This window comes from Aedes albopictus, chromosome 1 (genome assembly GCF_035046485.1).
Source record: "Aedes albopictus strain Foshan chromosome 1, AalbF5, whole genome shotgun sequence".
Lineage (NCBI taxonomy): Eukaryota > Metazoa > Arthropoda > Insecta > Diptera > Culicidae > Aedes > Aedes albopictus.
Genome location: NC_085136.1, coordinates 14,817,514 through 14,889,602, shown reverse-complemented (window position 1 = coordinate 14,889,602; position 72,089 = coordinate 14,817,514). Strand labels below are relative to the sequence as shown.

At 38.1% G+C, this 72,089-nt stretch overlaps 1 protein-coding gene and 1 long non-coding RNA gene across 3 annotated transcripts in view; one reads left to right on the top strand and one right to left on the bottom strand.

Moving 5' to 3' along the window:
- LOC115256410 (uncharacterized) overlaps positions 1–18,878 on the bottom strand; it is a 21,555-nt gene extending 2,677 nt beyond the window's left edge. Inside the window, exon 1 of the long non-coding RNA XR_003892609.2 lies at positions 1–18,878. This exon is cut by the window's left edge and continues 2,488 nt beyond it. This is a non-coding gene — a long non-coding RNA (uncharacterized LOC115256410).
- A 2,334-nt stretch (positions 18,879–21,212) lies between these two features.
- On the top strand, positions 21,213–70,602 carry LOC109431130 (zinc finger protein 358). 2 transcript variants are annotated; one of them, XM_029854899.2, is made up of 6 exons: positions 21,213–22,084; positions 45,256–45,569; positions 63,062–63,246; positions 63,318–63,465; positions 63,701–63,937; positions 69,151–70,602. In XM_029854899.2, the coding sequence occupies exons 1-6, from the start codon at positions 22,041–22,043 to the stop codon at positions 70,284–70,286; spliced, it is 2,064 nt and encodes a 687-aa protein (XP_029710759.2). In that variant the 5' UTR covers positions 21,213–22,040; the 3' UTR covers positions 70,287–70,602. The 2 variants fall into 2 exon arrangements, with proteins under 2 accessions (XP_029710759.2, XP_029710763.2); XM_029854903.2 differs by having other exon boundaries at positions 21,225–22,084; positions 63,755–63,937.
- Positions 70,603–72,089: the final 1,487 nt, after the last annotated feature.

Below are 72,089 nucleotides of genomic sequence, written 5' to 3'. Positions count from 1 at the left end.
GAATTCCAGAAGAAGTTTCCGGAATAAGTTCCAAGAAAAAGTCCAGAAAGAGTTCCAAAAGGAATCCCGGAAGAAGTTTCCGTAGAAATGCACGATGGAGTTTCGGAAGAAATTCAAGAAACAATTCTTGACAGAAGCGCGGGAAAAGATCCACCCGAAGAAATCCCGGAAGGAGTTCCAGAATGAATCCGGGAAGAATCCTGGAAGAGGTCGTTGGAGAAATCTCGGAAGGAATTCCTGAAGCAATCGCAGAAGTACCTCTTTCAAAAATCCTGGAAGTAACTCCAGGAAAAATCACAATGAGATTTCGGGAAAAATACCGAAAGAAGTTCTTGTGGGATTCCTGAGAGAATCTCATAAATAATTCCCGAAGAAATCCCAGTAGCAGCTCCGGGAAGAGAAAACAACTCCAAGGATTATTTTCGAAATTTCACAAAGGTTTTTTTCCAGGAACTCTGGGATTCGAACAAGAATTCCTTCTGGAATAGGCTCCTAAAGGCCTATCTCAATTTCTGCATAATTCGATCAAGTATTGATTAAAACGACACGTTTACTCATTTTTTAAGTATCCCTATTAGGTAAAGCCCATAAAATATATTTTCAAAAATTTTAAGAATTTTTGCAACACTCCTTGTTTAGCACTCAATTTTGGGTAAATTTTGTTTACCGTGTATGTCAAACAGGAACATTAAATGTTGTCAAAAGTGAGCCAATGTCTTTTGCAACACGCTGTTTCACTTTCGTTACGTCAAGGTTGACCTCGTATGTCAAACAAGACCTGCTCATCAATATTTTATTTTCGAGTTTATTAACTATTCTGTCACTGTTTAAGTTCGGAAAAAATACCATTGAGATCAGAAAAGCATGCTCCTTCGTATTATGCAGAAAAACAGGGAAATATTTTTCATTTTAGGACCCTATTCTTCCAGAAATTCCTCCAGCAATACGTACATGAATTGTGTAAAGATTCCCTTGGGTTTGCTTCCGGGATTCATCTTAGGGTACCTTCAGGAACTGCTACAGGGATTCCTCTAGGAGTTTGCCCCAAGAACTCTTAATAGGATTCCTTCAGGATTTCCTCCTGCAATTCTTCATAAGATTCCACCAGAGAATTCTCCAGTACTCCCTCCAGGGGTTCTTCCAGGAATTCCTCCATGAATTTCTTCAGAAATTTCTCTAGGAATTCCTCTAGGAATTCTTCTAAACAGTCCTTCAGGAATTCCTCTAGAGTTTTCCAGAAGTTCCCCTAGACATTCCTCTAGGGATTCTTCCAGGCATGCAGAATTTGTTCAGGGAATATCCAGGGAACTCTCTAGGGATTCCTCCAGGCGTTCCTTCAGGAATCCCTTCAGGATTTTTCCTGGAATTTCTACTGCGATTTCTTCAGTACTTTCTCTGGGGATTTCTTAAGAAAATCTTCCCTGGATTTCTCAAGGGATTCCCTCAGTAATTGCTTGATTAGATGAGAGACGAACCAACCAAGGGCTGAAATTCTCTATAATATAGAAAAGCCAATCAACCAATCAGGAATCGCGTTATGGATTCCTTCAGGAACTCCTTCAAGAACTCCTCCAGAGATTCTTCCAGGAATTGTGCCAGGAATTCCTCCAACGGTTCTCCCATGTATTTCTCCAGAGGTTTCTCCAGTATTTTTTCCAGAGATTCCTCCAGGCAGTCTTGTGCATTATCATCATCATAACCCGAAAAAGCCGCAACATCAACATTGCTCTTCTTTCTCCATCAACGCCACAGCCGAACGTCTCTACACAGCAAAAAAATTCTTGTGATATCACATCATTTTCGCTGCACATCAGTCGCGTCGTAGAAGTGATGTAAACAATTACATCATTTTCATGCAACAAATTAGCTGCCGCTGCTTGAGAGTGGGTCTGGCAATCGCTAGAACCGGATCTATAGATGAATCATATATAAGTAAAATATTGGCATGGATTCGTACACTGATCCGTTGATTGTGAGGCATATCCCTTACCTCTCGACTATTTTACCGAGTTAGAAGGAAGTTGATAAATATGATACTGCTTCTAGGTTTCTGCTGGAATGGGTTTGTTGATACTTTCCGGTGCCAACCAGGGTGTGCATGGAGAGTGTGATAATTGTTGGAAAACGATGTAACCGAGTGAAATTACGTTCGAAAATGAATACATCACCAGAAATTACGCGCCTGGATATTACAAAATTATTTGCTGTGTATGTTGCTAACGAACACATTCGAGACGAACGCATTGATACGGTGGCTGCCGCCACCACGCTCTTTCTTTACAAATCTCCTGAGCAACCGAACGCATGTTAACAGTCGTTCCGACGCAGAGCTATGTCACTCACTGCTGGGTGACTCTCATCTGAAAGGGCCAGGATGAATGTCAATTTGTTAAGTCGTATTGCATAGCGCAACAAACACAAACACAGCACGCCCTATGAATATGAATTCAAGGCGTAGAACAAAAACTCGCTTCGGTGTTTCTTCGTGTGGTTCGAAAACAAGAGACGATCGCTGCTGTTGGATGTGGTTGACTCTGCATTGAACGAGGGTTGGCTTGAGTGGCTTTTGCGTGAATCGATTATGTTTTGATGGACTGCGTTTTTCATATGAAGTGATGGTTAAAGCGAGTGTCGTTCGACATTAACCATCCTGAAACTGCACAACTCTGCCTTCAGGCATTGCTTCGGGGATTTCTCCAGGAAATCCTACAGTAAATCCTTCAAGATTTCCTCCAGGATATCTTCAAGGGTTTTCTTCATAAATTTATCCAGAAATTCCCCTGGGCATTTTCCCAGGGGATCCTGGGATCGCAGGGATCTCTAGATGTTTTTATGAAGGATTCCCTGAAATAATTTCTTAAGATGGAGGAATTTCTTGTAGATTTCTTTGAAGATAGGCATCCCTAGACAAATTTCTTTCCAAAGAAATCATTCGAGCAATTTCACTATCAGAACTTTTATGAAGGAAAATCTGAAGTAATTTTTGGAGGAATTCCTTAAAGAAACCCCACGGGCCCCCACAATCCTTAATCCGGGCCTGTATGCAGGATTTACTTGAAGATTATCAATGAAACATATTTTTGAAGTTACCATTGGAATATTCTTTGAAAGTAATCCATGAAATAATTTCTAAACCAATTTATGGTAGACTTGCTAAAGTAGTTTACTGGAAAACCTTGTTATAAAAAGGCACTAAATGTTGCTGATTGACAAATTGAGAGATGAAACTTGTGAAAAAAATCGCGTTCTGGTGGGATTTGAATCCACGACTCCGTATTCGCTAGACCGGCGCTTTAACCAACTAAGCCACAGAACAGGTATTATGTATCATACAAATGTATGAGCAAATCTGGTAAAACGCCACTGAAGGGCAACATGCACCATTGTATCCTTGTTTGCGTCGTCGGCGCAGTTGGTCGTTAGAGCTCTCCACGCATAAGGTACACCGGGACAAGATGAAACGCGAAGTTTTGAAATAGATTTCAATAAAATTTATAAATTCATCCTTCGCTAAAAGATTGTTTGAATCAAGGACTATGTGGTATGTCAACCAAATTGTTGATAATGAATAGAGAACATCATGTGATCCCGCCGTACCTTACTAATTAGACATCAGCAATACACTGCTTGGTGAATAGATATGCGTAGTGCGAAAGTAACAGTAAGTCTCTGCTTCGCTCTCACTTGTAGCTAGTGGGCACCAACGCGAGTGTGTTGTGGAAAAATAGTTCGTGAAAAAGGAATATTCACGGTGTGGCTTCGAAGTCAGCTTGGCTCTCTCTTCCGCAGAATCATTATCTGTTCTGTGGCTTAGTTAGTCAGAGCGTCGGTCTATCGAATACGGAGTCGTGGGTTCGAATCCCACCAGAACGCGATTTTTCCACAAATTTAATTTATTAATTCGTCGAAAAGCAATATTTCGTGCCTTCTTATTACAAGTTTTTCCAGTACACCAGCAAATCTGGTAAAATACCAGTAAAAGGCAATATGTACCATTGATTGTACTAAAGGAGTTCCTGGAAATATTTTTGGAGGAAATTCAAGAGTCTGAAGTTATCCCTGGAGGAATTTTTACCCCAAGTAGGATGTTAGGGTCAATATTACTCACACAGGCTCGCTAAATGTACACAACGTTATCGTGGTGTGCCTAGCATAACATCTTAGGAGGGTTAGAGAAATTCCTAGACGTTTTTGTTAAAGAATCTCTAAAAACCTCATGAATTTCTGAAGGAAATCAAAAAAGAACTTCTGAAGAAGTCCCTGGAAGAATTTCTTGAATAATTCTTCTAAGTTTTTTGAGGAACCCGTGGAAGATTTTCCAAATCAATCCTAGGAGGGATTTCTGCTAGATTCCTCCTTGAAGAAATTACAGAGAAAATGCAGGGAAGGTTTCCTAAAGTTATCCTTGAAGAAATTTCCGTAAAATAAAACTGTATAAAAAATTTGAATGAAAAAAAAAATGATTGAAGGAATTTCCAAAACAACCCCACGAATATTTTCCGAAAGAATCTCCGGAGGAATTCCTGAATAAATCGTTGGAGAAAATTTCCGAATAAATTATTTGTTTTTGGAAAACAGCCATGGAAGAAAAAAATCCTGGAGAGATTTCGATCCATACATCTGAAGAGATCTCTGGAAAACTTCCGGGAAGCCTCTCAGAAAAAAAAAATATGGAGAAATACATATAGGATTTTTTTTATAATCCTTCAAAGAAATTACATAGATAGAAGTTTCCTCATGAAATCTTTAAAAAACTCTAGAAAAATTACCTGTAAAATTTCTAAAGGAAACGCCTAAGAAGTTTCTAAGGAACCCCACATTCCAAATGTTTCCTTGGTGAAGTTTTTGAATCAATCCGTAGAGGAAGTAGCGGGTGAATTTCTGGAAGAATTTCTGATAAAAGAAATTGAAAGATTTGCTCAAGGAATCCTAGAAGGATTTTCTGAATAATAATCCATGCAATCTTCCATGAAGCAATCCATACAAACATTCAGAAATTCAATGAAAAAATAATAGACTCAAAAATAAAAATGTTCCGATATTGCTCTAATTCGGTGAGAATAATCTCTACCAAAAATAATTAGACCCTTATTTTTTTTGGTTGTCCAAAATTTATTATTATTTATTATTATCCATTTTTTTTTATTTTCAAAACGTCATATCTTTTGAACCAATGGACCGATTTGCAATGTTTTTTTCACGAATAAAAAGTTTATTAGTTCTAAATTTAAGAAAAAAAATCGCTAAAAAAAATATTATTATTTCATACGCAAAAATCGTCAAAATATCAGTTTCAAATAAGGAGTTTCAGATAAGGAGGGTGTCATTCGCCGAACGATGCTGGAAATCATTATACTGGGCCCGTTTTATCCCCCTCACACTTATTTTCACCTTTTTTGGAAAAATCGTGGAGTGCAAAATAAATGATTTATTTGATTCTTATTTGTGTAAAAACTTCCGTATCGAATGGAGCTGGTTTGGCTCACCGCACGGCCTGAAAAATTGAAATATCTTCAAATAACCACGACATCCCCTAGTTCTTTAAAATGTCTTATGCATCTTCTCCCGAAATAAAACGCAATCCACAAGAGCAGGACCAACCCTATGTCAAACTCCCGATACTATGGAAGTTTTTACACAAATACGAGTTAAATAAAGCATTTATTTTGCACACCAGGCGCACGCAGAAAAATAAATTGTAAACACAATTAAATTATAGATCAAATCAACCGATTTTTCAGTTTACTATAGCGACAAACTGATTTTCAATTTGAACTGATTTGAACTTCCATTGTTTGATAATACAAATATTTTTATTTGTCGATATTTTTGACAGTTTGTTAAAACAAACAGAGCTTTGGTTGTTTCAACATAAAATAATGGATTGTTTCAAACGACTGCACTTTGGATACTAACAAAGAAGGAATGTGATGGTGTTGGTGACGGCAGCTCCTGCGGCGGCTCGGAAACCTATTTTTAGACACTCGGCAAGTGGGTGAGAACAAGAACGGATAAAAAAAAGACAAAAAGGTGAAACAGACCAAGTTTTTGTGGATGCTGTTTTGAGTACCTGCGCGTTATCCATCACGGCCAAAACGGCACTTGGAAGTTGAGGTGATGGATTTGCTACACTTTCCTCGTTGTGGCGATGTTGGGGTAAGAACTTTAAACATGTGTGAGTGCTTCCGGGCCATGTTTGTAGTCCCCATTTTGTAGAAACAAATGAAGTTTTTAACGTTATATGGAACTGTGGTAATTGATTGTTTTTATCGATAAACTCTAAGTAAGAGCAAAGAAATATAACTTAGGAATAAGTAAATTCTCAGTTCGAAAATCAACCAAGCGTTTTATTGCTTCAAACAAGCGTCATTTTTCTGCGTGCGGGAATAGATGAGGATTATCCTAAAAAGATGTGAGAAAGAGAGAACGGGGTTAAACGAGCCCAGTGCACTGATTTCCAGCATCGTGCGGCGAATAACACCCTCCTTATCTGAAACTATAGAGACTTTTACAGTTTGTGTCAAAAATTCATTCGAATCCATCCACTCCGAGCAGAGATATTGAATTTATTCGCGTTTTATACCTATTTTTTCCCACTGTGCAATGTTAGACCACAACGGCTATGTATTTTTTTTTATTTTTTTTTGACCGAAAGCTTAACTCTTTTTACGTAATTTATCAAAATATTAGAAATTTTCTTCAAGCCTTTTTGGAGAAGCATTTTTTTTTTAATTTTCAAGCCTGTTGCGCATATACGTATGGAATGATTGACCATGCGTCACCACCACTCTATAATACATAGCCGTTGATTTTATTTATTATTTATTGCCTATTAATTACTTGGAAGATTTTCTATAGCTATCCTTGAAGATAGTTTTGGAATTAATCGATGGAAGATGTTTAAAAAAACCTGTGCAGAAATTATTATCGGAATTTCTGGTGGAGTCCTTGGAAAAATTTCAAGAGAAGTTTCTTCAGGCATTTTCAAAGTAGGTTTTGGAAGATTAAAAAAAACAACATAGAAGAATTACTGGAGAAATGTGTGAAGAATGTTCTTTAGAAATCCCTACAGAAATTCTGAAGAAATTTCTAAAGTAATCAATGATTTTCTGAAGGAATCCCTCCATAAAATGTCCGAACGAATGTTTGAAAGGATCAAGGCAAGAATTACTGGATAAATTTCCGAAGGAACTTTTCAAACATTTTCTAAAAAATAAACAAGGAAGAGTTGTTCAATAGTTTTCCAAAGGAATCCTTTTGAAAATACATCAAGGGGAGTATCTGAAGAAATTCCTGGACGAAGTTGTAGGAGATTGTTGCAAGCTATGCGCGCGAGCGGCTGCCTTTTCAAAACTGTCACGCCCAAATAACAATGATAGCTGAATAACTTCAGCTTATTCAGCCAAGATTTTTTAAAATCAAGCTTAAGAGCGGTTTATTCAGCCGTTGTACAGCAAACATGTTTGTTGGGACGCGTTCTCTTTACTTCGCGTTGTTTAGTGTGCTCCAGGAGGAATCCTTGGAGGAATTCCTGAAAGATCTCGTGCAAGAATCCCTGAAAAACGCTCCTATATAGAGGAACTTCAGGAGAAACCACATAAGGAACTCGTGGATGAATCCGGGAGGGAACTTTTGGAGGAATCATTGATAGAACTTCTAGAGAAATCACAAAAAAAAATCAGATGGAATCACTGGACGAACATCATGGGGAACCCCTAGAGAAATTGCTGGAAGAGTTCCTTAAAGAACCCCTGAAGAAGTTCCTGGAAAAATCACTGCAGCAAAGAAAGGATATATCTCTCCAGCAATCCCTGAGAAATTTCCCTGAAGGTATTTTCGTAGGATTCCCTGGAGGAAGCCTTAAATGAAACACCTCACGGGTTTTCTAAAGAATTCTCTGAAGAAAGTTCTGAAAGAATGTGACCTTGAAGGAGTTCCTGTAAAAATCTCCTGCGGTTCCAGGAGAAATTCATCGAAGAATACCGGGGAAAATTATTGATGGAGATTTTAAGGAGAAATACATGAAAATTTTCTGGATAAATCAATGAAAGAAAAACTCCAGAAGATATCCCTGAAAGAGTTCCTGGAGGAGTTCCTGGAGAAATTCCAGACCGAATATCTGGAGAAACCTATTAATTAATAAATGGAGAAATCCCTGGAGGAGTTTCTGGAAAAATCCTTAAAGTAATTCCAAGAAAAATCCCTGAAGGAATTCCCAGAAAAATCCGCGAAGGAGTTCCTGGAGGATTCTGTGAAGAAATTTCTGGAGAAATCTTTCTAGCAAATAAGGAAGAAATCCCTGAAAAGTTCTAAGAGGAATCCCCGAAGAATTTCTGAAAGAATCCCTGATGAAATTCTTTAAGGAGTTTCTGGAAAAATATCTCCAGTAATTACAGGAGAAATTTCTTCAGCAACTTCAGGAGAAACTCCTCAAAGAAATACAGAAAAAAAAACCTCGGAAGAATACCGAGAAGGAATTCCTGAAGGAATCCTTGTGAGGTAGATTATGTTTTCCACAGGAGTTCTCTTGAAGAATGGAACTACTCTCTACGTTGGTTCTGACAATAATGGCTAGTGCTTTATTCATAATATTTCTTAGACTTTCTTAATTGCTAACATCGTAGCAGCATGGCATGTCAGTGTTGTCAAGAATACTGGAATATACCACACCTGAAAAAAATCCTGGAGAAACCCTTGAAGCACTTTCTGGAGCATCCTTGAAAAAACTCCTGTAGACATCTCTGAAGGAGTTTCTGGAGGAGTCCCTCAAGAAATTCCAGAAATAAAACACCAAGGGCCTCCAGGCAAAAAATTCTAAAGAAATTCCTTGAAAAATCCTTCAAGTCATTCCTGGAAGAACGAGTCATTGAAGGAGCTGCAGGACAAATGCGAAAAGTAGCTCCTGGAGGAATCCTTGAAGGAGGAATCCCTCAAAGAATCCCAGGAAAAATCTCTGAAAAAATCATTGAGAAATTTAAACAGAAATTTCTCGAAGAATCCACGAAAAATCCCTGAAATTATTCTCAAATTAAATATGGACGGTTTTTCTGGAGCAATCTCTGCAAAAGTGTCTGGAGAAATTCCTTAAGGAATTCCAGAAGAAATCTGTCAAGAAAATCAAGGGTACTGAAGAAACTCCTGAAGTAATCTTAGAAATTCCTAATCCTAAAAATTCTTAATCTCAAATAAATTCCTCAAAGAATTCCAGAAGAAATCTTTTGAGAAATTCCTAGAAAAAAATCCTGGATGAATCCCTGAAGAAAATCCAGAAGCAATCTTTCAAGAAACTTCTGGTAGAATCCATGAAAAAATATAAGAAGAATCCCGGATTTATGGAGGAAACCATGAAGACATTTCTGGATGAACCCTTACGGTATTCCTAGAGGAATTCAAGAAGAAAATCTTGGTTAATTCACTGAAGAACTTTCTCAATCAATCCCTGATGGAATTCCTGCAGGAATAAATGAGGAACTTTTTGGAGGAATCTCTGAGTGAACTCCAGGGGAAACCCCTGACGGAGCTTTTAAAGGAATCTCTGAAGGAACTCGTTGATGAATCCGTGAAGAAATCCCTGAAGGAGAACCCGAAGAAATTTATGCAAAGAAGTTCCTGGAAAAATCCCTGAAGGAGTTCCTGGAGGAATATTTGAAGGAATATCTGAAGAAATCTCTCCAGCAGTTTCAAGAAAAATCTCTAAAGAAATTCCTAAACAATCTCTGAAAGTAATTCTGGAGAAATCCCTGAAGGAGTTCCTGGAAAAATCATTCCAGCAATAACAGGTGAAATTCCTCCAGCAATTACAGGAGGAATCTCTTAAAGATTGCGAGGAAAAATCCCTGAGGGATTTCAAAAAAGAAATATCTGTAGCACTTTCTTGAGGGATTTCTCTAGGAGTTTTAACAAGGATTCATTTGGAGCTCAAGAAGAAGTTCCAGAGTGAATTTGAGAACAAATCTTTGAAGAAGTTCCTGGAGGAATTTTTGAAGGAGAAATCTCTCAAAGAATTTCAGGGAAAACCCCTGAAGAAATTTCCAGAGGAAGTCCAAAAGAAACTCATGTAGGAATCCACGCAATATCCTGGTGTGATGGTTAGAACACTTGACTATCACGCCGAGGACCTGGGATCGAATCCCACTCCCGACATACTCACAAAATGTGGGTTCTTCCTTCGGAAGGGAAGTAAAGCGTGGGTCCCGAGATGAACTAGCCTAGGGTTAAAAATCTCGTTAATACAGATAAAAAAAAATCCCTGAAATCATTTCTGGAGAAACCCCTCAAGGAATTCCAGAAGAAACTTACTAATAAAATCAAGAAGAAATCTTTGAAGAAATTGCTGGAGGAATCTCAGGAAAAAGTTACTGAAAGAATCCCTGATGGAATGACTGCCTGGAGAAATCCCTCAAGATACTTTAAGAGAAATTCGTCAAATAATTTCTGGAGAAATCTTTTAAGGAATTCCTAGAAAAAATCCTGGATTTAGGGATTTTGAAGTAACTGCTGGAAGAATGTTTAAGCTTTGCAGCCTTGAAAGGATCACCGATATTCCTTACGTGATGTACCACTCTCCAAGTGTGCTCCAAGTGAGTCGCCTCTATGAAGATTCTGTAGAATCCGCCCACTCTGCATGAACCTTTAACGACAACTCACGAAACAAACTCTTACTAGGCAGAACTACTCGCACGCAGCCACCGGGATCATAAAACCAAAATAAAAGGAATTAGGTTGATGACGGTTCTAAAAACCTCTACAAAACTATTGTCATCAAAATGTTACTTGGGAATGGGATCATCATGATTTGTTCATCTAAATTGTTTCCTTCAAGACACTTCCTCCTGTTCGGTTCATATGCATGCATACACCGTCAGAATGGGAGAATGAAGCCAGCAGCAGAAGTTCTCCCAACGAAAGGGAAAGAGTCGCGTGCGGTGGAAAGCGAAACGCTCCTCCTCCCCGCCGCATTTTAAGACGTTTGCTTTCTTCTTGTTCTTCGTGGAGTGGGATCAGGGATGGGGTGGCTTTCGCCTTGGTATCCTGGCGCGCGCGTGCCACACTAGTTATTGGGTCCTAACGGCCTACTACTAGCTACGTTGCTGCATGTGGGTGGGTGGCTCGCCACGGGCTGCTGCGATTCTGCAACGATGACCATCTCGGGTCGGGATGGGAGGCAGTTATCTAGCAGTGTTGGCAGCGCAGCCAGCCATGCGAATACGAAGGCAATCCAGGAAGAGTCGTTTGTTGTTTTTTTATTACCTCATCTGCATCGACTCCGCTCCGCGAATATTGCACATTAGTTCTGCGTGCAGTGCATTCATAGGCTGCTGGATAGAGACGGATGGATGAGCGAATCGGCGCAAAAAAGTTTGCCTGCTCTAGAAGCGGCTGGTAAAAGTGTGCGCGCAAGTAAAAAGTAGTAATGTTTATTTAATTTATTTGAATCTCGCGCGGCTGGGAGTAGTTACTGCGACTTAAAAATGGTACGTCGACGGGTGGACGACGGCATTGAAAATAATAAAATTGGATAGAATAATGCCGTGGCGAGGAGTGTGTTGTTGGTTGCCGGTGTGTGAATCGACTAGAAACTTGGTTACTTGGATTTAGATTTCATTTCGATGAAAATTAATTTTAATCTCAAATTTTAAATCTGGTGACTGTCATAAATTTAAATAATCTATATTGCAAAGTTATCTAGCATAATAATCTCGATCTACTTACTACATTAGTTTAAAAATGGCTATTTCAGACATTACCTATTAATCATTACGATAGCCAATGATTATATCGGACTAAAGTAGATAAGTTTTTGAGTTATAATATAGCTGCCACTTATTATTATGAATAATTTATTTCGGGTTCGGATTTTTCATCTATTGAAGATTGATTTCCACTCTGGCAACAATTTTCCTCCCGTTCCGACGTTCCACAAGGTTCCGGGTGGCAAAACACGTTACAATTACCCATCCTCATGTCGCCGCCACAATTGCAAACTTTCTTGTGCATCCCATTTCGCATCGTTCCGTTCGGATTTTCCCCGGCTGTGTTTTCCGTTTTCATCTTGAACGCACTATTCGCGCTCCGCTCACCTACCAGAACCTTTCCACACCTTTCTCTTTTGTTTCGTTTCCGAAATTTTCTTCCTTCCCTGTCCCCAGCAAGTCCCCGCAGCGCATCAGGGTCCTCGTTTTTGGTAATGATCGAAGCAACCATCATCGAATCGACCGTGAATGCGTGCGTCGTGAATGCGTCCGCTCGGTTACCTGTGTTGGTGCGATGCACTAGGTACTAACTGCCCACTTCACTCGGACCGGGACGAAGATGACGGACGACGGTGACGGTCCAGGCCTCCTTTGCTCCCTCATGTTTCTTCTACCTCAGCTGTGAGGGTATGCGATATGGGATTTTTTCAAGACGATACGAAACGAAGCAATCCATGGCTGTGCGTTTCCAGTTCCGCACTCTGTGAAGTGACCGCAAATCGTCCTCCACTTGATCAACCCACCTAACTCGCTGCGCACCACGTCTTCTTGTACCAGTCGGATGACTCTCGAGAACCATTTTCAGGTTGCTATCTGACATCCTGATGATGTAACCCGCCCACCGTAGTCTCCCGATTTTCGTGGTGTTGACGATGGTTGGTTATCTCAGCAGGTGATGCAGTTCGCTTTCTCCATGTCCCGTCTTCCATCTGCACTCCACCGTAGATGGTGCACAGCACCTTCCGTTCGAAAACTCCAAGGGCGCGTTGAGCTTCTGCACGTAGAGTCCATGCTTCGTGACCATAGAGGACGACCGGTCTAATAAGCGTTTTGTAGATAGCTTCGTGTGACGGCAAACTTTGTTCGATCGTAGAGTTCTGCGGAGTCCAAAGTAAGCTCGATTTCCTGCCACAATGCCTCTCTGCTTGTGTCGTTTTCGGTGGTCACCAGTGAGCACAAGTACACGAATTCTTCCACCGCCTCGATTTCATCACCGTCGATAAAAATTCGTGGTGGCGGGCGCAATGAATCCTCCCTGGAGCTCTTTGGCATTATGTACTTTGTCTTCAAAACATTATTGAGTAATACGATTCGCCTGGCTTCATTCTTCACTCGAATATATATTTCCGCCATCGTCTCAAATTTACGAGATATAATATCAATATCATCAGCAAAACCAAGCAGCTGAACGGACTTCGTGAAAATCGTTTAACTCGTGTTTATCCCAGCTCTCCTTATTACACCTTCCAAAGCAACGCTAAACAGCAAGCGAAAGACGATCACTCGAGACTCGAGAGTGTCCTTGATACTCAAACTACGCAAATCACTCGACCCATCGTTACCTTGATCAATCGTATAAGTTTATCCAGGAATCCGTATTCGTGCAAAATCTGCCATAGATGTTCTCGATCGATTGTATCATACGCCGATTTGAAATCGATGAACAAGTGATGTGTGTTCACGTTGTATTCGTGGCATTTCTGTAACACTTGGCGGATGGCGAACATCTGGTCCGTTGTAGCGCGTTTACCCATGAATCCAGCCTGATATTGCCCCACGAACTCTTTTGCAATTGTTTATCATCACGGCGGCATAAAATTTGAGAGAGTATCTTGTGGGCAGCGCTCAGTAGTGTGATCGCGCGATAGTCCCCACAATCCAACTTGCCGCTTTTTTTGAAGATGGGATACACGATACCTTCCAACCATTCCTCCGGTAATTCTTCCTCCTCCCAAATCTTGGTAATGAACCGGGGTGTAGTGCTCTCACCAGTGTTTCTCCACCATATTTTAGAAGCTTTCTTGGTAGTTGATCTGCTCCAGCTGCTTTGTTGTCTGCACTTTACCTAGGGTATAACTTTTTTCACAGGTGTTGGATCACTTTGCGGTCTTCAACAAAGTTGTTTGGCATATAGTCACCTACAATAATACCAAAGGGTTGGATTTTTGAACGCTTATAGCGCCACCTAGCGGCAAAATTCGAAAACTTAAAATTTTTGCATACATTTGGCCAAGTTTTCCCATACAAACTTCAAGCGTTTTGAGCGCCCCCTTAGGCTCAACCGATTTTGCTCAAATTTTGAACGTAGCTTCTGGGAGTTCAAAACAACTGATTTAGGAGGTAAGACTTGATATTTTTCAAAATTTTTGTTTTTCATATAAGTGTGGGCCACCTTAATGTGCAAACATTAAAAGAGGGCGTAAAAAGTAGGAGTTTTGTGCAGAAATTGATAAATGATATCATGGCTAATTCCCCTTAAACCCCCTCGGTAGGTAGGTAATGCACATGAGACCCTCCACAATTACCGAAAACGCACCTGTAGCACCTCCAAAACCCGTCTGTATGCACAAGAAATCTCTGCAATGTTTTCTAAAACCCCCTCAGACACCTAAATACGCCCCTGAAACCTGACCCAAAAATCAATGTTTCCACATTCTCACAGTTCCGGTTTTCAAATTACCCGTATGATTCTTTTGCAGTTTTATGAACAACTGGAACACCAGGTCTACATTGAGAAACTGTTATTTCATTCTCCACTTGACTTGTGTTACAATTGTGGTGCAATATGGTACTTATACTAAAGGCAAATAACATTCATGCATCGAATGAAGCATGAATTTGGTGTGTGACGGTAGTGTGCATTATTAGCCATGACTATAGAGGCCCCAGGAACTTCCATGAGACCCCCTCAAACTCTTTGGAAACGCCCAGAGACCTCTAGGTACTCCTGAAACCCCTTTGGATCGTCTGAAGTGCCCCTGAAACCCCCTTATATGCCATTGCAACGAAAATAATAGTTTTTTTTTTATAATTCACGCCTCGCGGAGCACTGAATACAATATGGTTGAGTGGCAAAGTGTTTCTAATCTGGATTCACGGGCCACAAAAACTTCGCAAGAACCTCAGTGGCATTTTAGAGGGTCTCAGTGTCATTTCAGCTGTTCTCAAGGGGCTCCAAGCAAAGCTCCTCTCAGTTGTCATTCAGGGGTTCTCAGGGAGTTCCAGCGGATCGCAGAGGCGTTTCAGGTGGTCTAAGGGGTGTTTCAGAGGTTATCGAAAGGTTTCAACAAGGACTCCTGGCCCTGGGGTCTCGGAGGTTCACAACACCACTCTATTAAAATTATTGCTCGTTGAAATATAGAGTCCAAAAAGCATTCACATCTCCTCGGACTCTCGGTTCTTGCGAAATTAGCACAGCCACGGGAACCACTGAGCTTTGTAACACCAATTTATTGTATTAAGTGCTACTTGAGACGTCGAATCTAAAAGAAACATTCACACCTTCCCCTCGGACTTTCGATTCTTGCAAAATCATCATGGCCCGTCACCACAGCTTGAAAAACCACTGAGTTTTGCCACGCCACTGTATTGTAGTAATTTCTTGAGACGCAGAATCTGAATACATCAGATTATTTTTTTTTTTGTACGAGGCGTTTGTTTTGCTTTAACTCAGTAAAATTTGTACCAATTGACTTGATTTTTAATACACGGATAGTACTAATTTAAAACCCATTTTCACATTTTAATCGCACTTTCGGTAATGGAGAAATTAGCATGGCCCGTTGCCTCTGCTTGAGAACCACTGCACAGATTACTGTGTATAATACATGCAATGTATGTATAATGTATATGCTCCTTGAGACGTAGAATCAAAAAAAAAAAATCTCACACTCCTCTAGAACTTTCGGATCTTGAAAAGTTTGCGTGGCCCGTCATTCAGGATTGGGAACCACTAAATTTTGCAACTTTGCTGGTGGTAGTGCTCCTTCAGACAACAACAGTTTGAGAAACAACTTCAAACTTCCATTATACATCTGTATCACATGTTAAATATTCCCGAATACCAAGACCCCAGCTTACTCCCAGTTTACTCCCAAGGAGCGTAAATTGGGGGAGTGTTATTCGGGAATCAATGCATAAATGGAGGGCGTAAACTGAGTTTGGAGCAAATAAAGTGAGCGTAAGCTCTTTGAAACAACCTCTAAGCTACAAAAGAACCCCCTGAAACCCCCTGAAACCTCTTGAACCTTAAAGCGAAACTGGACGCATTTCCTCATTTTTTGGTTTTTGATTTTTTTTTTATTAAATAACGAAGCAATATTTTTCAAAATCGTTTTTTGAACACAGAAGAAGGGTTGAGCTATCTCCTGGATTTTTTTCAGGTGTAAAATTTTTACCAATTTTTCAAAAACCATATTTTTTTTTAAATTTCATTCAAAAATGGTTTCCTTAAAACTGAAAAACATTTTTCACCTGAAAAAAAATCAGGAGATATGTTGATCCTTCCTCGAACTGTGTACGAAAAACGAAAATAATGCTTCGTTATTTGATAAAAAAAAAACAAAAAACCAAAAAGTGAGGAAATGCTTTTAATTTCGCCTCAAGGCTGAAACCCACTTATGAAAAGGCTTAAAAACGCCCAGAAATCCCTTCAAATCCCCTGTTAACCCCTCCTAATACGCCTGAAACTCTTAAAAACCCCCTCTAACCCCCTGAAACATCCTGAAATTTCACTAAAAACTCCTTGAAAACACAACATTATTAAATACGAATCCTCCCACTTCCACCTGAACTCATCCCCATGCGTCGTTGCTTTTGTTACTGCATTATTTTATGTACAATTAGCAGAACTTTCATTCAAAATTGAACGAATTACTAAATCCCATGCTGCTGTGAAGCACATTTTTCGTTCACTCTTCGAGATATCGCACCATCGCAGATTGCACCGTTTGCCACACGAAGATCAAAGGTAGCAACTAAAAAACACTAATAGCCACCGGTGGATGCGAATCAAGAAGCTGGCTTTGCTTTCAATAGTAGCCTCAAACGCGGATCTATCGCACACGAAGTATCTTTTTCCACACCTTTATTAGACTCTCATTTGGTGCGAATGCCCGATGCTAAAGTATATTCAAGAACAACCGAAGCCGTAAGTATTCATCACTCGTCGGAGCAGGTTGAATCGAGGAATGCCAGTTTCTTTCTCCTTCGCTTGCTGCGAAATGAACGGAACAAACGCACAAACTTCCAGCCACAGAAACAAATGTATCTCAACATCTAGCGGGCGTAGCTTTATCTGTTTTCTCGCTCACTCTTTTTGGCTGAGTGAAAAAAGAGCGAGATAAAAGAGGGGGTAAGTGCTCTTTCTCCTTTTCTCTCTCGCGTTTGCTTACGAGAATGAGGGAGAAAAAAAGAAAAATCTGCGCACGCTAGAGATAGCCAAGGTATTTACATATTCTTAGGTAGTCTTAGATGTCAAAACTGGCTGAGCGACCATTATTTTTTCACCGTGAGAAATTCTGAAAACAAATCCCCCGCCTCCTCAAATTCCTTTGAAGTTTCGCTTCCTCTGCTTTTCTCCACAAACTAAACGTCATGCTCAACCTTACAATATATAAAAACCTTGGAGATAGCCACATGTAAGAGTGAGAACGCATGTTTTGCCTCACGGCGATAAACAAATCTACGCCGTCTTTTCCAGTAAATAGTCGCATTGTGATGCGGGATAATCAATCACTCTTGAACTCTTTGTGTAATCTCTTCCGTTCGTCGTTGGGGTAACTCGCTGCTGTTCTGTTCAGTGAGGAATCAATATTAATGGGATGCTGTATAATTTATTCCTCGCTACTTCAGTCTTTAAGGCTAGTTTCCAACTGGTGAGTGCCGTGCAAAAAGATAGGACAAGGAAAGGTCAAGTAATCTGCATTAAAATCACGTGATCAGTTCGCAGATGGCAAGTAAGGAAAAATGTAATGCCAGTAACGCTTCTCATGGAAATAAAATGGAGCTGTCACTTTTCCGCGCGGGAAAATAGTCCGTGCTATTATTCCCCAAACTGTTCTTCTTCTTCTTCTTGGCGTAACGTCCTCATTGGGACAAAGCCTGCTTCTCAGCTTAGTGTTCTATGAGCACTTCCACAGTTATCAACTGAGAGTTTCCTCTGCCAATGACCATTTTGCATGCGTATATCGTGTTGCAGGCACGAAGATACTCTATGCCCAAGGAAGTCAAGGAAATTTCCTTTACGAAAAGATCCTGGACCGACCGGGAATCGAACCCGTCACCCTCAGCATGATCATGCTGAATACCCGTGAGTTTACCGCCTCGGCTATATGGGCCCTGCTATATACTATATCAGTTGTCAAAATTACTTGCGAAAAAGCAGGAATTTTACTTGAGTGCTCTACTTGGGAACAGGAAACTTAGCTTGAGGCATGGATATTCATGAACGTTGTGGGGATCGATAATTTATATTTATGTGAACTAATTCATCCAGCCAAGCCCTGAAAAATGACGCGTGTTTGGAGCAGTTGCGATGAAAATCTCGGTCGCGTTGCATTGTTCGAAGGAAAAAGTGAAAAGTGACATGTGTTTGGGGCAGGTGCACATTGTCCTTCCTCGTGAAGTGATAAAAATGATAGTAACCAGTATTGCAGAAAATTGAAGGAGTTAAGGAGTGGTTGCGGTCATCCGACGACATGGAACTGGGTGAGATCATTCCGAGTTGTGTTTTTTCACATACTAGAAGAAATTGGGGTAATTAGCCAATGCGTTTTCATGAGGACTCCTGGAATCTGTAATATCTGCAAATTAATCTTGTAGTTCTGGTGCAGGCTTAATATTGAAGCGATAAAAATGTTAGAAGAAAGTGATTGCAGTTCACAACAATCATTGAGCTAATTTAAAATAATTGGCTTTATTACCTTAACGGCTTTCGATCACAGGTAACACATGGAACTACTCTTAGTAAAACACATATTTCGAAAATAGCTATCTAAGCTTGAAAGTTTTTAAAAAAGACAATTAAAAAAAGACAATTACACCGTCTTCGACCTTACGGGCCTCTACAGACTGAACAGTACAAACATTTGACAACGGACAACACATCTAAGGGGTCGTACACAAATTACGTCACGCTATCAGGGGGGAGGGGGTTTGCAGAACGTGACCACCCATACAAAAATATTGATGTCCCATACAAAAAGTGTGACATAGGGGGGAGGGGGATTGAAAATTGTCGATTTTTGCCTCACATAATTTGTGTATTACCCCTAACACCCAGTGGCCCAGTGGAGAATTTTCCGTTTGACGAAAATTTTTCCCCGGCTGGAGCGGGAATCGAACCCACATCCCGAGGCATACGAGACACCTAAACGACTGACGCCGCTAACCGGCCACGAATTCTCCGTATACTCTAAGTTCAATACTGTGGGAAACGTGCGACAATTTCCGCTAGTCGGTCGGTTTTCTCGGTAGGGAGATGGGGACGCAAATATTAAATGCGAAATCAGAAGCGCGTGATAGCTTTCGTGGGGAAGTCGGTTTTCACGGTAATGTAAACGATCAATGCGGTGACGCGTTTAATATAGAACGGTCGTTGACGTATGTGCATTACCCTTACTATCGCGACCAAATAAATCATAATCGGGATGGAGACCGTGTCGTGTATTTTCATATAACTAGTGGATTATATCACCTACCAAAGGTGGCTCCAAGATCCACACCATACCCTACCCTACCAACCACCACTCCTTCCTGTGACAACTGTGGGGATGCTGTGGATTCCACGATTTCTAGTAACAACGGTTGTCGAACTAACATTCCTTCCCCTTTCTCGATGACCGTTATCGACTTTAAAATATTAAACTCTCGAATTGTGCAAATTGAGAGTGTGTAGCTAGTCCCAAGCACCATTCATTGGATCTCTGTGCAACTTTGATTGTTCTGGTCAATCACGGAGTAGCAACAGCGGCGTCATGGTCGCGAAAAATTCCGCAGTCAAGTTCGCAGATTGTGAACAATAAGGCAATCCATGACGACTTTTCGCGATGGGGGTGACATCCAAAACTGTAAACACAGTGTGAGTACAACCTAATAAAGTTTCGTCAAGTGTCGTCGGTGCTTAACAAATTCCTTTGTGTTCAACTGTCACCCCGATAATCGATTGTCAAAAATACATGGTAAACAAAAAAAATCAGCTGATCGCATCTGTCTCATGGATTGCCTTATCCTCGGTACCCACTTACGTATTTATGTTGAGTCCCTTACTGTCAGAGCTGTCAGATAGGTATAACACGCTCAATATAATTTACACGAAAGGCAATTTACACGGAAAAAAATGCACGGTAATGAATATTTATTGGGTACCGGACTGGACACAGAAAATTTAATGGTTATCTTTGGTACATCGAGGACTTGAAATTAGTCTATGGTAGCAACTACGATGTGTACGGTTATCTTTGCTTTGTTAATTCATCCAGCCAAGCCCTGATTTGGAATGAACTTTGAGTTCATTTGAAACTCGCTGGAGACTGCAACAAGGTGATGGACTTTCTCCTCATAATCCACATCGCTCCGGATGTATGGAGTATGATCTTTACGAAATCAGGCCAATTTGTCTGTTTTGCGGATTACATTAATATTTTGATCAGGATTGTAAAATGTCACAAAAATGTCATTACGTTATTTGTCAAATTCTGTGCCTTTTGTAAAAAATGTGTATCGACGATGTTGTTGTTGTTTTTCAATGTCTTAGTAGCATTATTGAAGGTTTGTATTCACAGGCAGAAATTTACACTGGGAATGCCAGAACTGGGCATTTTTTCCATGCCATTTTCGTGACATTTCACAACCCATTTGGAACGGTGGCAGAGCTGAACGTGGAATTGAGTGACAATAACGTGAATCGTTAAATACTACGGGCTACTACGGGCTCCAAAAGAACTTCGGTCAAAAAAAATTACCCCCGCACCAAACGTGCCATGTTCAAGTCGCTAATAAGACCGGTGGTCTTCTGCGGACACTAGACATGGACCATACTCGAGTAGGACCTGCAAGAACTAGATGTTTTTGAGCAACGCGTTCTTTGGACGTTGCTTGGCGGTAAGGCGTGTAGGAGACCATGAGCTCGCTACACTCTACGATGTAACAACATCCTGGTGGTCAAAACTGGACGGATACGGTGGGCAGGGCATGTAGCAAGAATACCGAACAACAACCCTGTAAAGTTGATATTGAGGCTTGAAGTTGAAAAACACTTTTGAATTTTTTCCTGCCGCACCCTGTGGTTCTCTGGCACGGAAAATAATGGAAATTTCAGTTAAGTTTGGCCTGAAAATTCAGAATACGTAGAGGAATTTTCCAATTGCTGCACGGCTATAAAATAACCAATTGTTGCACACCTCATAAGAATAACATGGAGTGTGCAAGAATAGGCGAGTTTTTAGCCGTGCAACAATTGGAAGATTACCCTAGTTGTATATTGATGTCGCTATTTGCAATTGGTGATATCATCTGATATATCGCACACCCTTACTTCCTAGTCGACCGTCCAACCGGCAACGACGTCACTGTGTGAGTGAGTGTACTTTTCCGACTTTCCACTTTCTTCTTCCCCTTTCGGTCTTGACGGCGACGGCAGCAGCAGCAGCGGATTAACTTGTTGTAAAATTGTGATGCAGTTATTAAACAACTTTCGTCACATGTATGAATTTCTTTTCACGCACTCCCGACGAACGAAACGAACGCCCAACGACGACGACGACGACGACGACGTCGTCGAGCAGTCGGGACTCGAAGGTTGCTTCCTTACGCGCGGCGCCGTCATTTCTTCGCCGACTTTCGAGGAAGAAAAGTGCGTGTCCGTCGGACGGAGAAATAGTTCTTTTGAAGTAGTTGAACTGCTAGTGTGCTTCAGGGGAGTTGGTCCTCCTCCGGCCAAGACACCAGAGGACCCTCCTCTCGTCGGGAAAAAGAATTTAAAACGTGTCGAAGAATAACAGTTCTTGACCCCTTTTTTTGGCTAACCAAGAGGGATGAACGCAAAAATCCCTCGCTTTTCGGCTTTCTAACAAAAACGGCAATACACAACACATTGTAAAAAAAATCAAGTGCAAGAAAAGAGTGCTTTGAAAAAATTCAAAATTTTCCCCCTTTTTTCAAAAAAAAAAAAACAAGCAAAATTATCGCGCGTCTCCATCGGCAAGAAAGAGAGCGAAAGCAAAACAACCGTCAGTGCACCAATCTAGTTACCCGATGTGAATTGTGATACAAGAAAAAGAAGGCAAAATGTTTTCGATTGAATCAATTTTAAAATCTCAAATCTCCCAGAGGTAGTGTACAAAAGATTCCAGGGTTAGCACTGGTTTGTAAGAAAAAAAATACAAAAAAAAATGAAACAATACCAAAAAATCAAACAAAAACGAACACCTCCTCTCATATAGTTAATAAATCGAAACCAATCACGAAACACCTTTAAACTATAAGCAAAAAGCGGACAAAACTCGAGTGCCAAACTACTAAAATAGGATAACATAGCAAAGCAAAGCGGGATATGATTTTTGTGTTTTACCAACGGCATTTGATGAAGATTCGGACCCTTGCGAGGGCCCCCCCAATGCAATTGTATGCTAGTATTTCAGCAGCTTTCGGTACTGTACTACCACTACCACTAGCACTAGCGCGGCCAAACAAGCAATCGAACGCTGTCGAGGTGAGGAAAATGATCAACAACAAACAAAACAACAAACAACTACTACTGCAAAACGACAATCGTGTCCCAATGTAAAATTAATTGATCGAACATTATGTAAAAAAAATAAAAATTGCGTTTTAAATCACGTTAATGCTGGGGAATTACCACCGACTGATTCCAAAAGTGGGTGATCATCAGTAGGCTTTGAGATTGTGTCAACGCCAACGGATTACTAGATTTGTGGTGTTTGCTGGATGAGTTGCGCCGGTGGTTTTGTGGTATGCGTGTTTTGCTCTCTCTGTATTGGGTCGCGGTTCCATTCTAGTTCAGTGCTTTTTGACGTATACGTAAGGTATTGTGGGTTAGAAAGGGAGTTCAAGACTGAGTTCCAGCAGAGTCGGATTAGTACTGTCAGATAAGGTTTACAGTTGGATTGATGTGTACTGGTTTATCTTCTTGGTTTTCTAGTGTTTCCTGCTAGTACCCAAATTTTGGCCGACGGCGGAAGGATTTTCTGTGTTGTCAGTTTGTATTTACCTTACTATTTACAAATTCACGATTCATCAGAATTCTTTGGTGCACTGTGACGGCGCACTATGAGTCTGGTGGGTAAAATGATTGCCTAATATGTTTTGGTTGTTATATTTTGGGGTACAACTATTTTAACTTCAAAGATTTTTCATTAAAAGTACTAAAAATCATTAATTTACTAGAATTGCGAAGGATTTATCCGGCATTTTGAACACAATTTGGGTTGCTCAATTATTTTTGATCATGGTATGACGGAAATTGAATTCATGTTTCACCAAGAATAGAATTGGGGTAGACAGAAATAGACTTCGGCCGCCAAAATCGCGAGGCAAATTGTTAGAAAGAGAGGAAAGATAGGAAAAATATCACGTCATCCCGTATCACCTTAAGAGCACATTTTACTGAATCAATAGGCTAAACAAGTCGAACATTTGCTTAGCTCAAAACAAATCATGGCAACCTTGAGATTGATGTCAACCTACTATGCTCCTAAAGTATTCGATCAGTCTGTGGGGAACTTTCTGTTTGAAGACGGTGTAGTGTCTTAAAAAAAAGTTTCATCAATAAAACAAGACTTTGAAAAAAAAATCTGTTTCACCATCCAATCATCCATTCCCATGCATTTACCTGTTAAACTTGGTACTTGTGCTTTATTTTCTAGGTCGAGTCAATGGTTTCCAGCATTTCCCGATTCGTTATCTTATTATGGGTTCCCTAGTACCATTTTAATGGCCAGTTAGTCTTAAAGAGGTTTTAAGAATCGTGATAAAAAAACCGTGTCCGTTCCATTCAACGTTCACAGCTCAGTGTAAATCTATCATATAACGCCTGCGAGTTATGCATCCAAGCAAACTGTGTCGCTTCAGTAATCTTCACACAACCTATCACATTACGCTTGGCATCCATGCACCAATGCATGAACCCCTACGCCAAAAATTACCATTTCCCAACAACACTCCGATATCCGCATAACCTAGCGCAGGCTCAGAGGACTCAACGGCCTGTAGGCAACAAGCGATTGCAATCATCATTTCCCTCCCCAACCTCACATTGACTTGCAACCTGACGTAGCAGGCGCCATTGTCGTCTAAAAATAGAAGATCATAAATACTCACACACTGAAGATGCCTGTTGGTCACAATCAGCTATCTCATTGGTTCCTTGTGTAACTGTAGCTGCTCTGGTCATACTGGAGTAGCAACTACGGGTAGTCAATCGTTTTTTTTGAAAGATTTTCTCCTACGAGTCTTTCAGGAACTCCTTTAGGATTTCCCTAGAAATAACATAACTGATTTTTTTTAATTTTCCAAGTAATTTTCCAAGGGTTCTCTCAAACATTATGTCAGGTATTTCTCCTAGAATTTCTCTAGAATTCTTTCAAGAATTTCTTCAAGGCCTACTTCAGGAATTTCTTCAGAGATTTCTTCAAAAATCTTTGCAGAAAAAAAAACTTTAGGAGATCGACGAAAAGACCAGGGTAAATTCATAGGAACCTCCACAAAAAATGAAGGTTTTCTAAAGAACTTCTTGGATGAATCCATGCAGGAGTTCTTAAAAGTATCATTGACAAATTTTCTTGAGTAATTGAAAGAGAAAATTTCAGAAAAAAAAAACAAATTTCTGAAGAAATCATAGGGAAAATTACGAAGACATTCTATATCAAATTTCTGAACCGTTAAAACAAAACCTGAAGAAACCGTAAAAACATGATTAACTGTATTATAAAAAATAATAATCCAGAGCATTCTTTAAGAAATTTCTATAGATAACCTATTAAAATATTTTCATATTATAAATAGTTTCTGGAGAATTAGACCGTTACAAATATTTATTTCACTTTTTTCCCACCACTCTTTGGCTGGTCGAGGGGGGGGATAAAAATAATAAAGCATTTATTCTGAAAAATATTAAAAACTCATCGGATTTATTAAAGAATTTTCAGCAAGACCCGATATTTTGATAAATATTTTTCATCTGCCCTCTCAAAATGCGAAATCCAGCCAAAAATTTTTGAAGGGGGAGGAGACAAAAAGTCAAAAATAAATTTGTATCAGCCTTATTACAGCCTTATTACCGAAAGATTTTTAGCACAAGGCTAGTTCACCTCGGGCCTTCAGAAATTTTCTCAACAGATTATCTGACAATTCGTTCAAAGATTCCTTCTGAAGCTCCTTCAAGTATACTCTCGAATTTCCTTCAGAGACTCTTGCAGAAGTTCTTCAAAAGACCCTCTAAAAATAATTTAGGGATTTCTCCTGGAATACCCTCAAGAATTTCTCCAGTTATTCAATCCAATATTACTCCAAGCATTGATTCAAAAGTGTGTGCAGTGTATGCAATTCTTTATGGATACCTCCTCCCCTCTAGCACTCCCCTAGAAATCATTCAAAGATTTCTCCTAAATTTGATTGATGGATTTTTCCAGGAATTCCTTCAATGTTCCCTACAATAGTTTCCAGAATTATAACTATAGATTTCCTTGAAGAATTTCTCCAGGAATTCTTTGTAGACATTCTACAGGAATAACATCAAGAGTTTATCATAGAATTCCGTCAAGCAAGGATCGGTATATTCGCCTCACTCCATTCATATTCACTCCTCTTTGCTGAAGCGAATCGAGAAAGATGCAGCAAACGGATCGTCGTGATCAAACACGCAACCCCATCACCAGTGGGAAGCGATGAGCCAGCTGCTTGACATGTATATTCGTTGCCATTCGTCGCAGTTTGGATCGCAAGCGAATGAATGAATGGCGAATGGTGAAGAATGCTGGTGAGAGATCGAAGCGGCTATTATCATAAGTAGAAGAGAATTTTTGCATGTAATGCATACATTTTTACTGTACTGTTGTTGAAATTCTAGATTAGCAAAGAAAATAATTCGAAAACATCAAAAATTCGTATGCACAATATCAATCGCATCACTCACGAATCGCATTCGCTTGCGATGCGAATGTGGACGAATGAGTAATTTCCAAGTGTGGTTTCCCACCGTTCGCCGGAGTTTGCTGTCGTCGCTGACAAGCATACACACGAACTAAAGCGACAACCGTTCGCTGCTGACTGTCTTCGAATGTGGAAGAAGATAAAAAGTGGAAATCAGGAACCTTGCCGTCAAGTATTTTTTTTTTAAGATTTTCCGGAAGGTTTCTTCCCTGAGATTTTCGAAGGTTTAACTACATGAAGTCCCTCGGAAATTCCTTTGTAGATTTCCAAATTCGACCTGCTTCTGTTGTTTTTTTTTCAGAACTTTACTAGGAATACTTTCTAGGACTTCTCTGGAAATTCTTTCCTAAACTTTTCTTCCAGAAATTTCTCTGAAAATTCCTTCAACATTCCTCTAGAGTCCCTGAATTCCACGAAAGAATCATCTTGGAATTTCTCCTTACTTCCAAGAATATCTTCAAATATAATTCTCGAATTTACAAACTTTTTTTTCCAAAATTTCTGTCGATGATTTCAGCAGGTATTTCACCAAAGATTTCTTGTTAAATTCTTTCAACAATTCCTCCATACATTACATGCTTCAAGATCTCCAGGCAGGTTTCAAGAATGGTCAATTTTTAGTCACTTCCCCGGGGAAACCAGGTGACCGGAAGATTCCGGAATGTTGCCAATGTGACCAAAAATGTCCTAAATGGTCATAAATAAACTTGCTTTGAAAATTAATGAAATTTGGTAGGTAGGAAGGCATGCATTGGCAGAATTTAGCATACGTACCATCACCCTGGAAAAAAAACCTTGGTGTGATGCTCGATAGCATTCGCGAAGAAATTTTTTGGGGAATTGCTGGAAAAATACTTGAAGGCACTACTAAAGAAATCTTTGGAGAGTTTTTGTAGGAACGGGTTTCTGGAAAATTCCTAAAAAAAAATCCTGGAGTAGTCTTTGAAGGACTGACTGCAGAAATCCTTCTAGGAATTACTGGATGCACCCTTGGCGCAGTGAGTGGATGAATCATTTTAGAAATTTCTTTAAAAAAATCCCTAAAAGAATAACTGATGGAATCATTGAAGGAATTCCTGAAAACATCTTTAAAAAAAATCACTGAAAAATACTTTGATCGACTTACTGAATAAATCATTCAAAACAAAAATCCTGGATGTATCCATTTTGCTTTCATCAAAAATACGTTGTCATGGCCATATTACGATTAGATGCAACAAATATGGAAATATATTAGTTTCTTTGTCACGTTTTTAATGGTATAGTGGCCAAAAAAGCTCACTTTTTTCAAATTTTTATCAGAAAATTTTGAAAATTGGTCGTGACATAAAAATATTTTATAGTTTTCGAGATATTACATACATATTTATTGCACCTTAACGAAATTTGGCTCTCTCACCGAAATTTTCTCGGAAACTACACTCCAACAAAAAAAAGTGTTTTTAAATAAGTAACTAATTTAGAAGCAATAATTTTTTTGAAAATGTTCTGCCTAAACAAAAGAATTTTAAAAAGCAATATTTAACTCACTGGAGGTGTAATGATTTAGATTCAGATGTTAGTTATGTAAGTTACCTGAAACTTGGATGTCGAAAGACTCCAATTACAGCGATTTTTTTTTAAACTGAATACCAACAAAACAAAAAGAAAAAGCTGAATTGAATTCAGCATCACTGACCTCCGATTTCAACAACATCGACCCACGCCAACGGAACTCTTATGTTACCGAACTAGTTTGCGTAGCTTGCTTATCCACAACACTACGAACATTTTTAAAAAAATCTAAATTGAGCAGAAATATTATAGAAATTTTTTTGAAAACGTTTTAAAAACTTGGTGTTGGTTCAGTAGATCGGAAGTTCTTGCGTCTATAAGTTCAAACTCTGAGGAAAAAAAAGCATTGAAAATATTGTAACACGTATACACAATGTACAATGTTACATTTGCATAATGTTTCAAAACATTTTTTAGAACGGGGTGTGGTGAAATCGGTTCATTACTATCTCTCGTATTTTACCAGAAAAAAAAATCTTGCTAAAAATGAAAAATTATGAGAATGAAAGTGAACTTGATAAACCGAGGAGCACACATATCTTAAGTTAGTGTGACTCTTATATGACTAGATTTCGTCACATAGGGGTAATCTAGATTCATGTACAACATATGTGTTACTTGGGACACTGTTCCAATATAAAACTTTTTGAGCCAAACTCTGAATTTTCTCTTATTATGTCATTCGAATCTAGAATAACACGAGTTTGAATTATTAACAACTTTCAAAAAAAGGCAGCTACCAAAGGTTAAGGCTCACCTCTAATGGGAGTATGACCTTAAGGACAAGGTTGCTAGATTACAAAGATGGCCACCAAAATGGCCGTCTTTCTATTTACCTCATTGTTATTGAGCACAAATCTTGTAACCCACCGAACGCTTTGATTTTGAAATGCTCCTTGCTGCTTGCTTACTCGCAATGAACTTTGAGTAGTATTTTTTGATGGTATCAGGTCATTAGGCCGAAGTACGTTCATCCAAATTATTATAAATCCATTAGACTGAAATTCAAAAATCCTTCATGAATTATTTTAAAATGTTTTTTTTTTTTTAATATTTAAAACATATTTTGACGGCCTTCGACATACCGCGCATCTAGAGCATACCTGTTTTGGTGCCGTCCTGCTCTTGCTCTTGCTGTGTCTTGCAGGAATTTTGACCACATTGCTCGCAGTAAAAGTCAAAATCTCGCAGCATGCAGAGGCTTATTAAACTGGAACTCGGCCTGTCTCTCTTCAACTTAGTGTTCTTTGAGCACTTCCCCAGTTATTAGTTGGAGGGCTTTCTTTGCCTGTCATTGCATGATTTTGTATATTGTGAGGTCAACACAATGATACACTATGCCCAGGGAGTCGATAAAATTTCCTCGATCGGAACGGGAATCGAACCCGCTGTCTGCCGATCCATAGCCTTATCCCTTATAGGCTAACTGGAGACCCCATTCGACCTAACGTACTTCGACCTAATGACCCAGCACCCTTTTTTTACCGATTTGTACGACGGATCTCTACATGCTGCTTAAAATGTGAGGCAAAATGCAGGTAAGCGCATTGGGCCTTCACCTTAATCTTCAAGGTAACTTGAGGTATGGCATGCAATAATGTGTTATGGAAGTCTTCGTAAATTTTTGTTAAATTCAAACTGTTATTGCCTATATTATAAATTACGAAGGTACTAGCTAATTTACACTCACCTCGTGGAGAATCGTCTTCACAGATCTCTCACGATTTCGGGTGTGCGTGTGCGACCTTTGCTTTATTTGTCAAACTTTTAGATACAACTACAGGATAAAAGTCCTCCATACATTATTTTTCTAGTATGCTTCTGAGCTGATGAAAAGGCAAGTGAATGTGCCTTCTTTTGAGGGCTCTTCCACGAAACTGTTAACTGACACAAATGCAAACATCTTAGTGTATTGAAAGTGGAGCATCAAAAACCCGAATGCAACATTACATACATACTTTAGATGCACAAATCAGCCTAACGTAGCATTGAACCACGTCGAATTTGTTTATCCTGGCTTTGCTCACTTACAAAAACAGGAAGATAATCCAATAATCCATTTGTTTACGAATTTTCAAGATTAGTGCTCTTGAAAATGTGAGTCAAGTCTAGTCCAGTCCACACATCACAGCCATTCATTGAAAGAATCCTGGAAAATGCTTGAACTGACTACCATTTTTCTTGTCATTATTAATACGTGAAGCACAGACAAACAGACGTAACACTCTGATAATTCACATCGTACACCGATTTAACGGTCTTTTTCAAAATTTGATAGTTGGCCAACTGCCCAACCGTGGTGCTCGCATCGTTTTTGTTCGAGTTTGACGTTTGCTCACTACCGCCACCTAGTTGGTGGTCGGCCAAACATAGGCCTTTTAGCATTGGGCGAATATGTTTTCGTGACTATGATTTGAATCGAAAAGTGTTCGAAGTGTTACGTCTGTTTGTCTGTGCGTGAAGTATATCGAAAATGCATTACAAGCATTTAAGCGGCCTGGCCTGCTGTATAACGTTATTGATATTGCAATAAAATCAATTAATGGGGACATCTCATACGATCCGCTCATTTTTATAAAGAGCAATGTACGTGAAGTGTACGAGAGTGACGTTGCTAAGAATGTTATTGTCACTCCTTGGTCCTTGACTTCCTGGAATGCGACATATGTATTAAGGCAAAACTGGAAGCATTTTCTCATTTTTTTGGTTTTTGATTTTTTATAAAATAACGGAGCAATATTTATAAAATCGGTTTTCGTACATACTCTACAGGTCAAGGTATCTCCTGATTTTTTTCCAGGAGGAAAATGTTTTTCGTTTTTGCAGAAACCATTTTTTAGTGAAATTTTGTTGAAAAATGGTTTCTGCAAAAATGAAAAACATTTCCCACCTGGAAAAAAATCAGGGGATACCTTGATCCATACTCTACATGTGTACGAAAACCGATTTTGAAAATATTGCTCCGTTATTTAAAAAAAAAATCAAAAACCAAAAAGTGAGGAAATGAATCCAGTTTCGCCTTAATTCCATATGTCCTGACTGTAATATCTAGGCTCAAGTGCCTATGTTCGCTCTCTGAAACTAAACATAATTATAATACAAAGCAGCGCAGGGGATGTGATACAACCAAAACTTATTTTTATGATTTGTAAACGTCCCGCTTATACAAGAAAGAAAATAAAGGGTGTACCGAATCAAATTGCGCCACGGAAAATAGTGTACGACTTTTGATTGCATGCATAAAAAAGGCTGATTTTTTAACCACTAACAGTATATTATGTGCAGATGATATCATAAAATTTTCAGAGGAATCGGTGAAGTATTGGCGGAGATATCTCCGACGTTGGAAAATTAGACTTTGGGATTCTTGCGCAAACAAAGAATTAAAATAAAATTTATATTTTATAGATCTATTTCTAGGAACAGAAATACTAAACCGATTGCAATGATTTTTTTTTCTGTTAGTGAAATAAGTATGTAGGAATATTGTTTGAAAATTTCATTTGATTTGGTCTAGCCATTGAAAAGTTGTGGTCGTATATGTGTCCATAAATCACAATACGCAAACCGATTGAACTGTATTGAGACATTCAAAGTTGTCTAACTTCCAAAGTTTTCAGCCAAAATGGCTCAAAATTTTACTGTAAACATGTTATTATGATAGTTTAGGACTGTCAAATTTCATTTAGAATCGGAGCAATATTGACTGTTCTACAGTCAAAATAGTACACACGGACCTTAAAATTTTTATTAAGGACCTAAAATTCACTCTGAAGCGGTTTGTGTTTTGAATTCTAGAAAATTCAGTACTAAACCAATCTTAATGAAATTTTCACCACTTCATTTTTATTATGATGTTAATATATAGTAAAATTTTCAGATGTTTTGAAAAAGTAACAATAAAGTTATAGCCTAAACCATTTTTACAATGAGTGTACAAGAATTCCAAAACTTCGCTCTCTCGTGTGGAAGATATCTCCGCCAATAATTTACCGATTCTGATGAAAATTTAACAGTATCATCTGCGCACTATTAGCTATCATTGGTGAAAAAACAGCCAGTTTGATGCATGCAATCAAAAGTTATACACTATTTTCCGTGGCGCAATTTGATTCCGTACACCTGTACGTAGCCTAAAACGATATCAACAATCCATCTGAATACCTGCTGAACGGTGTTCTGCAGATTGCGGTAGATGGTTCCAGAAGTATGAATCTTTTTTGAAAATGTGATTTAGGGCTTAGGTCGGGAATTGTAGCAGCTATATTTGATTCTCTGATGTATCACCTTAACACCATGCCGATCCTCTTGTTTTGTCGTGATATGATCCCACACATCGTTTTTTTCCGCACACTCCTGAACAAAAGAAACGTATTAACCTCGAATCAGGAACATCTTCTAAACAAAATCTCGAAATTTTCAATTGAAAAAACAGCGCACACTTCAGAAATTCGCGGATGAGGTCAAATATTGCACTCACCAAACTAGTACGTCTAGTCACTTGCCAAACCTGCCAATAGAAATAGAATTCAGGATTCAGCGGCTAAATCGAAACAAGGGGCTGTCCATAAACCACGTGGTCATTAGGGGGAGGGGGGGCTTGGGGTTCGGCCAATGACCATTTTGTATGGACAAATAAAAAAAAATTGTATGGACTAATGACCACGACCAGTAAAAAACAACTTCATGGCGCAGCTGCTAGCACGCACAGCACATTGCAAAGATGCACTCATATTTGTTTAAACTTATGCTAGTTATGGACCCCAAACGGAATTTATCTTGCAATTTCCGTTCAATTCATTCTTTTTCCTTGACCAGAATGGTCAATAGGGCACTGCATTGTTTCGATTTTGTATGGGATTTTGACGTTTCTTGGCCTTGTTGTTTACAAACTTATGTAAGAGTGAAAGAGAAGGAGAGAGTTTCATGCAGTGCCCTATGGAAATCTTGCACATCAAGCTCTATTTGATTTGACGTTTCTTCTCAGGTCCGTACTGGAGTCTTGAAAAATGCAACGCTTGCTCATTTTTTGAGCGATTCCTCGCCTGAATGTTCCACGCATGGAGCTAGGCCAAGTCATTAGTAAGGGAACGGACACTCTACCCATTATAGCCCAGTTTCGTGTTCAAAAGAAATCGCTCAAGAAAGTTCTTGGCCAATTCTTGGCAGGAACTTTCCACAGTGACAGCCATTTGAATGGATCACTAAAATAACTAAAACGACCGCTATGAAATGAACAGATACCCGAGTAAAGTTCCATTATAAACGGATAACTTACTGTGTTATCTGATATCTACAATAATTCACTAAATTTGTTCTCAGGTTGGTTGAATAAGTAGGCAACATAACAAACAAAATAAACAAATAATTATACCCATGATATCATTAAAATAACTTAATATGTTATGATCAGGAGCATCCTGATATCAAATTATGTAAATCAATTGGTTTGATCTGATTGAAAACACATTTTGTTCTCAGAGAGGTATTTGCTCGTTCATTAATAACTAACTTCCAATGTTGTTGTCGATGATGATGCTTCAGAGTTTGACAGGTGCGGTAACATGAATTTTCAAGGTGATAACACAAAATGGTTAAATGAATTCTGGAGTGAGAAATAGTTATCATTTTGTTATGGGGCTGATATTCGACTTTGCTCGGGTTGCGCCACCGTAGCCTTGTGTGTTTGACGTAACTCGACTGCTGTCACTGTGTTACCGTCAATATACGGTGGCGCTTTTCGGTTTCTTGGGCGATTCAGGCAAGGAATTTCCCATGCAACAAGATAAGCAAAGCAAAGCAAAGCAAAGATAACCGTACACATCGTAGTTGCTACTCCGTGATTGACCAGAACAATCGAAGTTGCACAGAGAGCCAATGAATGTGAAAGCTTGGGACTAGCTAACCATTCTCAATGTGCACAATTCGAGAGTTCAGCTATTTAAAGTCAATAACGGCGCTGGCCACGTCCTTACGGTCATCAGGAAAGGGAAGGAATGTTAGTTCGACAACCGTTGCTACTAGAAACCGTGGAATCCACAGCATCCCCACAGTTGTCACGGGAAGGAATGGTGGTTAGTAGGGTAGGGTAAGGTGTGGATTTAGAAGCCACCTCTGTTAGGTGATATGATCCACTAGTTATATGGAAATACACGTCGCGGTCTTCATAACGATTATGATTTATTTGATCACGATGACCACTGATCCCGGATTTCGTGCTCGCGTTTCCATCGCCCTACCGTGGAAACCGACTGACCAACGAATATTGTAGCGCGATTCTGATCCCGGATTTTTCACTCGCACTTCCATCACTCTTACCTGAAAATTGTCAGCCATTCGAAAATTCTCAAGCTAATCTGATTCCGCATTCCACACTATCGCTTGCATGGCTCTACCGAGAAAACCGACTGACCAACGAATATTGTCGGAATTTCCCATGCAACAAGATAGGCCAAAAAATTCCTTCTGAACTGCAAACAGCCCTTATACACGAGAACTTTACGTAAAGTTGCTCAATTTCTTTAAAAGTGAATAATATAATGAATAGTGAATAATGAAAATGAATAATATTACTAAACAAATTGACATCAATAGTAGATTTTCTGAAGATTTTCGCCAATTTATATTTAAAAATCAGAGAGAATCGGAATTTGTCATCATATGCAAATGTTTATCATGCGTTTAATATACGTATGCAATGCTTCTTAGTGTAGATATTTATGAGAACTTCCAAAGTTGTTTACTGCGAGCTATTAAGCCAACTGATTCTTTCTATATTCGACTAGCTGTCTGGCAACCTTTGTCGTGCCGTCTTGTGGTGGTTTGACAACTATTGAGCTCAAAATAGCACCGCACTCTAGATTGGTTTCAATTCGATCGTGCTGATTTCCTTCCCAGGTCATAAAAAATCAGCATTTTGTCTATTTTCTTACATTTTTAGTCCATTTTCCTATTTTTTTACAGCCACCATGAATACGAATCTAACCATGCAAGATTCATTCTGATCGGCTCAGCCGTTCGTTACTTTTGTTGCCTCAAAGGGAAGTCATATAGATTTGGACCATTATTGCCAATTGTTCTTTGGATATTAGGTTCTTTATCTAATCATCACCCTTTTCGCGATGAAAAGAAATAACTGCATTTGTTTAGTACGCACCTAGAGAGTCTACAAGTTCTTAGTCTATGGTTCCGTTCAATATTATCAATCTCACCAAACAAATTCCTGTCTTAATTCGACCACAATCGTTCCAAAAATCTCAGCAATCTTAACCACCTTAACGGCAATCGTATCCAAGCAAGCGGCGAGGGTGATCCCAAATCTACCCAGCCTTGGATTCTGGCATTTACGACCATCTTCGTATGTCCTGCTACTGCCTCCCGTTACCTCCCCATACACACCCCCATCATTCACCCACATTTCCACAATTTCTGGACCCTGCCACTGTGGAAACGACGACGCCTCATTAAAACAACTTTCTTCAAGCTTAAGCTCCGGCACAGAGGACACAACACACAAAGTGTAGGTACACGTTCTTCGTCTTCGCTTCTCAGTCTTTCTCTTTCTTGGACGGCGCCCGAAAACCACCCACCACCACCCACCACCCCCGAGCTCAGCCCACAGTCCGTTCGAGCGAAAGGGACACCCAGCCTAGCTACCCGGCGACTTCCGTTTTCGAAGAAGAAGAAGCAGGAGTAATCTTACCACCCCATCCCATAGTTTTCTGTTCTGTTGGAAAGTTCGCTTTCGCCACCACCGCACCACCTCCTGGTACCCGTGACACTCCTGCAGCAGCAGCAGCTCGTGTGTGTTGTTTCTTGAGTCAGCCACCCTCCTTCTTGGGACTCCTTCGCAAGTCGACCGGTTGCTCGCTTGCTTGGTCGCTCGGTCGGTCGGTGAGGTGTTAGTTGTTTAATAAAAATTTCGAAACCCCCCCATGATTTGGAAAAGCAAAGTGTGCGGTGTGTACCAACCGACTTGGCGCGATTCCGTTTCCCGCCTGATGCTTTGATGCACACGCACAGTTCCTAGGAGGGCAGTTGTTTTAAACATTCCACCGCCCGCCAGGGATGCCAGGTGAAGTTTCTTAAAATTTCTTTAAATGTCTTCACACTATTGAAATTTTTGATTATGTTGGCCCATATAGCCAATGCGGTAAGCGCACGGATATTCAACAAGACCATGCTTAGGGCGATGGGTTCGATTCCCGGTCGGTACAGACAGGTACTTTTTGAAAAGTATATTTCCTTAACTTCGTTGGGCGTAGAGTATCTTCGTGCCTGCTAGCTCTTAGTGGTACTTTAGGGACTTTTCTTAGAATTTCTTCAAGCGCTATCTCAGGCGTTCCTTCAGAAATGTATTCCAGAGTTCCTTCGGTAATTCCTCAAGGAGTTGCTTCAGGAATCGTTATTCAATTTCTTGCATGATTCCCTCTAGGAGTTTCCAGAAGGATTCGTTTAGGAGTCAATTTGCTACAGGATTAACTTCAGGAATTCTTTGAGAATTGTCTTTGGCAGTATCCTAAGGGATTACTTAAGCCATTTCTGGCATTTCTTCAAGAACTGCTCTATAAGCTTCTTGGAGAATTCTTCTAAAAGTTAAAGATTCCTAAAAGTATTCTCTCAGAATTTTTTGTAGGAGTTTTCCAAGAATTCCCTTAGGAGTTCCTTGAGAAATTTCTTCTGAAGTTTTTTCTGGAATTTCTCAAAAAGTTTTTTTAGGGATGTTTCAACAATTTCTTGCTGGATTCTCTTTATGAATTTCTTTAGAAATTTCTTCAGATATTTCTGTAAGAGACCTTACAGCGATTTCTGTAGCAGTGTTTCCAAGAATTTCCAAAGGTGCTCGTTCAGAAACTTCTTCCGGAGTGTCTTCAATATTTCTAGATTTCCTTTCAGGATTTTCTCTAAGAGTTTCTGAAAGGATTCTTCCAGAAGTAAATATTTGCTGCAGGATTAACTATTAACTTCAGGGTATCCTTGAAAAGTGTCTTCAGCAGTATCTTCCTTCAGGAATTTCTTTAAAATGTCATCAAAAATTCCCCAGTGACCTGATTCGGAAGTTTCTCAAAGATTTAAATATTCCGGTAGGGGATCCTTCAGGAATGTTTGTAGGAGTTCCTTCAAGAATTCCTTAGGAGTTTTGGAGGCAGCTTTCGACTGAGGTGGGATGATTTTCGGCGTGTCGCAATTGCAATCAAAAGATCATATATTCTCCTTCATCCGACGTTTCGATGTGTATTACATCTTCTTCAGGGAACTCGTTCGAGTATGTTCGAGTCAAGATTATTATACAGGTCGGACTCGATTATCCGGAGTCGGGTTCCGCAGCTTCCCAAACATATTTCTCAGGAACGAAATGTTGTACAAAAATGAAATTTTGACTGATTACTTATCAAGTTGGCTTGATAAAATATCAAAATTTCAACTTCGTACAACATTTAGTTCCTGAGATATATGTATAGGAAGCTGCAGAACCCGACTCCGGATAATCGAGTCCGACCTGTACTACATATACACAACATTAAACATTGAAAAAGAGGTTTACAAAAGTGTTAATCGCTTTCGTTTTGAAAAGGCATTGTGGACGTATTATCCGTCTGAAAAACTATTTAAAAAACGTTGGAATCGACTCTGAAATACACATAAAATCAGTAACATTCTTCAGCATATGTTTAAATGAATTGTGTACTTTTAAACACTAGTTATGTTTTTGCCGAATTCGGTTCGCACTTCTCACAGTACTACTAACGGCCAATTTGTTCAAACTAAGTGTGTGGAACCTAAGTGGGTACAACATGATTTGATCTCTTGTTGATGTTGTGTGGAGTGTTTAGAATATGACAAACCTCGAGAATAGGAAGAGCTGTTTGCAATGATATCATAGATTCATTGTGGTAAAACTTTTAAATTAATGACCACAGGGGATTCTTAAGGCGTCCCTTGAAAAAATCTTTGAGATTTTTTCCAAGTATGCCTTTAAGCATTCCTTCAGCAACTTCTTCGGTAGTACCTATCAGCAACCTTCAAGGAATCATTCTATAAACGTCTCCAATGGTTTCTTCAGAAATTCTTTCTGAAGTTTCATAGGGAACTGCTGCATTTTATCATTTATCATAAATCATTTTTAGGAATTTCTTCAAGGGTTTCTGAAGGAATTCTTCAGCATTTTTTTTCATAAGTTTTTATATTCTTGTAAGAGTTATTCTTCGGGAATCCCATTGGGAGCTTCTTCAACAGTTCCCTTGGGGATTCTTGAAGTAATTCCTTCAGGCATTTATCTTGAAATTCCAGCAAGTTCTTAAGGATTTCCTTCAGGTGTTTCTTCATGGCTATTTTAGGATACCTTATTACAGATACTTTGGAGATTTCTCTATTAGACTTTTCAGAAAAAAATCAGGAATTTTCTTCAGAAATAGCTATAGGTGTTTTATTTAAAATTTCCTCCAAAGTTCCTTTGGCAATACCATAAGAAGTTGTTACATGCATTCTCATAGGTTTTTCTTCAAGAAATTCAGGCAAAGAATGCATTTTTTTTTTCAATTAATTACATCAAGTATTTCTCAATGGCAATTCTTAAAGAAGCTCTTTTAGGAATTTCTTCCGAGGCTCTTTCGAGAGTTTCTCAAAAAAAATCAATTTAGGTGTTTTTTTTTTCATTACACGAGGTGTTTTTTATTGGAAGTTCCTAAAGGAGTTCTCTCAGAAATTTCTCCAGGAGTTTTTCTAAGAATTCTTAAAAAATAATAACTCCAGAATTTCTACAAGCTTTTTAAAGAATTACATTAGCCATTTTTTCAGAAATTTCTTCCGCACTTCACTGGGGAATTCTCTATGAATTCTTGCAGGAATAGCAAATAATTGTTTTTTAACTACACTACAGCTTTCGTAAAGGCAATCCCTAAACAAAAACTCCTGAAATTTCTACAGGTGCTCCTCAAATGTTCTTTTAAAAGAAATTTTAGAGATTTCTCTAGGAGATCTTTCAATAATTATTTCTCAACGCAATTTTTAGTGTCGAGAAGGTAATTTTGGAAAAAAAACATAGAAAGTCTCCTGGGACGTCAGCAAAAATTTTAGGGGAAATTCCTGGAATAATTTCAGAAGTACCCTGTGAGAAATTTAAATAAGGACTCCTAGAGCGATTTCTGAATTCCTGCAGGGACTTGAGCAGGAAATTTTAGATGTAAACCATGAATCGATGTCTGAACAAATTTTAGAATGATTTTTTACAGTTTATTTTACAGCAAATTCTAGTTGATCTTCTTTGAAAAATGAAACAAAAGTCTTCTTGGGGGTGATACACAAATTATGTCACGTAAAAATCGACCGTTTTCAAACCCCCCCCCCCCCTATGTCACACTTTTTGTATGGGACCTCAATATTTTTTGTAAGGGTCGTCACGCTCTGCAAACCCCCCCCTCCCCCTTAAAGCGTGACGTAATTTGTGTACGGCCCCTGATGGAAGAGAAGGAACTCACTCCTTGAGGATTTTTTAGATAAACACTTTTTTGATAAACTTCTCGAAGGAATCCTCGGGATGTTTCTGTGAAAATTGATGGAGTACTTTTTTACTTGCATAACAGGAGTTGAAGAATCTGGAGGGAATTCAGGAGGAATACCCTCCGAAATTCTTGAAAAAAAACTCTTTGAGAAGTTTCTGAAGGGTTTTCTTCGAGAGATCAAGATTCTATTCATGTATTCTTCTAAGAGTATTTTCAATGATTCTTGCAGGAAATTCACTTGAATCATTCAATAACACCAGGTGTTTCTAGTATTTTTTTTCAGAAGGAATTTTGTAAAGAAATTCCGAATGATTTTTTTAGAAAAATAAAAACAAAATCCTGAAAGAATTCCAACAATCTTTTTGGGAGATATGTATGGAAGAATTGAAGAGGAATTCCTGAAGGAATTTTCAAAAGAGCACCTGGAGCGAGTGCTAAAAGAATTTTATTTGCAGTTGAAGTTCCTTCAGAAGACTTCAGGAAGAATTTTTGCTGGAGCTTCTGGAGAAATTTCCGTAGAATATTCCGAAGGAATGCCTGAGAGAACTTTAGAAGCTAAGTTTTAACAGCAGCTCCAAGGTGAACTTTTAAGACCATTTCTAAAGAATAACTTGATACAAACTGTGCGAAAACTTTTTGAGGGATTTGTGAGGGAAGTGAAGAAATTCCTCGAGATTTGTTTCGATTAGGGAATTCTTCATGAACTATTTGGGAAATACCTTGAGACATTGCTGAAGGAACCATGAGTGAATGACGAACATATTTGAAAACTCCCGCTGAAATTGAAAAGAAATTTTCAGAAAACCTCTTTGGAGGTGCTTGACCCAACTAGATGGGAATAGTAAAGAAGAAATATAATAAAATTTTGAAGATTATCTCGGTTTCTAAGCCGTGTTTTACTTGAACGAACTATTTAGCTTTGTTCGACGTTTCGATAGTAATTTCTACATCTTTTTCAGGAAAAACATTTTTCCTGTTTTTTCTTTGTTTTAAGGGATGTTTCTTCTGTCACGTCATATCATAGGTAATGCCTTAGTGCGAACATTATGAAAAAAGCCTTTTCAAAAAATAAGAAATGGCGGCCGTATCCAAACTATAACTGGAAAAAAGTAGGTCCGTCTTTTGTTTTTTCAACGATCTTTCGTTTTGGCTTTTTAAAACACCCGGAATTGACATATATCGATAGGCGAGTTTTTTGGTGAGGACGTTCAGAAAATCCTTCACTGAAGCATGTTTCAAGACTTAGTGTGAATAGTTGACCGGTTTCAACGAAAACTGTTTTCAAACCACGTGACCCGGTTTCAATTTTAAAATTCTATCATTAGAATGTATTTATTGAAAAATTTAAAAAAAACATCTGTATTGTTATCGATATCGGAATCAAATTCCTCCAGAAGTTTTGTAAGGATTTTTGTATAATTTCCTGCAAAATTTTCCGAGGAGATTTTTAGAGATTCTTTCAGTGCTTTATCTAGGAATTGCTTTTTCATTACTTTTAGAAATATTTCGCAAAAGGGCTTTGTCAGGAATTTCCGCAGTAGTTCTTTCACAAAATTCTACACAACCCAGCCAACCAGTGATCGTATAGGATGTTGAATAAGATGTTAAAGTGGAGGCGATATGCGTATATTTTACATGCGCCTAAATGGAGGCATGCCCGCATATGGCCTCCACTTTATCATCTTATGCAACATCTTATACGATTACTGGTTGTCTGGGAAGTGCTTGCAAGAATACCTCTTGGAGTTGTATCGATCCAGGGATGGGAAATGTCATGGAATTTGATGGAAGAATGTCACGACATTTTTCAGTTTTAATCATTTCATGAGCGAATTTCAGTTCGTAACATCACCAATTCTAAACCGAAGTTTGTTAGGGAAAATTAATGAAACGGTCGATAAAGTTGTATAGCTAGGGGAACTGAAATAGGAAAATAACAAGATGACATTTTCATGACATTTTCTATACTTTTTTTGGCATTCCTTCAGGCAGAGCGTTCATGATTAACAAATATTTTAATCATGATTAATCATTGGTGATTAAAATTCAAATTTCGGTGATTATTGATTATGATTAATGATTAATTTGATTTTTGGGATGATTAATGATTATGATTAATGATTAAAATTGATTTTATCTGTGATTATTGATTATGATTAATGATTAAAATTGGCTCATTGATTAAAAATCATGATTAATCATGATTAATCAATCACAAAAAACAGGAAATGATTAAAATATAATTATTGTTTAAAATATTTTTGAAGTTCCAAAAGTAAAAGGTAACTCTGTCTGGGAGATTATTGAAAAAATAATCAAGAAGAATAGCATTTGAACCAATTCAAATTGGATCATATATTTTATATGGTGAAAAATTTTTGGTGATGAATGATTAATGATTGATTAATTTTTTTTTCTTATGATTATGATTACTGATTAATGAATAAATTGCGAAATCAGTGTGATTAAGATTAATGATTAATGATTAAATGAGAAATTTTGGTGATTATGATTACTGATTTTTGATTAATCTTAATCATTAATCATTAATCATGATTAAATTTATGATTAATCATTAACGCTCTGCCTTCAGGAGCTTATTCTAGGCGATATTTCAGGATTCTTTTTCTTTCCAAAAACCCATTCCAGAAAGCATTCTACAGTTTCTTGCTGGAGTCCCTGTAGAAGTTTTTTCTTGGATTGCTGCATGATTTCCTAGACAAACTTTTCACGAGTTTCTCCTACAGTTTCCTCTAGTGTTTTTACAAGCATTCCTTCGCAATTTTTTCTATGAATTGCTTCAAGCATTCCTTGCAAGTGGCTGCAAGGATTCCCACATCAATTCCCGAGCAGAGGAGAATATCAAATTAATAACTACGAAATCACATAACCTGTTTTTATATCTTGTTTTGTTATTATTTATCAAGGCATTACTGTTCTATAACAAATTTTGCTGGACAATCTCATTTTGTTATAATCAAGATATTGATATACATTCACTCAATTACATTTCAATAACATGTTTTGTTGAAGTACAAGTTTTGTTATTGTTGAACTATTGATCAACTTATAAACAATAGCACAATAGTAACAAGTTTTGAAATCAAAGCAACCTGTCTTTTTGTTTTGTTCCATTTTTTGTATACAGTTAGGACGGAAATTCCTGAACTAATCCTCTGAAAATTCCTCAAATAATATTCGGAAAAGCACTTGGAAGTTCTGGAGGAACCCTTCGATACCCTGGAAAAGTCTTCAAAAGAACTCCAGGCGCAAGTTTCTTAGAAATTCCAAAAGTAATTTCTCTGAGCAACTATTAGTATTTTTGGCAAAATCTTTTGAAAAAATCCTGGAGAATTCTTCGAAAAAAAAAAACTCCTGATGCAATTCTCAAAGAAATTTTCAGAGAACTCTTAAGATGAAATTCGAGACAAATAATCACGGGAAATTCTGAAGAAATCCTTGAAGGGTTTCTGTTCATATTTCTGGTGGAATTTCTAGAGGAATCTTTGGAAATCTGTGAATGATTTCGTGGAAGAACACTCGGAGAAATTTCTGGAAGATTTTTCTTTTACTTTCTTTTAGAATGAATTAAAAACTGAATATTGTATTTTTAGATCATTTAAAGTATTGTAACTCATGTAATTGGTGGGATTGTGAGACAAAGTGAATAATCTTATATAAAAAGTATCATAATTTACTTAGTTACGATTTTGATATCATAACAAATTTTGCTATCCGATTATTATCCATAACATATTAATATCAAAATTTGTTATTGAAATATTTTCCAAATTCACTGTTATTAAGTTGTTATTGATACTAACAAAAAAAGTTATTAAAATGGTTTTCCAATAACATTTTTTTGTTATGATATTTGTTATTTTGCCGCTTATGACAGACAAGTTTATAACATAATATGTTATGTTAAAAACTTAAAATAATCGATTCCATTATTCAGTTATTTTACCCAAATAACACAGCTCCTTATGCTGTTCTTATTTCCTTCTACTCGGGTTCCGTTTCTCTTCCTTCAGGAGTTTTTCTAAGAGATACTTTAGGGATACCTTCAGGAGATCTTTAAATAATTTCCTCTGGTCTTTTTCATCGGAGTTTATGTATCCGCCCAGAAGTACCTCAAATGATTTTGAAAGAGTTTTTTAAACATTTCTCCGAGCGTTTCTTCAGAAATTTCTTCTGAAGTTTCATCAAGAATTCCTAAAAGGGAATGTTTCGCCAATTTCTTGTAGGAATCTCGCCAGAAGTTTCTTAAGATATACTTCCAGGAGTTTCTGTGGGATTTTATTCAAGAAATCCATCAAAAGCTTCTTCAGTAGTTGCCTCTGGTTTCATTATTCTTTTTCTGAACGTGTTCCTTCAGGATTTTTGTCTGGAGCTCTTGCATACATTATTCCGTTGAGAATTTTTCAAGAAGTTTTTTTTATGAATTCCTCTATCTCTGAAGCTCTTGTAGGATTTTGTTATAATTTTTGCCAGGTGGTGGTATCTAAATAGTTCAACGAGAAATTTCTTTAAAAGTTTCTTCAGAAATTTCTTTAGGAATTCCTGAAAGAATTTCTCTAACAGTTCTTTCAGGCTTCCCTTAAGGAGCTTTTCAGGATTATTTTGGGATTCCCCTAGGAGATCTTTCAAAAAACAAATTGAGATTACATCAGTACTTTTTTTAGGTATTCCTTAAAAAAATGAAAAGTTTCATTATAAATTCCTAACATCTACAGAAATATTCGAATACATAGGAATAAATTTCGATAGAATTTCTCCAGAGGGAATGTCTAAACTTAATCCTGGATGAGTTTTTCCTACTACACTAGGAGCACAAAGATTTAAAAAAAATCTCAGCACTTTGCATACTGTCTACAGTAAAGTGTCGAGCATTAAACTATTTTAGGCAAATACACGAAATGTGGAGCGGACCTGGTATCACGCCGAGGACCTGGGATCGAATCTCACTCCCGACAAACTCACAAAAATGTGAGTTCTTCCTTCGGAAGGGAAGTAAAGTGTGGGTCCCGAGATGAACTAGCCTAGGGTTAAAAATCTCGTTAATACAGATAAAAAAATACACGAAAACCAGTCGAAGACGAAACGTATCGGACAAAGTCCTAAGTAAAATTGGTGATGTGCACTTGGCACATTTGGTTTAACCATTTTCTGTTGAACACCGAAAACCATTGTTAATGTTCTAAATAATATAGAACGATCTCACCAACAAATATCCATCCAAGTGTCTAGTGGTTATGCGATCCACATTGACATAAAAAAAGGGGTCTCCTGTCGCTGGCTGGCATCACAGCAGTTCTTATGGCTTCAAATCGAATACAAGTCTTCACATCTGGCATCCCTGGATTCGGAGCTTACTTTGTTTTTTTTTTCACCTTGGGCGGCGGGGGGATAGGAACGTAAAAAACCCCTACGAGATGAATGAAAGGTTTTTGTTTGGATAAACTCGTAAGATTTATACCACCTCTTCGGGTAGGAGTTTTTGTCATTCATTTTCCTTGGGAGATAGGGGTGGGTATTTTAAGAAGCGACGACAGTCCCCCATCGGAGGGAGGGTGTTTTTCTTGGGTGGTCGGCCGCTGCTGTCTCTGTCGGGTGTGCAGGGCATGCGTTTCGCGACTCTCGCCAGGCGCCGAGCGCCGCCAGGGCAAAAGTTTTCATTAAACAACGAACGCGCCTCTAATTATCTAATTACGGGTGGTTTTTAAACAAATCACGGTCGCGCGAAGTTGAAAAGTTTCCGCGCGCAGCAAATTACCACTACCACCAACCGAACCGGCTAAGACAACAGGCAATCGAGGCAAACTACTACATACCACTATACTAATAGGGGACAGTGGGAGGGGGATAGGATACTAATACCAGCACTATTCCGGGTGGTCGGCTGCCAGGCGTTGCTCTATTATTTTAACTATCATTATTAGTAGTATTGTTATCGGAATAAATCGCCTCCCACGCGGTGGGTGTAACTCGGCTCACCTCGAGTGGCAAAAAGGGCAGTCGGAAGTTTTAAACAACACCTGCTGATCCCCGGCTTCGGCTCAAAACGGAAATTGCAAAAATCGTCGTTCAGCTATCTGTATATGTTAAGATCTAAAAAAAAAAAGAACTATCCCTATTTATCGAATAAGATTATATATGAATAGATATAAATTCGGCGGGCTCTGGCCCGCACCCTCCTCCCGACAGTATTAATCATCGTCCTTTCGGGGAACGTATTCTCTTTCCCATTCTTCCCAAAACCTGGCCACATTTCACAGAGTCAGAATGCAGATCCAGCACGTGAGGGACCTGTGTGCCGTTCCGGGCGGTGCAGCAGCGGCAGCCGCGGCGGCCGCCGAGCTGAACTGCACCGGTGATATCCTGTCGGTGCAGAACCTGCTGCCCCAGTTGGCCCCACCGCCGGAGAACAAACCGCACCAGTGCCAGCAGTGTCTCAAGAGCTTCTCCTCCAACCACCAGCTGGTGCAGCACATCCGGGTCCACACCGGCGAGAAGCCCTACAAATGTTCCTACTGTGATCGCAAGTTCAAGCAGCTGTCGCACGTCCAGCAGCACACCCGGTTGCATACTGGTAGGAGATCTTTTTTCATTATTTCTTTCTATCGTTTCAATTGTTTCTAATAAATATTACTTGAATCCCTCTACACAAGCAGACAGGCAACCAGGTTTTCAAAACAGAATTGCACAAATCAAATATCTATCTAGCGTTAAGGTTAGTATGTTTTCCTCTACGTTCTAAAGCTTTTTCAGGAATGAATCTCAAGAACACGAATTGTACAATCATCGGTACAATATCATTATTTAAATCACTTCGGAAGGGAAGTAAAGCGTGGGTCCCGAGATGAACTAGCCTAGGGCTAATAATCTCGTTAATACAGATAAAAAAAAAACTAGTTAAAAGTTAAAAGAAAGATAAAACAATTCACTTCTGTACAACAATCCCTGTAATTCAACAACTTGTGTTTGTTTCTCGACAGCCAGGCCAGTTTTGTTTGTGATTTACGTCCTTTTTTAACTAGTTCATTTATTTAAGGCTCAATCGTGTATAACGCTTTACGGAGCTGGTATTCATGTTGTATTGGTTAAATACAGATTTATTGATTAATTAGATTTGCATACATCTTAGCATACCAGTTTTCTAATTTTTTAATTTATTATTTATTAAGTTTCTACAGTATGCGTTTGAAATGAAGTATGTCATGAAATTACAGCTGCTACTGTGGGCAGCCTCTTTTTTTCGCATTCATTCTCCTTGTCTAGAAAGAGCGGGATGAACACACCCTTAAACGAACAGCACACAGCACACGAGTTATTTACGAAAAGACAAAGGATTTTTCACTCATATTTGTGTAAGACTGGATCAACACAAAAAATGTGCTGATCCAGTGTTACACAAATTTTCGTGAAAAATCTTATGTATTTTAGAACGCTGCAGGAATGTTTCTCGTCGCGCTGTGTACATCGAGTTTTCCTTGCGGGGCAAGTTCCCTCTAGCTTTTTAGAGGAGAGCGAGTAAGAAGAGACGCTGCCAACGCTAGTAATTACTTCTTAGATTCGTCTAAACAAATCATGCTGTGATTCCTTCAGGGATCTCTACGAGGATTATTACAAAAATTTTCTAAGAATGTTCCTGTTGGAAATCGTCTTGAGGTTCCTTTAGGGATTCTTGCTGGTATTGCTCAGCTGAAAATGGCTAAGAAACCCCAGCAAATTCCTGGGAATATCTGCTGATATCCTAAAATAAATTACTAAAGGAACCCTTGAAAAATTCTCTGAAAGAGACAGAAATCCTTAGATAAATCTCTGAAAGAGTCCTTGATGGAATCACAGGAAGGACCTCTGAAGCAATCTCAAGAGGAATCTAATTGGGCATTTGAGGAGGAATTCTACAAAGATTTCCTCTAGGTATGCCAGATTCCTTCTGAGATTACTGAAGAATACAAGAAATACTCCAAAATTTTCTGCTAGGATTCGACCAAGAACTCTTTTGGCATTATTATTGAAAACTCTGGCTGGGATTTCTCCTACAATTCCTGCTGCAATTTATTCAAGCACTCTCTAGTGCTACGCTAAATTTCCTTAATTTTCTGATAAAAATATAAAACCAGGGTACTCCAAGTAACATTTTTCAGTCAAAATGACTAGAAGAACTACTTAAAACCATCATAAAAAATAAAATTAAAGGTAAATTGTTTTATGGCGGTTTTCAAAATATCTACAAGCCTAATAAGTCATCAAAGTGTTACTTGGGACCTCTTTGGTCCCGAAACCATGAAATGTGAAAAAACTCTTATAATGCCATATTGTTTCAAAGAAACACAACTTAGCCCCTTTAACGTATTTTTCCAGAAAACTAGAATTCAATAGATTTCAAACAAAACTAAAGAAGGTTTCAAATCGGTTCAAAAGTTATGATTTTTTGAAAATTGTATGTTTTGAAAAATATTGATTTTTCGTACCACCCTATCATAAAATTGGTCACCCTAATGACGAAATAAAAAATACGGGTCTAATAATTTTCAAAAAAAACTACTAACCCACCATGTTTTACGACAATCGGAGTTGCATATCGTTTTTCTAAGGTATGCCTGTATACTCAGCCATTCCATAGAAAAATGATATGCCTAGTGCAACTTCGATTGTCGTAAAACTTGGTGGGTTTGTAGTTTTTCGAAAATTATTAGACCCTTTTTTTTATTTCGTCATAAGGGTGACCAGTTTTCAGATAGGGTGGTCCTAAAAATCAAGGTTTTCAAAAACCTTTCCAAAAAATCATAACTTTTTTTTTGTTTGAAAATTATTTTTGTTTTTTTTTTCATGTTTTTATGATTCCGGGGCCAAAGAGGTGCCCTGGTTTTATATTTTTATCAGAAAATTCTGGAAATTTGGCTTAAAATATAAAAAAAACAGAGCTGTATGTTTTTTAGTTATCGAGATATGTATGATCTTTTGAAAATGAAAGGCCAAATTTTCCCATACAAAACATTTTTTTCGAATTCAATTATATTTTGAATTTTGATAAAACTATGGATACCAAAAACACCAGGAATCACTTAAAAACACAAAACAAGACACAGTTTTATGTCAATTTACAATGCATATCAGACAATTTTAGAGCAGCTAGTATTGAAATATATATGACTATCTATATTTAAAAAATCATATCTAAAAAACTAAAACACATACACCTTTAATTTTTAATAGGTTACGCCAAATTTTCTTAATATTCTGATAAAAATATAAAACCAGGACACCCCTTTGGTCCCAAGACCACAAAAACGTGAAAAAAATTCAAATAATTCTCGGATACTTTTTTCAAAACGACGTGTAATACACGCAAATCCTATGTTGATACGTCGTTTTGAAAAAGTATCCGAGAATTGCATATTTTTTGCACCTTCACACAATCTAACCCTTTTGACGTATTTTCCCTAAAACTACAATTGAAAAACTTTCAAATAAAAAAAAAACAAGTTTAAAATCGGTCAACTGGTTCAAAAGTTATGATTTTTTGAAAAGTTTTAATTTTTCAAAACCTCGATTTTTGGGACCACCCTATCTGAAAATTGGTCATCCTAATGACGAACTAGAAAAATTAAGGGTCTAATTTGTGACCAACCACTTTGTTTGTCCACTCTGATCATAGAGCTCGAACCCTTTCTCAGTATTAAAATTAAATAAATAAGAGGAAAAGTTAAAAGAAGAAAACTTAGATAGCTAGTAGGGATGATTACAAACAATTACTTAAATAAAAATAATTAAATATCCTTAAAAATATAATATAACTTAAGCTAAAGGTCCATGCAAATAACTTAATTTAATGAGAATAACCAGCTAGGAGGCAAAAGGCGGCAAACGGTTAATTCAAAACACACTTAGGATTTATATACAGTACCCCCCCGAAAAACGACACTCACAATAACACAACGCTGGCGAATTTTGGTAGCAGCCCTGGCGACCGCATATCGGGCAACCTACGGGGCCATGGAGCCCCGAAAAAAGGCCTTTTCACCGGTTCCTGGGAGTCCAACGAGCCACCGCTCGTTCACTTGAGTTTTAGCCAGAAAAGCGACCACAACTCGAAAAACCAAAGTTATATAAAAAGTGTATTGCCAGTTAGTGCGCTATAGCCTACAATTTAGGCAACATTTGTGTAGTGGTAAACCACCAATTTTTCCACTGTCGGTGAATTTTTCCCGCTCGACGGCACAGCAACGCTTCTACTGCGAGCATTTTTCGAAGGTCGATCGGTACCACCGGTCAGTTAACTCCCAGGATTACGTGGAAAGAGCATTCCAAGTCGCGAGGGCTTGGCAAGATACCCGCCGTCGAAGTCGGAGGTCAGGCCACCGGCGGCTGAAGCACCGAAAATACCAAGCCGCTGAAAGGACGACCAGATCGCTTGGGCGCGATCCAACGAAACGCCCCCCCCCCCCCTTTACGGGAACCGGAGGACAGCAGGACCGACAGAAGCGATCAGGCTTAGAGGACCGTGCAGCAGCCGGCATCGTGAGGACCGAAAGGAGCGAGCCGGCTTTACGGACCCCAGTGACCCAGCGGGCCACGTGTAGATCGCGTGGCTACGATCCGCTATCCCAGGACTCCACCAGCCAGCTTCCAGCGACGGGCCCAACACTGACACCCACACAAATCGTGAGTAGAGTGTATTTGGTAGGAATTCAGATAGGGCAGTTAGGGACGATAGGGCCTTTTTCAATAAACCGCCGTAAAAAGTAATACTTCTTCTTTTAACCATTTCTTCATTCCTCGAAATTGCCTCGGCGTGGATGAGCCGACCCTGAGAATTGGGTAAGGGTTTTATGGGCTGAGCGGGCGTAACAGAGACAAGTTACAAATTATTTTAGAAGAACTACGAGCCCACCAAGTTTTACGACAATCGAAGTTGCACTATATTGTTTTCCAAGAGCTATTTCAACAGATATTCTCAAAGGAATCAGAAAAGAAATTCTAGTGAGAATACAAAGAAAATTACTAGAAGAATCTCGAGAGAAAATCAGAAGGAATCCTTAACAACATTTCAGGGTGAATTTCTAGTGCACTCCATAGAGAAGTTACGACAAGGATTGCTGGATAAATCTTTCTCTGGAATAATTTCCAGAGAAATGGTTTGATAAATTCCAAAAGGAATTCCTGAATAAATCCTTAGGAAAATCTCTGGCGGTACCACATGAGGAATTTTTGGAGGAAATCCAGCAGGCGTTTTTCCAAAATTTTCAAGCTGAATTTGTGCAGAAATCTTTTCAAAAACGCCTGTTGAAATCACAGAAGGAACTTCTTCAGGAACTCCAGTGGGCATTCCGAGAAGAATTCCTGAAGGGATTCTTGGAGAAATCCACGGAGAAATCTTTGGAAATATTCTCTTGAAATTCATCCACAAACGCTGATGGAAAAATCTTGAAAATATTGCAAATCTGTCCTGTGATTCCTCCAGGGATTGCTTTGGAAACTTCTCTCGTATTTTTTCCAGGTTTCTCTCTTTTGGAATTTCTCTTGGAATATAAGCAGAAATTCTTGCCAGGATTCCTTGAGATATTCCTACTAAGTTTTTTTTTTCAGGAATTCTTGCTGGGCTTTCTCAACCCATTGCTACTGGGATTTCTCCAGTAATTATATTTGGGAGCCCTCCAAGTAATCATCCTAGTGATCCAAGTCATCCTGGTGTATTCCTGATTGAATACCAGCAATATTTTGGCAATCCCCGCAAGAATTCCGGAAGAATTATCAAATGAATTACTAGCTAGAGTTACCAGATCAACTCTTAGAAAAATTGGAGATTGTTTTGCAGAAACCCCAGCATGAAATTTTGGAGAAATATCTAAAGGAATCACAGCAGGATTTTTTTAAGGAATCTCAGCTGTAATTACATGGAGAATTACAGCAATAATTCCTGAACGAGTCCATGTTTAGTATCACTCCAAGAATTTCTTCAAATTTCCTCCAGTGATTCCTGCAGGGATTTCTCCAAGAACTGCATCAGTGCATGTTTTGGGAATTTCTCAAATTGAGTTGCAGGCTCTGTTGCACTTGAATTAGAAATACAAACAGAAGAAGATGTATTTCAGCACAAAGAATAACTTTCTTAAGCACATGAAAATTCCAAAAAAACTCCTAGGAAATGTTATAAAAGAAAAAAAAATACTTTAAGAAATCGTCTACAAAAAATTGAACATAACTCTAAAAGTTGAGCAATTTAGGAAATGGCTTGTTCGAAAAACTTTCCAACAATACATTTTTCTGCAACTTTACTGAAGACACCAATACTCATATATGGAAATAGTCAATTTCTATCTCGCTATTAGGTGGATTAGTCACAAAGGTGAAAACTCCACAATAAAGTGATAAATATATAGAACAAATTCTTCTTAGGCATCATACCGCTAAATTCAATAATTGATGCTACAAAAAATACTTAATGATGTGAACTTCCATATATTGTACGTAGCAGGTTCTTCGGATATTATTTTCGGTGGTCTAATCCGATAGTTCATAAACTGTTGATAAACTATGTTCGATGGTTGTGGAGTACGTTTTAATGGAAATAGAATGAATTGTATAGCGAATCATAATGGAAAACACGCACACTGATTTTAGAGTCCCTTGTCCGCAGCTGTTCTATTTTCGGAAAAAGTTCGGATTACCGAAGTTCAGTTACTTTTTACCAAACATTTGGTAAACATTGTCGATGATTTGGTAGAATTTACCGAACGTTTGGATTTTTTTACCGAATTCCGGTAATATTGTACTGATTATTCGGTAATCTGAACTTTTACCGAAAAAAGAACAGCTGAATACGGTACTTAATTTTAAGTGTGCGTTGTGTACCAAAAACAGCCTTTTTATAAGAATCTTATCCAGTTATCCACCGGAATAATTTAGGCCGCAGGGACCAGTCTGACGTTCTCTGTCCACAAACTAGACGTACGGGAGTATTGTAAAAGAGATTCAAATTCGTTAAGTATTCGCTGAACGGTTCGTATGCGCTAACCCAGGCTGATATGGACTATAAAATAATTTTTGGTTTAAGAACTCGTTTCGTTTAAGGCGGATGCCAAAATATAATGTCTCAGAAAGTGCTAAAATTTTTCACAGTTAATTTATTTTTTATTTTTTTAAACCGTGTACCAGGAAAACGCCATGTTAGAGGTTTGCGTGCCTTGTACAATCGTTGCCTCACTTGATCGCTAGGAGCGCTAGAGCGATCAGGAATCTATTTACAAACGAAGATACAATCCGACCTTACTTTTTCTCTTTTATGTTCTTCTATCAAAAACAGTTAGTGTTTTAGTGCTTAAATTTAACGACTGACAATTTTGCTATCATATATTTTGAGAATGAAATTTTAGCAGAAAAATCTTAATAAAAATAATTCATGGTGTTTTTCAGATTCCCTACAGCTTTTGACATGTTTCCATCTAAAATTGTGCAATCATAATAAACAATTATTTTTTATTCTTAATCACTTAACCTAATTTACAGCTCTATTGTCCACTGGGGCACTACGTGAGCTATTTCAGTTGACAGCTGCACTTACATTTTGTACAACGCCTAGATTCTATTCTACTTTATCGGACTGGTTGCCTTTCTGCTGCTTTCACTTTTTCTACCTTATACCTAGTAGAATGATGAGCACAAGGATGAAGATGGAAGGCCGTTGTTCCTTTCCAGTCGGATTGGGGGTCCATTATGTGTAGCAGTTCGTCGATGTCCAGGTATCCGGGGTCCGTTTGAGCCATGGGGCTCAGAAGAGGGTCAGTGTCAGTTGCTCTCGGGGGAAAAGCAACTGACGAAAAATTGCAAGTGCCGGGGCTGGGAATCAAACCCATGACCATCCGCATATGAAGCGAACGTGTGACCGACTACGCCACGGGCCCCGGCAATAAACAATTATGTGATCCCCGAATAATCGAGCCATTTTTGCCGGATAATCGAATCGCGGATAATCGAGCACCCGAATAACACTGTTCGACAAAAAAAAACTTTTGCCGTGATCAGAGACCCCATTAGTAGGGCATAATAGCGCATGGAAAATGTAGAAAAATGCCATTTTCAAATCTGTTGGAGCACCCCTAGAAACTTTTTGAGATGAGTTTGAATTTTATTCATTTTTGAAGGTTCGACCAGAGCTTTAGAAATTATCATAAACACATTTGAAATACAATATCTTCGAAATGCAGTTTTGTGCACCGCTGAAATTTTTACAGATCTGAGAAGCAACTTTGATAAATAACAAGTCAAAACTTCTACCTATTACGACATTCCGTTTCATTGATACATATTCGCTTAGGCTTAACTCTGACTTTTACAGTGAAAATCTTTAAAGTTTTTTTTTTTAATCTAACCCTTTAAAGCACGCCCACATTAATATCCATTTAAAAAAAACTTCTATGCGTGAATGACGTGCAGCGTCAGTCTTTCAGATACTTCGAACGCCTCGGAATATTGAATGGATTTCCGCTCCAGTAGAAGAAAACGTTTTTTTTTTATTATCTGTATTAACGAGATGTTTAGCCCTAGGCTAGTTCATCTCGGGACCCACGCTTTACTTTCCTTCCGAAAGGAAGAACTCACATTTTGCGAGTTTGTCGGGAGTGGGATTCGATCCCAGGTCCTCGGCGTTATAGTCAAGTGTTCTAACCATCACGCCAGGTCCGTTCCACAGGAGAAAACGTTTCTTTACAAGTTCTCCACTAGGTCATTAGATGTGACGTCCGTTTTCTAGTGTTAATGTGTTTTTCAGTCTCTGACTGAAGAAGATAAAAATTGTATTTCAAACATCTGATTTAACTAAGTATGATTCTGGAAAGATATACGAGAAATTTTAGGATATGATTACAAAGGATCCACAGGAAGAAAGTTAGATTAATTCATTGAGGTCAGCATGAGTAGTGTTTTAATGAAAAACTTTTCCAAACAAATTGAATGTTCTAATTGCAGTTTTATTTTTTGTCGCTTTTGAAAAAGAACAAAGATTATTGTAACAGTTGACATCAAATATTATTTTCATAACCATGTTTAAATACCAATAAACTGTGATTTTGAATGCGATGGATTAGGAAAAATACCCTTCGTCCACATAATTCAAGGAAGTATTTTGTTTTGATCGAATTTCGAATCGTGCCCAAATTTAAATATCCATATATCGCTTATGGATGAGAATGCTTTTCAATGATTTGGTGTGTACCTAAGTAACAGTTCCAGATTGCTTGACCTGGTGGATATCAAGCAGTTCCATGTTCTTAAAAATGTTAATACGATGCGGAAAATATATTCAAATTCCAACAACCTCTGTATTGAAACAAATTTGGACTATTTGGACTAAATAAATAATATTAACCCGCATTAGTGCTTCTGGATAGATAGTATTTAGCACTATATTAACAAATAGGGTCTAGGACCATTTAAGCAGGAGCACCTATTTTGGGCACTTGCTGCTATAACTCAGTCAATTCCAAACCGATTGACTTGAATTGCTGTACATAGCCAGATATTATGCGTATCTGATCGTGTATCAAAAATAAAGTCAATCGGTTTTAAATTGACTGAGTCATAGACACAAGCAGAGATTAAAATTTTCATTTTCAATGAGTGAAATTCAACGTGAATTTTGAAGATTTTCAACTGAGGGATCAAAATAAAATTCATTTTGGTGAATGAATTTTTTCACCTATTCATTCATTTTTCTGTCACTGACAATTTTCACTGAGAAATAAAACTGGACCGTAACTCCCGATTATACTTCCAATTACCTCAAAACTTGTGTATGGTAGTTAATTAGAATATTAATTATGTTCTCTGTTTGTCCATTAAGTCGGGTTGTGCATCTGTTAACAGAAATTGGACATTTCACGACGTGCGAAAAAATATTCGTGACAGAGAATTGAATGATAAAAGAGAGACATTCAGATGACAATGAATGTGGCGAGACACGAATGAAAAAATGAGAATGTCAATATTCACTTTCAATCTTCGAATTTTTTACACTCTCTGGACACAAGTGCCCAAATAGGTGATCCTGCCCAAATGGTTCCAGACCCTATGCCGCTGGAACTTATAAAACAATTTTACAATCGTGCAGGACATTATTGAGCTTGAAATTATGATTGGAAATATTTTACTACATGTGACAAATTTTATTAATTTCATAAAAGTGTCTTCAATGATAATGCCCCAACAATACATTCTGTATTCTGAAACTAACTAAAATGTGATGAAAACAACAGTGCTTGTACGATTACTAATAGTAAATGGAGAATGTTCTCATTTTTTGCTTGCATTTTTTTAGGGTTGTAGTGTTTTGAACAGGGGTCTCCAGTTAGCCTAGTAGTTAAGGCTAAGGATCGCCAATCCGGAGACGGCGGGTTCGATTCCCGTTGCGGTTGGGAAAATTTTCTCGACTCCCTGGGCATAGCGTATCATTGTACTTGCCTCACAATATACAAATTCATGCAATGGCAGGCAAAGAAAGCCCTTCAATTAACAACTGTGGAAGTACTCAAAGAACACTAAGTTGCAGCGAAGCAGGCCAAGTCCCGGTGGGGACGTCGAGCCATAAGAAAGAAGGAAGTGTTTTGAACAGTCGTGAACTTAAACCATGTTTTCTGCGCAATGCCAGCTTCAATTCATTGTATTGAAATAGGTTTGTTTTATCAATTTTACAACCTTGGTATGGCTAGGAGGTTCTTCGAAACATTAAGTGAATATAGACAACCCACGAAAACACTGGAAACGTTTTTTTTTTGTACTGATCGCAAAATATAAATGTATTAGATTTTATTTTTATTTTTACATAGGCTTTTACTTTTACTTTTACTACATACACGTTAGTAATTTGAAAAATCGACCGGATTTTCTTCTCGAAAATTTAAATTCAATTATTTAGATTATAAGTGTAGCATTTCGAAGTCAAATCAGAGTAAAATAGTTATTTTGTTATAATTAGATAAGGATAGGGACTTGCTTTTTGTGATTGAATTAAGTGAAAACTTCAAGGATTTGTATTATATAGGTCATATTTGATTCTTCCCGGATATGTATAAAAAAAATGGAATGTCGTAATAGGCTAAAATTTTGACTTGTTATTTATCAAAGTTGCTTCTCAGATCTGTGATAATTACAGCGGTGCACAAAATTGCATTTCAAAGATATTGTATTTTAAATGTGTTTATGATGATTTCTAAAGCTCGTGTCAAACCTTCAAAAATGAATAAAATTCAAACTCATCACAAAAAGTTTCTAGGGGTGCTCCAACAGATTTGAAAATGACATTTTTCTACATTTTCCATGCGCTTTCATGCCCTACTAATGGGGTCTCTGATCACGGCAAAAGTTTTTTTTTGTCGAACAGTGTAATCGCGTCCGACCTTTATCTCAGATCCGGTATGAGATAAGCAAATCAAATATTCGACATTGTTATTTTACATTGTTTCACATTGAGCGGAATCCCGTAAATACGCCTGAAAGGCCCTGAATGAGTGTCGGGATGAAGTGAGTGCAAAAAATCATGATGGAAGAAAACCTGAAGGTTTTCCGAAAGGTTTCAGGATTCAGTAATAAAAAATTGAAAGAATCAGGACTCTGGAAAAAAAACTTAGAAGAATAATGCAAAACCCTTGAGTAGCCTTTGCAGGAATCCTGAATGAACCCCCGGAGAATGTTTGGAATTAATCTTTGAAGACATTTCGGAAATAAAGAATGGACTCGAAAAAAGTGAGACGCAAAATAATGTGCAGCTTTTGATTGAGTGCACTAAAGTAGTTGAATTTTTAATAAGGAATAGCATATTATATGTACCTAGTTGATATCATAAACATTTCATCAAAATCGGTTTAGAACTGGCGCAGATGTTATCGATACAATAAAATGTAATTTTGGAATCTTAGGGTATCCATTTTAAAAATTGTTTAGGCTATAACTTTGTTGTTAGCTCATAAAAACGTCTGAACATTCGACTGTAAGTTCTACAAGTAAGGCATAAAGAGTGGTGAAAATTTCGTCATAATCGGTGCGTACTTTTTTTAACAATTCAAACTAAAAAAAACGTTTTTTTAATGGCACTTAAATTAAGTAGCACCTGCAACTAAAACAAAAATGATCATCGTTGCAAACATGTTGCAACTGTGTTTTTATGAAACAATGAGTTATTAAATAGTTATATTGTAATCACGGATGCATTCATTCGTATTCAGAAAATAAAAACATGTGACAGAAAATTAAAACCTATTAAAATTTTGTTGTTTATACCAAACTGAGCTATAACATGTGTATAACAACTAGCGAAATTAATGACCATTTCAAAATAAGTGTGCACTACTTTGACTGTAGAAATGGCAACACTGTCTCGATTTTTATAAAACTTTTACAGTGTAAAATTTCAGTCATTTTGGTTGAATACTTTCACTATACCAAAACCCACATCTGCTTATTGTGACATAGTGCTACAAATATGGCTATAACTTTTTTAACGGTTTCATCAAATTGAATCAAATTTTGACACATATCCAACGCGCAAAAAAAAATTCATTGAAATCAGTTCAGTATTTTTGGTTCTACAGTTTTAGATAAAAAAAAATGTTATATTTTATAAAGTGTTTGTTTGACCAACGGGTTCTACGCCATTATCCGGAAAACTATTTACCGGAAAGACCATTTACCGGAATAAACCATTTACCGGAAAATCATTTATCGGAAAAGATTGTTTCCCGATATTTGTTTCCAGATTGCACAGCGATATCCAGACATTAGATCCCATTTCGTTAGGCAATTTCCTTCGGTAATTCCTTTAGGATGTCTTCCACTATTTGTATGCGAACTTTTCTGCTTCACTGAAATAAATTTTGTTGTGGAAACTACCGATTCCATAGTAATATTACTAACCGTACCTATGATTCTCAACCGACAACAATTTCCAGTAAAACACTGTCAACTTAACTAGCAGTGCAGTTAACATTACCAAAAATAATCTTAATTTAACAAATGAGCATTGTATTTTCAACCATACTGTGTTGTAAAATGTGAGCCCTGGGAAAAATAACAATGTTTTGTTGTTGAGCCGACCCGAGCAGAAGAAAATATCAACAGCATAATAAAATATGTTATTTTGGCTTAATAACTGAATAATGGAATCAGTAATTTTTTATATTATTAGCATAACATGTTATGTTATAAACTTGTCTGTCATGAGCGGCAAAATAACAAATATCATAACAAAAAAATTTTCCTGGAAGACTTATTTAATAACATGTTTTGTTAGGTCAATCACAACTTAATAACAGGTAATTTGTGAACTTGTTTTTGTTGTGTTATTGTTCATCACATGTTTGTACATTCTCTATAGTAGAATAATAACTAAACTTGTTCTTCAACAAAATATATTATTGAAATGATATATTGTGGATATATCTCAAATATTTGAAAATAAAAAAATAAGATTGCCCAACAAAACATGTTTTTAAATTGATATATTTTGATAAATTAACAATAACAAATTATGATATAAAAACAGGCTATGTGATTCTGTTGTTAAAAGTTTGCTATTATCCTCTGCTCGGGGACTTACAATGCATTGTAATTTCAAGCATACTCCAGTTACCTTAACAGATTTTGTTGTCGGTTGAGAATCATAGGTTCGGTTAGTAATTTTACTATGGAATCGGTAGTTTCCACAACAAAAGACGTGGCTTGGTGGTCTAGTGGCTACCGCTTCTGATTTATATGCAAAAGGTCCTGGGTTCAATCCCTGGCCCGTCCCTTTCCTCCTACTTTGTATCTTTCTATAAACTTTCTCTCTGCTCTCTACATATACAACTCATGTATATAAACATGTTCATAGCCGTCGCTAGAACAGAAACGGGTTGAAAAAGCCGTTTCCCTTCCTTCCAAACTTTCACAGCACAGTGTCACAATCCTATTAGAAAACGCCTACAAGTTATGCAATCAAGCGAACTGTGCCGCACATCTTCAAAATAATAAAAACACACAATTCTATCACCTTCCCCTGGTATCCACAAACCAATGTGTGAACCTTCTGCCAACCCATTCCCACCAACACTCCAACATCCGCATGAGTTTGTGCTGGCGCAGAGGTATATTCGGCCAGATGTGGATACAAACGATTGCAATCATCACTTCCTTACCCCTTCCCCACATTGACCTGCAACCTGACGTGGCAGGCGCCATTGTCGCCTAAAAATAGAAGATCACCAACGCTCACACACTGAAGATGCCTGCTAGTCCCCGGCAGTTATCTCATTGGTCCTTGTGTGAGTGTAGCTGGTCTGGCGATACTGGAGTAGCATCCACGGGCGGTCAATCAAGCTCAAGCTCAAGCTCAAGGAATCGGTAGTTTCCACAACAAAATTTATTTCAGTGTATGTGAAATGTTTCGGAAAACAATTCTGGTGATTTTTTTCGGCCATTGTAAATTCGTGTTTTTTTCTTCAATTTCCCGAGGCTATTCCAGCAGTATCTCCTTCAAGAACTAATTGAAGAAGATTCCAACCGAGTCGCCTATAATGTTTCTAAATGAATTGTCGCAGAAATTTTCAATGAAAGGTCCAAGGGTATACCTAAAAAACCCTGGAAGTTATGTAGAAGCTTTCATTCGTTTGAACAACACTGCCAAGAATGGTGTCCTCCTCAGCAGGCTCGTGCACAGAAATGGTGCCAAGAGAGGTGGCAAAAGGCAGAGGGGCGCCTTGTGTATGAAGCATCGGTAATGAGGGGGGTTGCACATCCCCCCCCCCCCCCCCCCCCCCTTTTGAACGGGCTTGCTCCTCAGTGATCCATATCATGAGTAGTGCACATCCTAAACTAAACTGCAAAATCATTGCAACACTACAGGCCCGTGTACAGAAAAGGCGGCAAGGGAGGGGTTTTTCATAATTTTGGCAAAGCGCGGAGGGGCGCCTAGAGTATAGAACATCGACAATGGTAGGGGTTTAACCCCCGAAACCCCTCCTTTGTGCACGGGCTTGGACTCAAGTGAAACAAATGGGAACTAAATTGTTTTTTTTTTCGATTAAAGCTTTACCTCTGAACAATTTTGCCAAAGACAGTATCCTACTAAGCGGTCCAGAACACGAGATATATGATGTTTAGACTAAACAGGGAGCTCCTCAGAATACCAGCGCCACGTAGTGTTTCTTATTGGAAAACTATAAGTCTTCTAACTTTGTCAAAGACCTTATCCATCTAAATGGCCCAGAACACGAAAGGATTTACATTGAATTGAGGATCTGAATCTGTCAAAAATTCATGAAGACACTTTGAAGAATACTTCACGCAGTTCTCAGGAGAATTACATTATATTATATTATATTATATTATATTATATTATATTATATTATATTATATTATATTATATTATATTATATTATATTATATTATATTATATTATATTATATTATATTATATTATATTATATTATATTATATTATATTAATTATATTATATCATAGTTTCTGTAGGAAACTTTGATAAGAATGTTGCACCGTGTTCGCAGATGAACTTTTGATACTCGTATGAAGCGTTTGATTTGGCAAATTTTGTTCCAGAACTTTAGAAAGATACCCGGGCAGAAAACAATTACAAAACAATTGCAAGTTTTACCATTCAAAAAGAATTACTGAATGATAAAATTTATCATTGGTTTGTTTGAAATAAGTGACAAAAGGGCAAAAATAATAACTGACATTGTTCGACAAAATAACTAAAGAATATCAAATTTTGACAATACAATGGCAAACCAAGAACAAAAAAATTAGGATTGAGAATTGCAAAGTATGCCATTATTGAGTTATTGAAAATAGAACAATATCAAAATTAGTTATTCCCTTGTCATCCAAAAGAAGGGTATATTAAGTTGTTTATTGACAAAATGAAAACTTATAAGTTTTTTTGGATGGAAAGTAATTGCAAACAAATATCAAAATTTACCATTAGAATAACCAAAATTCAAATTTTGTCATTATGTTGTTCTTAATAAATGCCAAAACTGGAGTTCATCAAACTCGCAAAAGGTCAACAATATCTCACCAATTGCAAAATTTGTTATGATAGCAAAATAAGACATTCAGTAGTTATTCTTCCAAATTTTAAAATGACAAGCGAATGGCATATTTTGATATGATAGCATATAATGCTATTCATATGTTGTTTTAAGCTTTTCATGAAGAACTCATGAATGACAAAATAAGTTATGACAATAAAATTTGTTAATCTTTTGTTTTTGGTTTGCCATTCACCTCTACCCAGGTAGTTTTGAAAAATTCTAGTAAGAATTGTAGGCGGTTTTTTTAATAGTTTCATTTTGAAATTCTTTAGAAAGATATGATTAAGGCGAAACTGGAAGCATTTCCTCCTTTTTTTTTGGTTTTTGATTTTTTAATAAATAACGAAGCCATATTTTCAAAATCGGTTTTCGTACACATGTAGAGTATGAATCAAAGTATCTTCTAATTTTTTTTCGTGGTGGAAAATGTTTTCCATTTTTTCACCATTTTTTTGTGAGATTTTATTCAAAAATGGTTTCCGCGAAAACGAAAAACATTTTCGACCACAAAAAAAAATTCAGAAGATACCTTGATCCATACTAGAGATGGTCGGGTTTCAGATTTAACAGATCCGAACCCGACCCGTACCCCAACAATTTTCAATTTCAAAACCCGGACCCGACCGGAACCCGAGAATTTTTTGTTCCGTCAAACCCGGACCGGACCCGAACCCGAAACATTTTCGTCGATCAAACCCGAACACGATAAAATATTTGTCAATAAACTCGACCAGAACCCGAGCTAAAAATAATTGTTAAATATATCGGTTATAACAAATCAAGCATATTTCTAAATCTACACTGGTTCCAAACCCGACTTCAACGCGACGTTTTTCAAACCCGACACGACCCGTACCCGAAAATTTTGAAATTGTTCAAACCCGGACCCGACCCGAGTTTTTAAACAAATCCAAGCCCGAACCCGACCCGTACCCGTCGGGTTCGTCTCTAATCCATACTCTACATGTGTACGAAAACCGAATTTGAAAATATTGCTTCGTTATTTAATAAAAAATCAAACACCAAAAAGTGAGGAAATGCTTCCAGTTGGAAAGTCTTCCTTTCTGTATTTGTGATATGGCGAAAATGCAAACTCCTAACAAAATCCATAAATTCCTTGAGCAAATTGTTGATAAATATGTTGAATAGTTTTAAAAACATTTTCAGTAAAAAAAATGGGCTTAGATGTGTCTGGGATTTCCGTCAAGGATTTTTTTTTAGAAATTTCACAGCCAATTCTATTAAAAATGAAAACGTAATGTCCAGGTATCGTTCACTACACACTGCTTTTTTTTAATAATATCCAGATTCTATACCTGCTCCCAAAAATTGATTATATTTGAATTAAAATTAAGGACAAGGTATTTGAACTTCGTGGAGCTCGAAAGTGCATTTTGTCATGGGAAGCGGAACTTTTTATTACTTGGGATGTTTTCATTCTGCCGACAGTAGCACTTCTCCAAGTGTCTCAGAGTATTAGTTGAGTACTCTTTAGCAGCTTTATTATAGCTAATACTTTGCCCAATCAGATACAAAAGTTATCCGAAGTAACGAAACATGAAAAAATAGCGATACGTCAACTTTAAATGCAATGTTTGGCAAAGCTGTTACAGTTACCTTAAAATGCCAGGACCAACTAACCCGTGAAACAACTTGTAAAAATATTATGGACGATTGAATCAATGTTCAGTTTGAACTTGAAAGGGCTTATGCATTATTAACTTTTAAAAAAATGAGCTCATACTTTGGGAGGAGATAAAGAATCTGGTAATAAATCGATTAAGCGGAAGGGGAGGGATGGTGGACTGATAAAACGAATTTTGGATCCACCCTAATATTTTGTAAAACTCTCTCAACAAATTGCAAATATTGCACGAAATACAGGCATACGACGAAAATACAAGCATATTTAAATCTTTTTATAACTGATTTGTTCAACTATAACAGCATAATATAACCCAAATATTGCCCCCACTAACCCATAATCCCACTAGGCGAACGCCCGTACAAATGCCACCTGCCGGAGTGCGGCCGAGCGTTCATCCAGCTGTCGAACCTGCAGCAGCACCTGCGCAACCACGACGCCCAAGTCGAGCGGGCCAAGAGCCGCCCCTTCCACTGCAATCTCTGCGGCAAGGGTTTCGCCACCGAGTCTAGTCTCCGGACGCACACTTCCAAGGTTGGTCTCTAGTTATGTGAACCTTACAAATGTCGAACGAAGAGGATTCAACTTCCAATTCAATTTTTTAGGAACTTCAACTGCACCTGGGAGTGTTGCAGCAACATGCCGCCCTGATCAGCAACTCCAACAGCGTGACGTGCAATGTATGCAGTAAGATATTCCTCGGCGTGGATGCCCTCAACGAACACATCAAATACTCGCACAAAGAAGTGGCTGGTAGGTATCACACCCATTCGTACTCGTAGGCCATCTAGGACTCAATTTCTGTTCTGAACTATGGGCGAACTGGTAACTAATGGATTCGTTCCCTTCCCGGACCTTCTACAACCAATCAACCAACCAACCAACCTTCAACTTCTACTACTTCAACCGCTCTACTACCACCTACTACTATCCATAAATTCCAACCAACCAAAAACCGAATCGCACCACCAACACGACCCCAACTCAGACTACAGCACTAAATGTCTAGAGGAACTGAAACAAAGAATTTCTTACACTACAGTGAAGCGAAGGGTAGCGAACCACCCGTGCCCGATGTGCGGCAAGCACTACGTGAACGAGGGCTGCCTGCGGAAGCACCTGCTGACGCATCCGAGGACGCCGGGCGCCCCGGGGCCGCCCTTCCGGTCCAACCTGCAGATGTGGCCCTGCTCGGTGTGTCAGGCCGTTTTTACGCACGAGACAGGTAGGTTTGAGGCGAGCATTTTAAAATTGTATTATCACATGAAACAGCCTTAACACTAAGGTAGCCCACATACATAAGAAAAACTAAAAAACGAAAAATACCAAGTCTTACCTCCTAAATTAGTTGTTTTGGACTCCCAATAGCTACGTTCAAAATTTGAGCAAAATCGGACAAGCCTAAGAGGGCCCTCAACAAGCTTGAAATTTGTATGGGGAAACGTGGCCAAATGTATTCAGAAATCTTAGGTTTTTGATTTGAAATGCTTACAGTGCCACCTAGCGGTAAAAATAAAAAACTTGAATTTTTTGCATACATTTTGCCAAGTTTTCTCATACAAATTTCGTGCCTGTCGAGTGCCCTTTTAGGCTTGATCGTTTTTCTCAAATTTTGAACGTAGCTTCTGGGAGTCCAAAACAACTGAATCCGGATGTTAGACTCGGTATTTTTCGAAATTGTTTTTTTTTTACATAAGTGTGGGCCACCCTACTTAACACACTGGGAAAAACTCGATCGACCCCGAATTGTCTCTAGGAGAAGGAATGGAAGTTCTTCTAGGAAATTATACGAAACATCATCCAGAAGTTTTCCCAGCATCTCTTGCAATAGATCATTCAGGAATTCTTTCAAGAGCTTCCGGGAGTATCAAAAAGAGATGCTCCGAGAACTCCTCCAGGAATAATCTTGGAAATCTTTTCAGAGTTTAATTGAATACCAATCCGGAAGTTGCATCTGGGCTTCGTGGTCATGCGGTAAGCGACGTCAGCCGTCCAGGCGTTTCGTAAGTCATGGAGTGTGAGTTCGATTCCCGCTTCAGTCGGTGAAAACTTGTCGCCAAACGGAAATTTCTCAACTGAACCACTGGGTGTTTCGTGTAATGTCCGTTGTCTTATGTTTACAATCGTTCAGTCTGTCCAATCTCTGGTTGAAGACGGTTTAGCATCCTTTTCAATTTCCCAGCAATTCCTTCGGGAACCCTCCGATATGTTTGTCTAAAAATTCTTCCATAAGTGACTACGGGAAGTCCTCGAGGTGTTGCAAAATTGCACAAAGCGTCCTTCAGAAAAAAAAATTAAAGCATTTCTTCAACAAACACCTCCGCAAACTCTCATGAAGTACACCCAAAAAATCCTATAAGATATTCTCCGGGTATTTTTCCAGGAGTTCATGCAAAAGTTTCTCTAGAAAAATCGGAAATTCCACTAAAAATTTTAGACTACTGGAACATTCTTCTGAGGTTTCCCAGAAATTCCACAAGGGATTGCTAAGAATTTCTCCACTGATTCTCTTTAAAATTCCTGCAAAAATTACTCCAGAATCTATGCTTTGGAATTTTTCAGAAATTTTTGAAGAAATTCTTTTATGTATACCTTCAGAGGCTTTTCCAATTCTTTGGAAAGTACTTTAAAGAATTTCTTCAAAAAGTTTTTTTTTTTTAAATTTCGTCATTGGTTCAATAAAGAACTTCCTAATTTATTTGTGTTTCTTTGTCTACAATTTTAGCAAAGATTCCTTCAGACATTTTTAAAGGAATACTTTAAGAAGCTTCTCTACCGATTTCTCCCTAAATCTCACCTTCCAAAAATTTGTAAGCAGTTTTCCTTGCAATTTCTCCCCTCATAAGTTTTTCATATTTTTTATATAAATTAAGGGGATATATTTAAAAATTGTTTCAGGTTTTCTCTCGGGAATTCATCTTAGAATCATTCAAGGATTTCTTTAAAAAAAAAATCAGAGATTTTTATTTCAAGTTTTCTTCCAGTACACACTTAATTTTAGTTGCCGAATCTCGGTTTACGTATGCCGAGAATTGCACAACCGAGTAGTCAGCTAAATGTTTAAATGAGATCTCAACTTGAAAATTCCGATAATCAGTATCGCACGCCTTGTTGCCAAGCAACCTACCATTTTGTTAGCTGAGTCTCGGTTAAAATTCAGAAATATATTTTTGTGCAATTTTGCAAAAGAACTTCTGAGGAAAAAAAACTGAATAAAAATCTAACACAATTTCTGCAGGAATCTCTGAAACAATCCCATTATTTGTTCCTGACGAAGTCCCTAAAACTCCGAAGAGATGTGTTTGAAGGAATGTCTGAAAAAATAAAGAGAAATTTCTTTGGAACTTCATGAAACTTCCTGAAGAAACTAATCGGTGGGATTCCTTGGAAAGATTAATCGGTGAAGAATCAAGGAGAAATCCTTCAATAAAATTCAAACACCTAGAAGAAATACCTACACAAATTTATGAAGGAACCCTGACGAGAATTCTGGAGGAATTCCTGGAAAAAATTACGAAGTATTTACTGAACACACTCCTAGAATAAAATCACAAGTTATCCCTGGTAGAGTTTCAAAAAGAACTCTAGAAAATCAATCTAAAAGATTTCTTCTTGAGATTATCTTTGAAGAAATCCCCGTTAAAATTATTTCAAAATCCCTGGAACAATTTCTAAAAAAATTCTTAATAGTTTTCAAGATTGAATTCTTGGAATAATATCTGAAGGCATCCATTCAGTAATTTTGGAAGGAATTCAAATATAATCCTTAGAAAAATTAATGAAAGAATATACAGAAAAAAATCGAAAGTAATTCCAGGAAGAATTTCTGAAATAAACTTTGGAAGAATTTCTGAAGGAGTCCTTGGAATATTTTCTTAAGGAATCCTTTGAGAAATTTGGAGTAATTCTGAACTTTCGTTTTTTATGGTATCTTTATTTGAATTCGGTTTTAATTATTCACACCTGCACACCTGCATCATACCAGCAATTCCTTGGGAGCATTTCTGAAGGAATCCGTAATTGATTTTCTGTAAAAAATATCGTAAGGATTTTTGAAAGAATCTAAAGAGGAATATCTAAGGAAACCCACGGAAGTTTTTCTAAAGGGATTAAAAAAATTCTGGTATTTCGTCTAGATGAAATTCTGGACGAAAAATTCTAGAGCAATCCATTGAAAATGTTCACGAAGTACTTTCAATGAAAGACTATCTGAAAGAAATTACAAGATTTTCATAAGCAATCCATGGAACAATTTCGTAAGAAATCCAAGATTTTTTTTATGTAAAAGTTCTTAAATTAATTCATGAAGTTATGTTTAGAAAACTTTGAAAGCAATTCCTGAAGCTGTACATTTTTATATAGAATCCTTTAAAGAATTCCTGAAGGAATTCTCAGCGAATTATTTGTAGGCATTCCTGGCAGAATTTATTAAAAATTCCTTGGAAGGAATTGCTCATGATAAATTGGAAGATTATACCAAAAAACCTTTTTTTTAATGGTATCTTCAAAAACACTGATGTTTGTTACCATTGCAGATGTATGAGATCTGCATATCTTTTTTTTCAACCTGATCCTTCGATTTTTTTAAAATTATTTTCTGTAGAAAGCTGATTTCCGGCCTCAAAATTTGCCAAGTAGAGTGGTCGAATGATTCTTATTATTTCTTAACGATTTTTGAGAATTTTGATTTAAAATATAAAATAAAATAAATTGAACCTTGTTAAATGTTATTCGAGACAGAATTCACATATCCGAGAAATAGTGGATCCTTTTGAAAAAAAAAAATCAATTATTTCACGTAAAAAGTAAAAAAATCTCGAGTAAAATTTCACAAGGCCCCATATATTTTCTTGTTTTTTTTTACATGAGTATAGTTGGATGTAGGAAACTTATGCGTAAAATTTATTTTTTTATATAAAAAATCTTCAGAATTGTTTACATTTGCTTGTAAAAATTATAAATTTGAGAAAATATGGCATTTGACTATCCTGGGCTACTTGGCAAATTTTGAGACAAGAAGTCAGCAAAAGTTAGATGAGGAAAATGGTTATGTGTTGATACAAAAGTCAATGATTCATGAATTCCAGCGCGGGAACAAAATCTCATTCAAAATGAAAATTGAGTATAAAATGCTCTTACAGGGGATAGACAAAATGGTTCCGACAGGAAAAATTTTAATTTTTCAAAAAATGGTCAACTAGCTGTAACTTTTCAAAAAGTGTATCAAAAAATCACAAATTTTTACTGTAATAAAGTAGTTTTACTTTTTTATCTTTGTTGAAATCTTTTTAAAATTCTATTGGAGAAGTGTTTCTATCAGGTTCTCCTTAGAAGGATCCACTACCTAAATGATAGATTATAAGGCTGCAGAGCATAAAACCCTTCAGGAGTCATATTCTTGTATTTTGTACAACAACTCGGAAAAATCTCGCTTGCTGTGTACAACATCAGCGATCAACGTGGTGATGGTGACCGAGTGGTTGAGAAAATTCAAGGATTTTAGAGGGTTTTAAGGTTGCTTTTAGAGGAGCTATAGAAGGGTTCGTTGATGGTTCCGGGAGTTTCAGAGGGGTTCCCAGTGATGTCAAGGGTTTCTGATACTTCCACGACATCTTCAGAGGTGTATCAGACAGGTTAATACGTTTCAGGACGTTTTGGGGTTTCAAGGCTTTTCAGTGGATTTCAGGGGGAGTGTGAGAAAAGTCCCCCGTAGACTTCTCTTAAACTGTACTGAATTCACCTGATACCTCAGAGATTTTTACACACGAAGATCATATTTTTTTCCTAAACCGTGCGCTGGATTAAGCACCAGATCTGATGTCCACACAAACCCACTTCAACCATTTGGGGCTGGATTGTTTCGTCACTGTTGCCGCAACCTCGCTGGCGTCGAACACGTTTGTTATGCTCGTTTTCAACGCCTCCAAAGGATTGAATCTCGCCTTAAGGTTGAAGGATTCGTCATTGATATCATCGTCATCATTGAAATTTCAAAAGCAGTTTTCTCTTTCTAGGCATACATGTTTACAATGAAAATGAATTCATTGTATTCCATTCTCCATCTGAAATACAATGAATCCATTTTCAAAACGAACGTTTGTGTGTGTAACGAGAAAACTGCTTTCGAAATTTCAATGATGACGGTGATATCAATGACGACTTCTTCATCCTTAAATCCCCTAACTACTCTGAATGTAACAAAATTTCATTCAGAAACTGTTACCTTAATGATTGTACCTGATTTGAATTTACCTAAATGGTGGTTTCAGTGTAACCATAAAGTGGAAGGATAAAAATTGAAGGATCCTATGTGCTAAAACGTCATCTTATGGCTATCGGAGCTTTTGATCCTCTATGTACGAAATACCTAGTTCCACAGTGTAGACACTTCACTTTTCATAAAAACGAATATCTTATCATTCTTTTCCCACCCCACAGGCCTCATCACCCACATCGAGCACATGAAGATGGACCCGAAGCACCAGTTTGCCGCGCAGTACATGTTCAGCAAGGCGGTGGCCGAGCAGCGCGAGAAGGAATCCAATGCCCTCGGCGGAATGGGTGGAAGCGGCGGGTCCGGTCCATCGAACGCCATGATCTCGGTCAAGGAGTTGACCCATCAGAACAGCATTTCGCCGCTGAACTACTCGGAGAACTCGTCCACCATGGGATCGGAAAAGAATGGGGAAGGGGGTGGTGGTGGAGGTGTCGGCGTGGGGCCATTTGATAACCATCGATTGGCCGCGGCGGCCGTCGCCGCTTCCGGAGGTCACGGCAATCCGTTCGGGGTCGTTCCGGGGGATAACAACAACAGCCAGTTCTCGAGGATGATGATGCTGCAGGAGCCGAAGTTCGATCCGGATCTGATGTTACCAACGGATGGAACGTCCTCGGCGGTGCAGGCCGCAGTCGTCAATTTGGCCACCGCCATGCGGATAGGGCAATCCTTCAAGAACAATTCGATCCACGGAGACCATCTGGGCCAGTCAAATCTGGGCCCGCTGAAGAAGAAGAGCAATTTTATCAATTTTAACGAAATGAAGTACCCACTGTCCAATCGGCAGAACTACCCCCCAACGGCGGATTCGCCGCTGGGAGGTGCTGGATTAGGTGGGGGTCAGAACGCGTGCGGTCCTTCGTCGGAGACGGCGATCCGGATTCAGCAGGCGGAAGCCATTCTGAGATCTCAAGCCGAGGCAGCTCTGAGGTTAGCCGTTTCCCAGGCGCAGGCCGTAGTTTCTTCGAATGCGGGAGGGGGTGGTCATGGGATAGGGGGTGGAGGGGGAGGCGGACACTTGGGACCCCTAGGGAACCCCCTGATGGGCAGGTGCAATGAAGAGAGTAGATCCAATGAAAATTGTCCCCCGTTCGGTGATCCGAACGGGGAACACCTGAGGGCAGTCATGAGAGAACATCACGCCCACCAGCAACATCTTCAGCAACAACAGCAACAACAACAGCAGCAGCAGCAGAATAACGACGAGTGCCATCAATTCTCGCAGAGTCCGGTGCCGAGGAACGGCCTAGACCTTACCGACGAGTTCCTAAAAAGTGAAAACGTACTGAAAGGGTGAGAGTAAATAGATGTAAATTTTGATGCCATATTATATTTAATTTAAATCAATGCAAAAACAAACAAAAAAGCAGAAAGAAATCATCAGATGAGACGGAGGTTCTGAGAAAATAGCGAATGAAATGGGAATGTTGAAAGAAATATTGGATGGGAAATAATGCAATTTGGGGCGGGGAAACACAGCTAACAAAGATGAATCAAACCACAACACATTGATTGACATGATTACTGATAATCTGGGACTTGAATGTGTGAATCAATAACTAAATGATAAAATAAAACAAAGAACAACTGATGCATTATGCCATATTAAGAAAGAGGTTTTCGTTACACTTAGTTTTTCAAATATCACAACCCTCTTACAGAATGAACACTACATAAGGCTGGAATATCTCGTATTAATAATCATTATTGAGTAAAAGAATCATACTTTGAGATTAATGTTTGCCATTTTTGACAACTAACATCATGACACATAGTATGAGTAAGACGGGCCGACAAATGTTTTGCCCAGCTTTAAATTTCACTTTTCGGATTGCTCCCGACTAGAAACTTATAAATCTGAAATTTTGACCCTCCATCTTCTGGTATATTCCAGCCTCAGGGGTTGTGCAGCTTCCATCAAAATTTCACGAAGAGCCGTTGGGCCAATCTCGAGAGATGGTGTTTTTACGAAATGCTGTTTTTTATAATTTCTAATATTGAACGCCAAGAATTTTACTACTTAATTGCACAGTTGCTGATTTAACCATACCATTTAGTGTCATGGCGCCTTTGAAGAAGTTTGTCACTACAATAACGCGCTTCTATTGAACTGTTGGTAAAAATTATCTATCTTCCTAAAAGTGAGATCGAAAATTTATGTTTTGAACTTTTCATGATACAAGATTCATCCTTCACGTAAGTTGCAGAAAATGTTGTTCTGAGTAACTTCATCGAAGACGCCAAGTTTGTAACTCCGTTACTTTGCAAGACACGTTACGTTTTTCTATCGAAAACCCCTTGAAAAACGGTTTTTATTTCAATAACGGATTCTATCAGCAAATCTTCCAAGCAATTTCACTAGAGCTTATCACAGAATTTTCTCAAAGAATTATTTTAGAAACCGTGCATGGATTGCTTAAGAAATTCCTTCGGGAATTTCTTCAGATATGCATTCAAGGATTTGTTTTGAAATATTTATAAGATTTCTTCCGTAAAATCTCGAAAAAAAAAATCATAATAAACCCATCCATGGATTTTTTCAGAATTTCCTCCAGAAAGACTATCAGGAAGTTTTCCAAGGCTTTCTACAGGAATCATTCTGAAGATTCTGAACCTCAGGGCGGGTTTATTTTATAAGTAATCAAATAGAGATTTAGGGAGTATACAAAAAAAACTCATAGGTAACGTGGATTGAAATATCTCACTTGTAGAGGTCACCTTTAAGGTAAAACATCAAGAAGTCCCATTGTAATTTTGCATACAAACTTTAGGGGCACAAATCTGACGAACGAAGCATCGCACCAAGCCGCACTTGTTTATCCTGGCTTTGCTCACTTGCAAAAAAAGGCTGCTTTTCTAAATCGAGCGCATTTGTTAACGAATTTTCAAGATCGGTGCTCTGGAAAACGCGAGTAGGGCATCAAGTCGGCCATTGGGAAGCCATATTTGTAATCTCCGATGTTTCTCCTTAACGATTCTCAAAATATGGTTGATGCTAACCATCGTTTTACCAACCCACAAAGACGCCACTCACGAGTGTCATCACTAGAAGAACTCACTAATTCAAATTTCATGCTATAGGTTCTTTTATGAAATCTTT

Bases quoted from the DNA above. Each gene is read 5' to 3' on its own strand.
- LOC109431130 (XM_029854899.2), top strand. From the start codon at position 22,041: ATGTTTTCGATTGAATCAATTTTAAAATCTCAAATCTCCCAGAG. The intron at 63,247-63,317 runs GTTGGTCTCTAG...TCAATTTTTTAG, and splicing joins TCCGGACGCACACTTCCAAG to GAACTTCAACTGCACCTGGG. The intron at 63,466-63,700 runs GTAGGTATCACA...ACCCCAACTCAG, and splicing joins CTCGCACAAAGAAGTGGCTG to ACTACAGCACTAAATGTCTA.